Raw genomic sequence first — 60,948 nt, forward strand, 5'->3', positions numbered from 1 at the left:
GGCTTCTTGTCCTTCTTCAATTTTGGACAGTCACTTTTGTAGTGCCCAGATTCTTTGCACTCAAAGCATGTGACTTCCTTAAGTGAGGACTTCTTCTGGCCTGAGGATTCAGACTTTCCTTTTGCCTTTCCAGAGCCTTTGTACTTGCTCTGCCTTTGCTTCCAGATGCGGTTGAGTCTCTTGGAGATCAGAGTCAGCTCATCTTCATCAGAATCTTCTGATGCTTCTTTAGATTCTTCTGCTTCAGCTTGGAGAGCCTTTGACTTTTCAGCCTTAGCCTTCTCAGATTTGGATTTCAAGGCTATGGACTTTTTCCTCAGATCTTGCATCTCAGAGCGCTTCAGCTCATGGCATTTCAAAATGCTGATGAGTTCTTCTAAACTCATATTCTCGACATCTCTCGTGAGCTCTATTGAATCACTAAAGGCATCCAGCTTTCAGGAAGACTCCTGAGAACCCTTATGACATGATCTTTTGTTGTGTAGCTCTTGTTGAGAGGTCTTATGCCAGCTACAAGCAACTGAAATCTGGAGAACATTTCTTCAATGGACTCATTTGGCTCCATGATGAAGGATTCATATTTTTGGATCAAAGACAATGCCTTTGATTCTTTGACTTTCTTGTTTCCTTCATGAGACATCTTCAGAGATTCAAAAATGCCTTTTGCAAACTCACGATCTGTAACCTTCTGGTACTCCTCATAAGAAATAGCACTTAGAAGAATTGCTCTTGCTTTGTGATGTTGCGAGTACAGCTTCTTTTGATCTGCATTCATCTCTGACCTTGGAATCTTCTTGCCATCTGCATCAACTGGACGCTCATAGCCATCCACAATAATATCCCAGAGATCTGCATCGAAACCCAGAAAGAAACTTTCCAGTCTATCTTTCCAATATTCGAACCTTTGACCGTCGAACATGGGAGGCTTTGCGTTGTAACCATCTCTTTGAGTTTCACTGGTGGTGGCAGCCATTGTTTTTCACACCGGCCCAGATCACTGAACACTGTTAGGTGTGGTAATCAGAACTTGCGCTCTGATACCAATTGAAGGTATGAAAAACGGTAGAAAGGGGGGGGGGGTTTGAATAACGTTTTCAAAATAAAGCTTCCACCTTAAAGATTTTGACAAATCTTTCGAGACCTTAAGTGCTAAAGATAAGAGATAGAAAAGCGCACAAGGATTTTATCCTGGTTCACTTGATAAATCACTCAAGCTAATCCAGTCCACCCGTTAAGGTGATTTCTTCCTTTTTAGAATGAAGGCAATCCACTAATCAGGTAAGAGTTACAACTGCACTTGAAACCTACAAGTGACTAACAATTACACTGACTTAGCTCACACTAAGATTCACTCTCTTAGTCTTCTCTAGGATCCGATCAACCTTGATCTCCTAAAGGAACTAAACAAACTGTTTAATCAAAGAATGTTTACAAGAGATTTGCTTCTAAAAAGCTAATAGTAAACACAATGAATTTCAGATGAAAGAATGCTTGAAGGTTTTTGAATATAGCTTGTGCTTATGTAAATTCTTCCAACCGCATCTTTCAGACTTCAGCCTCTATTTATACTCCAAGGATTAGGGTTTGAACGCTGCATGGAAATGCTACCGTTGGAGGACAGTTCTGGAAATTCCAGCTTCGGCTGTGGCTGAGAACGTTAGGTAGGTCGTCAGGATGGTACAGTTGCTTTTGTACTTTGAAAGTGACTTGACCTTTAAACCTAGGAGACTTCTGATCAAGGGAAAGCTTCATGTTGGAACTTGTGAAGCCGGTTGATCAGAGTCAGAGGGAAAGCACAGATCCTCTGACCGTTGTATCTTCTGATTCTGAACTCAGAGGGAAGTACAGGGTCTTTAGAGTTTCTTGCTTCTGGACATCAGAGTTTCCACTATTCAGCTTCTGGATCTTCAGAGTCTTCTACACCATCAGAACATCTGAGCCTTTAGTGTTTCTTGGTTGTCAGAACTTCTGGATCTTCAGAGCTTCTAGTGACTGAGTCAACATCAGAGTTTGTGTAGCTTCAGAACTTCTGAAGCTTTTCCACTGTTCATATTGAACATGGTCAATGCGAAAGCGTTGATTGGGTCACTCTTTATGCACAGTGCTTCTGATTTGTGTGGGATTGAATTGAGGTCAGAGCCTGTAAATAGCACACTCAGAAAAACACGTTAGAGTACCACAATTGTTCATATCAAAAGGTTAACTTGTAATCATCAAAACATAGAGTTGTACTACAAGATCAAAACTTGATCTTACATCTATAGGTGGCAAGAGATATGGGATGGTCATTGTTGACGACTATAGCCGCTGGACATGGGTAAAGTTTCTAACCCGCAAGGATGAGTCTCATGCTGGGTTCTCTACCTTCATAGCCCAAGTGCAAAACGAGAAGGCTTGTAGGATTGTGCGTGTCAGAAGTGACCATGGTGGAGAGTTTGAGAATGACAAGTTTGAGAGTCTGTTTGATTCCTATGGAATTGCACATGATTTCTCTTGTCCCAGAACTCCTCAACAAAATGGTGTTGTTGAAAGGAAGAACAGAACTCTTCAGGAGATGGCTAGAACCATGCTCCAAGAAACCGACATGGCTAAGCACTTTTGGGCAGAGGCAGTAAACACAACGTGTTACATTCAGAACAGAATCTCTGTGAGACCAATTATGAATAAGACTCCCTATGAATTGTGGAAGAACATAAAACCCAACATTTCTTATTTTCATCCTTTTGGTTGTGTTTTTTATGTTCTTAATACTAAGGATAGATTGCATAAATTTGATGCTAAGTCTTCTAAATGTCCTTATGTTCTTAATACTAAGGATAGATTGCATAAATTTGATGCTAAGTCTTCTAAATGTCTATTACTTGGTTACTCTGAGAGATCTAAAGGTTTTAGATTCTATAATACTGATGCTAAAACAATTGAAGAATCTATTCATGTTAGATTTGACGATAAGCTTGACTCTGACCAGTCAAAGCTAGTTGAGAAATTTGCAGATTTAAGTATAAGTGTTTCTGACAAAGGCAAAGCTCCAGAGGAAGCTGAGCCAGAGGAAGATGAACCAGAAGAAGCTAGTCCCTCTGATTCACAAACTCTGAAGAAGAGCAGAATCACTGCAGCTCATCCTAAGGAATTGATTCTGGGCAACGAAGACGAACCAGTCAGAACCAGATCAGCCTTCAGACCCTCTGAAGAGACCCTGCTTAGTCTGAAAGGATTAATGTCCTTAATTGAACCCAAGTCAATTGATGAAGCTCTTCAGGACAAGGACTGGATTCTGGCCATGGAAGAAGAATTGAATCAATTTTCAAAAAATGATGTTTGGAGCCTAGTGAAGAAGCCTCAAAGTGTCCATGTAATTGGAACAAAATGGGTGTTCAGAAACAAGTTGAATGAGAAAGGAGATGTAGTCAGAAACAAGGCAAGGCTAGTTGCTCAAGGCTACAGCCAGTAGGAAGGAATAGACTACACAGAGACTTTTGCTCCAGTAACTAGACTAGAAGCAATCAGACTGTTGATCTCCTTCTCAGTAAATCACAACATAATTCTACATCAGATGGATGTTAAGAGTGCCTTCCTAAATGGATACATATCAGAGGAAGTCTACGTTCATCAACCCCCAGGTTTTGAGGATGAAAAGAACCCAGACCATGTCTTCAAGTTGAAGAAATCACTCTATGGTCAGAAGCAAGCTCTCAGAGCATGGCATGAGAGACTCAGCTCATTCCTTCTGGAGAATAAGTTTGTAAGGGGTAAAGTAGATACAACTCTCTTTTGCAAAACTTACAAAGATGATATCTTAATTGTGCAAATTTATGTTGATGATATTATATTTGGTTCTGCTAATCAATCTCTATGCAAAGAATTTTCTGAGATGATGCAGGCTGAATTTGAGATGAGTATGATGGGAGAACTCAAGTACTTTCTGGGAATACAAGTTGATCAAACACCAGAAGGAACATATATCCATCAGAGCAAGTACACTAAAGAACTTCTGAAGAAGTTCAATATGCTGGATTCTACAGTGGCCAAGACTCCAATGCATCCTACATGCATTCTGGAAAAAGAAGATGCAAGTGGTAAAGTCTGTCAGAAGCTCTATCGTGGTATGATAGGATCACTTCTATACTTAACTGCATCTAGGACAGATATATTGTTTAGTGTTCATTTATGTGCTCGTTTCCAATCAGATCCAAGGGAAACCCACTTAACTGTTGTTAAGAGGATCCTAAGGTATCTGAAAGGTACCACTAACCTTGGCTTGATGTATAAGAAAACATCAGAGTATAAGCTTTCAAGTTATTGTGATGCTGATTATGCTGGAGATAGAACAGAGAGAAAAAGCACTTCTGGAAATTGTCAATTTCTAGGAAGCAACTTAGTCTCATGGGCAAGCAAGAGGCAATCAACCATTGCACTATCTACTGCAGAGGCAGAATATATCTCAGCAGCAATATGCAGCACTCAGATGCTCTGGATGAAACATCAGCTGGAGGACTATCAAATCCTTGAGAGCAATATCCCAATTTATTGTGATAACACTGCTGCAATTTCATTGAGTAAGAATCCTATCTTACATTCAAGGGCAAAACACATTGAGGTAAAGTATCATTTTATTAGAGATTATGTGCAGAAGGGCGTACTTCTTCTGAAGTTTGTTGATACTGACCATCAATGGGCAGATATCTTTACAAAGCCCTTAGCAGAGGATAGATTTAATTTTATTCTGAAAAATCTGAATATGGACTTTTGTCCAGCATGAAGATGGATCAGAACCTCTGACTATGATGCTTCTTCATCAGAAGATGTCTAGTCCAGAAGGTAACTCTATCAGAGTTTATGTATCCATTGGTACTGACTCTGAAGCTGAGACAGTAAACGTGTGTCAGTATCTCTGATACATAGTTCCTTGTGCCCGTGCTGACAGTCTGTTGTAATGAGTGTTGATGTGCTTCTCTCCTGCGTGTGATTGGTGTATTTACTGTTACTATCATGTCTTTAATTTTTAACCATTGATTTTAAATTTCTTTTTGAATCAACAACGGTTATTTGTCAAAACCCACTATACACACACGTTCCCCTACACTTACGGTTTTACACTCTCTCTCTTCAGTTTTTCAAAACCTCTTACCCACGATCTCTCTCTCTCTCGATTCATACCTTCAACTTTCATACTCCCTATTCATCCTTCACCTTCAACGCAAAACCTTCAACCGACTCCAAGATGGTGAGACAAACCAGAACTGAAGCTGCGGATGCAACCAGGTTCCCTCATATGGTAGTAGGTCAAGCTACAGGCCAATTGGGCCTTGAAAATCCAAATCAAGGTCAAGCGTCAAAGAAGATGATCCCAATCGCAGAACGGGGCTGTGCCGTTCACTGCGTTTATGCTCCGGAAGAACTCCAAGTGCTTGCTGAATGGAGATTCGACCTGGACAATATAGCTGCAAATGGGTATGACCTACGTCTGAAGTTCAAGCTCAGGGATGGGAAGAGTACTTCAACCGGCTTAGAGGACCAATTTATGACAAATTGGTCAAGGAATTCTGGAAACACGCGGACTGTGATGATACTCAAGTGGTCTCCTACATAGCTGGAAGGAGGATAATCATCACTGAGAAGTCCTTTGTGAATCTGCTGGGTGCAAACACTGGAACTGGGTATAGATTCCAACTGACAGAATCGAAGTTGAAACCCAGAACCAAGGATGAAACCAACAAGGCTCTTTACACCACTTACAAACCTGGCAAGAGCGACTACAAGGTGATTGATCTTCATCCCAAGCTCAGAATCTGGCACAAGATTCTGCTTCACTGCATCAATCAGAGGCCAAAGGGTAGCTCTCCTGATTACATCAACTTCTGCCAGAAGGCAATGCTATTCTTCATTCAGGATAAGAAGAAGATCTGCCTCCCTTTCTTCTTGTTCTCTTACCTGAAAGAATACATCAGGAAGTCCAGAACCACTGCCTCCATCAAGTCTGCTATCAAGTATATCCCCTTTGGGAGACTGCTCTCAGATCTCTTCATTGAGAGTAAATTTGTTGAAGATCTGATCAAGGCAGGATGCACAGAGGATCTGTCCACAATCGTTAGTGATGTCTTCACAGCCAATTCTTTGAAGAAGATGGGATTGGTTAAGAAGAAGATAACCCCTGCTCATGAAGATACTTCTGATGAAGTAAGACGAAGAAGGGTGCCTTTGAATGATTTCCCTCTGTGGACTCAAGCAGACAACCCAGAAGCAATATTGTGCTACATTGATGATCTGAAGCAACAAAGGTATGAGATTGATGTAGATGAGTTCTTCAGAAGATTGCCACCCGCTCCAGAGTTTGACTCTCCTCCCAAGAGGAAAGTTCAGAGGAAGATGGTCTTGGAGAAATCTTCTGAGGAGTCTTTCCTCTGAAGAAGAAGAAGAAGAAGAAGGTTGACCAGCCTAAGAGGAAGCATGCTGAAACCACCAAGCCAGATGATGGTGATGATGGTGATAATGAAGATGGTCCTTCTCCTCCCAAGAAGAAGAAGAAACAAGTCAGAATTGTGGAGAAGCCTACACGTGTGGAACCTGCTGCTGCAGTTATCAGAATGGAGACTTCTGCCAGAGTGACTCGGTCTGTCGTGCGTACAAGTAAGTCTGCTGTCATTGAATCTGATGATGATTGAAATTCATGTGATGCACTCCCCATTTCTACCCTCCTTAAACGCACATCCACCCAACTCACTACTATCCCAAAGTCCCAACCAATTGTCCAAACCACATCTCCACCAAATTCCCCAAGGTCTTCTTTTTTCCAACCTTCACAACAAGAAGCCCCTCTGTGGAATATGCTTCAGACCCCACATCCAGATGAACCAACCTCACCCATTACCATCCAACAAGAACCCATCATTCTTGAACCCTCTGAACCTGAAGCCAGAACGTCTGATCACTCTGTCCCTAGAGCATCAGAGCGTCCGGTTGGTAGAACCACTGATACAGATTCCTCAACTGCTTATACTCCTGTATCATTTCCTATCAATGTTGCTGATTCCTCACCTTCCAACAAATCTGAGTCACAACGTAAATTTATGGAAGTTAGGAAAGAAAAAGTGTCTGCCATTCCAGAGTACTACCTTACAGTACCTAGCCCTAGGAGATACCCTAGACCTAGACCAGAACGTCTAGTTGACCCAGATTATCCTATCCAGGCTGACCCTTTGCATGAGGCAGACCCTCTAGCTCAACAAGTTCAACCTGATCCAGTTCATCAAGAGCCCGTTCAACCAGAAACAGAACACTCTGTGTCTAACCACTCTTCGGTTAGATCACCACACCCTCTAGTTGAAACTTCTGAACCACACCTAGGAGCCTCTGAACCAAATGTCCAAACCTTTGATATTGGCTCTCCTCAAGGTGCATCTGAGGCCAACAGCAGCAACCACCCAACCTCTCCTGAAACCAACCTCTCCATTGTTCCCTACACATACCTCAGACCAACCTCTCTCTCTGAGTGCATCAGTGTTTTTAGTCATGAAGCTTCATTGATGCTACACAATGTGCAAGGTCACACTGACCTGAGTGAGAATGCTGACTCTGTTACTGAAGAATGGAATAGTCTGAGTACTTGGTTAGTAGCTCAGGTTCCTATTATGATGAGGCATCTAACTACAGAAAAGGATAAGAGGATTGAGGCTGCTAGGCAGCGGTTTACAAGAAGAGTGGCTCTGCATGAACAACAGCAAAGAAATAAGCTACTTGAAGCTGTTGAAGAGGCCAGAAGAAAGAAAGAGCAAGCAGAGGAAGCTGCACATCAAGCAGCTGCACAAGCTGAACAAGCAAGATTAGAAGCTGAGAGACTTGAAGCTGAAGCTGAAGCCTTTAGATGCCAAGCTCTTGCACCCGTGGTCTTTACTCCTGCTGCTTCTGATTCCACTCCAGCTCATCAACATGCTCAGAATGTTCCTTCTAGCTCCACACAGCCAAATTCTTCCAGACTTGACATCATGGAACAACGTCTAAATTCTCATGAGTCTCTGCTGATGGACATGAAGCAACTTCTTACAGAACTTCTGCGTCGCTCTGACAAGCCTTAGACTTAGGATTTCTTCATTATCCTTCTTAACTTAATTTAAGTCTATTTCTACTTTACTTGTTTAATTTGCATTATTTGCTATGACTTGTTAGTTGTCGTTTATCATTGCACATATATATATCTCTATAACTCTGTGATTGCAAATTTTTTTTATTCATCATAATGTTTATTACATCATACATTCCTTTTGTCCCTAAATCTAGAATGGAGGATTCTTCCTCATTCTTCTGCACTCCCGGCGTTGATCTGCTCTCTCCTTCACCAGTCGTTCAAGCGCATACTCAACGTTGCCTAGCTTGATGCTAAGCTCGGTTTTCTCCAGACTATCTTCTATAGTCTCGATTCTTCTTTCCACTGACTCCTTCTCTTCCAGCAGCCTCAGCTCAAGCTGGCTGAGTTCTTGAATTTCCTCCACGAAGGCAAGGAATTCTTTCAAGTCCTTCTCCAGCTCTGGACGAAGATTCTCTTCAAGCAATGTCTGCGTCAGCTCATGTATTGTTCGTGTACCATCAGGGTGCCGGATATTAAGGAACATGTCCTCCTCGAAGGCCTTCCTTCTGAGCTCTTCCAGTGCTACCATGTATGATGCCATTTCTCTTTATGGAATTGATCGAGTTGTGGAGCTTACCCTCTTCTCAATCTCTTTATATAAGCTTCATTCTCTCCTTGGAAGTTATTGCTCCTACGGTTTTTCGAGGTTAAGTCCTTGGTAACTAAAGTTCTCTTTACTCCCGTGGCCGGTGGTAAACGATTCTTCTCGTGCATTAACTCCTTACCTTAATTCGCGTAACTCTCATTCTTACAGCGTTTATTTCTCCATCTTTTCACTCAGACCTTCTCTGAGGGGGAGTACTCTGTACTTCAAGCTGAGTTTTTCACACCCCATTATTTTTGCTTATGACAAAACGGGGGAGTACACCTAGATATGTGATTTATTTTTATTTTGGAGAATTTAAGAGTTCCACTTTTATGACCATAGATATGTCACTGGGCAAATACAAGGAATACATTTCACTTCTTCTGAAGTGATTCTATTTGACTCTGATACCACTTATCATTGACTCTGAATACTTATGCGCTCTGATTATTCTATTTCATCTATGTCATGTGCCTTCACTCTGAACTCTTACATTATTTAGCTCAGAATCTAGACATTTCTAACGTTTTCATTAAGTCTTAGATTCAGGGGGAGCTATGCTCAGAATCAAGTTGTGACTTGGATTCAGAATGAGCAAAATAAACTATTCACATCAGGATAAGTCTTATTCTATATCTCTAAACTCTGAGTGAATTCAGTTTATTGTTTAAGAATTGTTCATCAAAATACTTAGTTTTGTCATCATCAAAAAGGGGGAGATTGTAAGATCAAGTTTTGATCATGTAGTACAACTCTATGTTTTGATGATTACAAGTTAACATTTTAGTATGAACAATTATGGTACTCTAACGTGTTTTTCTGAGTGTGCTGTTTACAGGCTCTGACCTCAATTCCATCTCACACAAATCAGAAGCATTGTGCATAAAGAGTGACCCAAGCAACGCTTTCGCAACATCTATGTTCACTCTGAATAGTAGAAACGCTTCAGAAGATCTGAAGTATACAAGCTCTGATATGGACTCAGTCACTTGAAGTTCTGAAGATCCAGAAGCTCTGACAACCAGGAAACTCTGAAGGTTCAGATGTTCTGATGGTGTAGAAGACTCTGAAGATCCAGAAGCTGAAAAGTGGAAACTCTGATGTCCAGAAGCAAGATGCTTTGAAGACCATGTACTTTCCTCTGAATTCAGAATCAGAAGATACAATGGTCAGAGGATCTGTGCTTTCCCTCTGACTCTGATCAACCGGCTTCACAAGTTCCAACATGAAGCATTCCCCTGATCAGAAGTCTCCTAGGTTTAAAGGTCAAGTCACTATCCAAGTACAAAAGCAAATGTACTATCCTAACGACCTACCTAACGTTCTCAGCCACAGCAGAAGCTGGAATTTCCAGAACTACCCTCCAACGGTAGCATTTTCATGCAGCGTTCAAACCCTAATCCTTGGAGTATAAATAGAGGCTGAAGTTTGAAAGATGCTGTTGGAAGAATTACACACGCGCAAGCTATATTCAAAAACTTCTAAGCGGTCTTTCATCTGAATTCATTGTGTTTACTATTAGCTTTTCAGAAGCAAATCCTTTGTAAACATTCTTTCTTAAACAATTGTTTAGTTACCTTTAGGAGATCAAGGTTGATCGGATCCTAGAGAAGACTAAGAGAATGAATCTTAGTGTGAGCTAAGTCAGTGTAATTGTTAGTCACTTGTAGGTTTCAAGTGCAGTTGTAACACTTACCTGATTAGTGGATTGCCTTCATTCTAAGAAGGAAGAAATCACCTTAACGGGTGAACTGGATTAGCTTGAGGAATTTATCAAGTGAACCAGGATAAAAATTCTTGTTTGCTTTTCTATCTCCTATCTTTAGCACTTAGTTCTCGAAAGATTTGTTAAAATCTTTAAGGTGGAAGTTTTATTTTGAAAACGTTATTCAAACCCCCCATTTCTACCGTTTTTCATACCTTCAATCCAATCTTACACAGCCAATTGTCCATCGTAATTCTCACTCTATTGCCATTGCCAATGCGCCACAATCTACCTCTTTCAAAGATCCACCCTGTTTTGATGATGCTAGACCATGCGTAGCTCGGACGATAACCCTTTCTTTGCATCCCACATGCTCCCTCCATGGAAATAAACTACTTTAAGAATTCTTGCAACTAGAGTATTTGGTCTAGAATAAATTTTCCACCGGTTTTTCCCCACCAAGACCAAGTTAAAAGCCTTGAAATCTTGGAATCCAAAGCCTCCTTCCATTTTATTTTTGCAAAGTCGATGCCACTTTGTCAGCGCACTCCCTTACAGGAAGCGTCTTCACCCCAGAAAAAATTTACAATCATGCTATTAATGTCTGCACAAAGACCATCAGGTAAAACAAAACATGACATAGACTATGTTTGACATGTCATTTCAGCTAGCTTATATCTTATTTGACTAACTTAAAAGCTCTATAAAAATGTTTGGTGAACGAGCTTATTTCAGTAACTTAAAGCTTTAGGCTATAAGCTATCTTTGGTAGCTTAAAGCTTATAGCTTATTAAATATATTCTCATTTTTATCCTTATTATTTTATTAGAATTCCACCTTTAGCCTTATATGTTTTTTACTAAACCTATTTACTTATTAGTTATGACACTTATTTCTTATGTACACTGCTCCCGCACATAAATAATTACTACTTTAGAATAAAACAAATAATTTTATATTACAAATTACTAATTATTTATTTTATTCTATTTAATTTAATAAAAATATAGAAAATTAAATAAGTAAAAATTAATATTAAATTCTTAAGATGATAAATAACTTGAGTAAAATTAAAATATTTATAATAATTTTAATATTAATATCATACAAGTATTAATGTGAAAATAAAGTAATGTTAAACATAAAAGTAACTAGAAATTAAACCCGTGCATTGCACGGGTTCGTTTTTAATTTGTATTTTTTAATTGTAATATTTAAATTTGCAGAAATGTAAGAAAGCTATTATTTAGAAGAATATTTAAAATATATGTATAATTAAATATAATTGAGTTATGATATTCTCACACTTTCTTTCTCTAATAAGGGAAAAAAGGATCAAACAAGTAGATTTTTTTTTTTTGCTTCATCGGAAGAAAAAATAGGTAGATTTCTATTGAGATTGAAATGAGAGTAGTTTTTTTTTTTTATATAAAAGAAATTTAGTTACTTAATTAGATTAGTATTGAAATGAACGTGGTAGTCTACTATTTTTTTTTCTAATATTGATTTAGTCGTTGCAATAATGTTATTAGTTGTGCTAATTTTTTTTTATCAAGATTTATGTGGTTGTTTACCATTGTTGGTGGCATAAAAGTTCTTTTAAAATCACTTTCACGAACATAGAAATAGATTCTATCTAACTGCAGGATGGACGTCATTTGTTCCCTTTGAATGATTAAGTTGCTATTTTTTTTTCATAATATGACAATATTGAGGAGTGAAAGATTCCTATTTTTTATCAAGAATATAGTGAGTACTACATTTTACACTTATCTTTCTAGTGCAGTATATAAATTTATGTGGCTTACACTTTGTTACTGATTTGTGTCATATAAATATAGAAATGATGATATATTTGTATGATTTCAATTGAATGAGAAGAATTGTTTAGTAAATTACCATATATGTGAAACTCACAGTTTTATTTTCCAATCATCTGCAACGGGGATATATCACTAAGTAATGTGTGTTTCTTGTTGTTGTTTATGATCTTTCTCCTGCAATAAAGAAATAAGAATGAGTAATTTAAAAAAGCAATTTTGAAATTAACTAAAATAATTAAAAATGACATACTTGTTGAAGTAGTTAGAGACAATTGTCATTTTTTTCTCACCAGCAGCTGAAGTCTAAGAAATATGAATAATTTGAGTTTGTGAGTGATTTCACTGGTTTGTTTATATAGAGATATAATAGATGCATGGTTCAATATAATACATTTCATTTTTTATTTATTTAACGTAGATAGTTGAATAGCCTCCTAACATTAACAATTTTATTCAGTTTTTGACACTGGTATTGCCATCATGCTACTATTTTTAATTTAATGTTAGTTTTTCTTCGGAGTTACTATGTTAACGAATTCTAAGAGTTTGTGAGTTTAAGAAAAATAGACATATATTCGTGTAGAAAATTGGACAGCAAACTAAGACCATTGCATATCAAGATTAATTTTGGCGGAAGTATGCTTTATTGTTAATAGTTTTTTTTTTCTTGGACTAAATTGATATTAGTTTAAAATTAACATTAAATTTGATTTTAATTTAAGGTACTGTGCTAAAATCATTTGCAGATATAACTTTGTGGTCTGATACACTTTTGGCATGGATGTTACTCTTTTGCTTATACATTTGATATTTATTAAGTTTAAAACTGAAATCATTAGTGCACAAGTTTTCACTACCCGTTCATTCACTCACTAAGTTATCTCATTAAAACACCAACTTTTTTACTAATGTATGTAGGTTCTCACGTGTATTTGTATTTAATACTTAGCTCAAGTGAGCTTTACTAATATATATAGATAGATAGATTTTTTTTTTTGGAAAAACCAAATATATATATATATATATATATATATAAATAATTACTTTGGGAAATAAGAGCCCCAAGTACAATATTGATAGATATATATTGATAGAAATTTTTTTATTTTAAAAGTATTTTATCTAAATTATTTATTAATAAATATTATTTTGTTTTTTATTTTTATTTTTTAAATTTGTCAAATGCAAAGCTCAAGTCAATTTTAAGTCTATGAATGTTGTTATTTAATATAAGTAGTTGAATAGGTTTTTATAATACAATTTTTTCATTTTTTAGTTTATTAAATTTTTATTTTTTAATGTATTTAATATAAAGGTATGTGAGCTTTTATGGTTTAATACATTAATTGCATGCAAAAACACAAGTGTGCTTTACACATATATATATATATATATATATTATACAAGTGTGTTCTTTTATGTCATTTTACAATTTCAGCTTGTTCAACAACTAGTTTTACCAAACACTTTTGTTTCAATTACGTAGATTTTCAGCTATCAACTAGTTTTTCAACTTTCAACTAATTTATCAGTTAAACTCGTCAAAGATAGCCATAATATAGGAGGGAATAGCCTGAGCTACAATTTTAATTAAAATATTTTGCGATCATGCTATTAATGTTTGCCCAAAGACCATGAGGTAAAACAAAACATGACATTCCATGTATGTTTTCTCGCCGTACGCATTGACCACCAACCCTACTCCGCCGCCGCCAACGTTATCACCGCCGATCTCTGTTGCTGCCAACAGTATCATTCCGATCTCCGCCCTATTACGCCATGGTTCGCCACTCAAACCATTGGAATCGCACTCTCTGGTTCTGATGTAAGCCTAAACGTTTCCTCTTTGCTTCGATTTAGAATTCAATTTTAGCTAAATCTTCGTTTTCTACCTCATTCATTTCTGTTTCTCACATTTCTTTCATTCAACCCACTGGTTTCTTAAATTCTTCTTCGATTTCTTCTTCGTTTTCACGGCAATTTCATTTTTGATTTCTCACTCGCACTATATTTTCGCGATCTGCAATCAGAATCGGTTATCTTGAAGTTGATCACTCTCGTGCTTATTGCTTCCGTGAGGCTGAAAGTATTTGATCCACTAATTTGATATTTGATCATTGCGGTGCTTATTGTTTGTTACAGCTCAACCTGCATTTTCTCTTTCACCTTGGCATCTTAGATTGAAATCAAGGTCAGTGCATCAAATTCAATTGTATGTTATACTAAGTCTTTAGCTTGTGTTTTTGTGACTGGATATGCTTGGGAAACTACATTGACATGATTATAGCTGTGTGCTGCTGATGGCCCGCCACCGTCACAACCTCAGAATCTCTGGCAGTGATTGATTTCTGATTTGCTATTTTCATCTTCAATTTCCCACTCAACATGGCAAAGGGCACAAGCTCAGAGATGAACATTGCCATTATCCACCCTGATCTTGGCATAGGCAATAATTAACTGCCCTTTATTCTATTCGAATCAAAATCAAAAAAAATTCTGTGCCCATTAATTTTTTTCTTCCCTATACTTACAGTTGATTCTTATTACCTTGTGATTGTTTTGCAGGTGGAGCTGAAAGATTGATCGTTGATGCAGCTGTTGAGCTTGCATCCCATGGTCATAATGTTCATGTTTTTACTGCTCATCATGATCGAAATCGATGTTTTGAGGAAACTGTTGCTGGTGAATCTCTGTCTTTGTATATATATGTGTCTGTGATTGCCACATTTTGTGTTCTTTATAAGGAAATGCATTGTGTTAAGATATAGTTTGACTTGTAATTGTTTCAGGTACATTTCCTGTTACTGTCTATGGTTCCTTTCTTCCGCGGCATATATTCTACCGTCTTCATGCATTGTGTGCTTACCTTCGATGCCTATTTGTTGCTTTCTGTGTGCTTTTCATGTGGCCATCATTTGATGTTATACTGGCTGATCAGGTCTCTGTAGTCATTCCCATTTTGAAGCTTAAAAGGTCAACAAAGGTAGCTAGCAATAAGAATCATGTGTTGTAAATTCAAGTTTTGGCATTCACGGTTCGTCTTAGTTGCTTATTTTTCTTGCTAGGTTGTGTTCTACTGTCATTTTCCTGACTTGTTGCTGGCTCAGCATACAACTTTTGTTCGGAGGATGTATAGGAAACCCATAGACTATGTAGAAGAAATAACAACTGGTTGGACTTTGTATTCTTGCTTTATGTTTATTTATTTATTTCTGAACAAGGTTTTAAATTGTGGTCACATCACGGTTGCGTTGCGGTCCTTCATATTGTGATTAAACATGGCTGTTGCGTCCAAATCGCGGTCGGGCTCCAAAACCTTGATGTTGCGGACCTTGATTTAAAACCATGTTTCTGAACTTCTTTTCTCACTTGTAATCAAGCATCTTATTAAGCATTGCTAAATTGCAGGAATGGCTGATTTGGTACTTGTCAACAGCAACTTCACTAAATCTACTTTTGCAAATACGTTTAAGCAACTAGATGCTAAAGGAATTCGACCAGCTGTTCTATACCCAGCAGTCAATGTGGATCAGTTCAATGAACCCACTTCCTTTAGGTAAATGACATGTTTGTAGATGTATGGTCAATACAAGATTATGCATGTAGCTTATTCTTATAACCAATTTTATTATAATTATGCTTCTGCTGTATTTTTTTTCCTGTTGTAGGCTGAATTTTCTTTCCATTAACCGCTTTGAGAGGAAGAAGAACATAGAGTTAGCAATTTCAGCTTTTTCTATGCTTTGCTCACCTAATGGACTTCTTAAAAATCAAGATACTACCGATGCTTCTTTGATTGTTGCAGGTCAGTATGTTTTTCTTATGACTTCACATTTCTTAAGACAGATTGATAGATATTAGATGGTATGCTCATTATTAACTGTTCTGGGGATGTCTGTCATGACTCATGATGTATGTGCCTTAGACTGGAGTTTGGTAAAGCAGTGTCTTAGTTATGTTTGGTTCTTAGTAATGTTTTAAATTCTTGTATTATTTTTCAATCATTTCAAAAGACTTGTTTGTTCTGCGGAATCTTCTCAATAACACAGCTTGTTGGTAAATTATCTTTGTGAAGCTTTCTTGGTTCAATCATTTCAATCAGATGCATTAGCTTGGATTTGTTGTTGTGTTTTACTTCGAACCTTTATATAACTGACGTGGAAACTGCATGAAGTTTATTTTCTTATGTATTAAAAATGAGTTGTTAATTTTTATAAACCGTTATTTGGTGACAGAAAGTTCATTTATTGATCTTGTAAGTATAATGCTATATAGCCCATAGTATGAGGTGTTTAGTACATAGTTATATCTATATTGCCAATGTTATCATGAAGAAACTGATTGAGATGATGATGTTTTGTATCATGATAAGTTTTTGGTGCCAGTCAATTCATTAATCTAAAAATTAAAATATGAATGAGAAATTTATCTATCTCTACCATTTTGGTGTGTTAGTTTAGTTATATTTAAAGGCCTTCTTGTTGCACTCAGCTTTGATTTATATATACATTTTCTTGGCAGTATAACTGGGTCCTAAGTTTGAAGTTTAACCAGCCATACTTATTATTTCAATTGAAGCATTAGGCGCAATTTGAGAGTATAAAATCTATTTTCATAAATTGTTCCAGGTGGTTTTGATAAGCGGTTGAAGGAGAGTGTGGAGTACTTGGAAGAGCTTAAAAATTTAGCTGAAAGGGAAGGGGTCTCTAACCAAATAAGATTCATCACATCTTGCACTACAGCTGAAAGGAACACTCTTCTTTCAGAATGCCTATGTGTACTTTACACGCCAAAGGTATGTGAAACCTTATTATGATTCCTGAAAATTGGTAGAAGTTGACTTAAGAGTTTTACATTAAGATCTTCGATACAGGATGAACACTTTGGCATTGTTCCTATAGAGGCAATGGCAGCTTATAAACCTGTTATTGCGTGCAATAGTGGTGGCCCGGTGGAGTCAATCAAGAATGGTGAAACAGGATTCCTTTGCGATCCTACACCACAGAAGTTTGCTTCAGCAATGGCTAGCCTCATAAATGATCCTCAGGGAGCAGAAAGAATGGGCAGAGAAGCTAGGAGGCATGTTGTTGAGTCATTCTCTACAAAGACATTTGGCGAACGTTTAAATAGATATTTAGTTGACATTCACCGGGAGAAGGAGGATTGAGTTTAAGATATTTTTCCCTCAAATTGTTAACTGCAATTGCTGACCATTGAAGGCACTGTAGTTAACATTTTTGCCAAAATTTCTATTTAAGATGATTTTTATTTTATACCATGTAAATTTTTACCTGAGAGGATCACATGTTCAATGTTGAGGCTTGCACTTTTGGATATTTGCAGACATTATAAATGCATTGCAAAGTTTATAGAGAAATTTTCTGTGCTATATTAGAACCCTAGTGCTGATCCAATTTTGATTTCAAAGTGAAAAAAGGACCGAGCCAGGATCATGATAGTTGTGGTTTGCTTAGGGGACCAGTATCAGTTCAATTTTGCAAAAGAAACTGAACACCCAGTGAAGGCATAGTGGCCTCCTATGTTGTTAACAAACTCTTAGCAAAAAGCAGAACTAAGTTGGTACATTGAAGCTCAAAATCTTTCACCAATACTTGTCCCTCTCTTTTCTTGCATGTTGTGAATGTTAACCAAAAACTGTGTTTTGCGTCTAAGCTTTATTTCAGTAAAAGCTAAACTTGGGACAATTTGTTAATGGTCCAACTCTCCTATATGAGAACTGGGAAGGAAAACGTGGCTGAGGGACCACTCAATGCTGTAGGCAGAGCAGGATTCCCTATACTTAATTCCAACGCGAAGCCTATACCTCCTGCATATCTTCCAATACAAGTTACAAGTTAGTTGTCTCAAGATAAGGTGTTGGATCCCTTGAGGGCTCATTTCGTGATCATAATATTGATAAGACAATGACTCATTTAATGATCAGAATAAGATAAGTAGAGGTTAAATTGTAGTAATCAATATGTTAGCTCCCATAATTGTTAGTAGCAACCAAGTCAACAGCTTGTGTCTCATAAGTGAAAAGTTTTGCCTAGATCTTCCTCAGAGAAACCAACAAAATCAAGGCTGAGATGGTAAGTGTAAATTTTTTGAAAAGCCGAATTATAGCTGTGCTTAATGCAATTAGACTCTGGCGAGTTGCCCAACACCTAGAGTGACCATTTTTTGTTTGAAGGGCTTTGCTAACTTACTCCAATTAGAGTTTATGAATGAGTAAATTAGCATTCAACACTTTTTTACTATGACAAAAATCTGCTACTCTCTTCTTCAAAGGTAGTTTAAAATTTAAATCATGGGTATTTATGTAATTTTATTTTATTTTAATTTAAAACTTCCTCATTTCTCTCACCTCATTTACGGCTTCTTTTTACGGCTTGTGGAAGAAAATCAAATGAACCAGTTATGGTGAAACACTTAAAGATTGAGTTAAATGGTGAAACACATAAAAATTGAGGTTGGAAATCAAATGGACAATGGCAATAGGAAACCCCTTTTTTTATTTATAAAAATAACTATTTAATTGGATTTGTGTCCTAAGTTTCATTAATATTTTATTTTATGTGCAAACCATATTTAAATAATTCTTAATGACAATTCAACCATGATACGTGTGTAACACCCCATTTTCTGTTATTAGGTTATTTATTATTTTATTTTAATTAGTATTATGGTATATGGTAATTAAGTGATTTTGTTAGATAATTAAGTGATTATGTGATATAGATAAATACGGTTTTAGGGTTTAGTATGAGTAATTGAGTGTGGGGCCCATTGTATGGCTATTTAAGGGTTAGGAGTGAAATAGAAAGAAAGAAAAGAAAAAAAATAAGGATTAGAAGAGAAGCAGAACAAGAAACACGTGAAAGCAGAGAAGGAGAGGAGAAAAGAGGAGAAAACTTAGAACTGATCTACAAGAGGTAAGGGTTTGAATTCATGTTTTATGGATTGGTATGATAGTGGATAATGATAGAAAGCATGATTTAGGAACCCTAGGTTGCAAAAATTCCCAAATTGAAATAGTTAGGGTTTGGTTTTTAGATGATTTTGGGGGTAGATGATAGGCTTGCATGATGCGTAGAAATTTACGTTCTCTTGTACCCTTTTTCGTGCTATGTTAATGGCCGAATTTGAAGAAGTAGTCTTCATAAAAGTTGTAGGTTTTTCTGTTACGAAACTTTTGCCACTGGTTTCACGTCATTCCAACGTCTGTAGCTCGAGTTATGTGTATTTTAGTGAGTATAGGTTAAGCTGTCCAGTTTCTTACGAACTGCGGTTAGTGTACGATTTTTCCTGATTTTTGTACTTCGAATTGTGACTTGAAAATTTATAGAGGTTTACAAAACGTGTGTACGGAACCATGATAAAAATATTAGATTTTTATGAGTATATTTGATAATTTACATCTGTTTAATAGTTCATTAGATGTGTGGTGCGCGCACATGGCGAGTTGCGCAGGAAGATGTCGCAAGATGTCGCGACATGGCGAGTTGCGTAGGGAGATGTCGTGAGATGTCGCGACATGGGGAGTTATTCAGCGACATGGCGAGTTGCGTAGGGAGATGTCGTGAGATGTCGCGACATGGCGAGTTGTGCAGTGAGATGTCGCGAGATGGCGAGCACGAGCATGTCGCGAGTTTTTGGGAAAATTTAGAGAGAAATCCAGTCTTTAGGAAATAGTTGCAGAACCTGTTATATATGAATTATATTTAATTTACATCTATTTTTAATAATCATTATATGATGTTGTTTCTGAATTGATGTTATGTTTGAGATGCTAAGTTGTTGTGATTGCAAGTTGTATAATTGATAACATGTAATATGTGTGTTTGTGCAACTGGTGATGAATATGCTAAAATAATTAGGACTTGGAGATGGTTTGAATATGCATATGTTAGTGGAGTTTTGCACAATACACTGCATAGTTGTCAAGAGGCAATGTTTGCTAGTTCTCGTGGAGGCTAGTGACTTGTCCCAAAACTGGAGTGATTTTGAAGCCTAGAGCGAGGGCTTTATTGGTGGTTATCTGTCTGGAGTGGACGCGGTGATACCGCTAAGGATAACAACTTTGGTACCAAAGGCATTTGCACGGGTCTCACTTGAGTCATATGTGTTATGGTGATATTTTTGGAGAGATTTGATGTGGTGGTAATTAGAGACTATTATATATGTTCTAATTGAGCTATAATTTATGGAGTATTTGCCATAACTGTGAACTTGATTAATTATGTTAAAATTACATAATTTATTATTTGTTAGTGAATGTGAGTAATTTATGTGGAGCATAGATAAGCTTTTACATTATTTATTATTATGCTTATCCATATGATATGAGTTCTCACCCTTCTGTTGGAATGATGTTCTATGCGACATCGCTCAGGTACCGAAGATAGTGGAGCTTCTCGCGAGGGTTAGTTGGAGGACCTAGTCTTTCATTTACGGTTTAGTTAGGGGAGTCATACTCTGTTATGTAACACCGAGAAACGTTTAGTTTTGTACCTTGATGTTAAGAGTTACCTATGAACTCTCTTTATGTTAAATTTTGGAGTTGAAATAAATCCGCTGTGCTATGCATATGATGTTGCGACATTAAAGTTGGAAAATTTATATATTTATTATGAGCATGACAGGTGTTTTGATTTATGTTTCTGGAGAATAAATGTGACACCCTCTGTGTTATGCATTTTACTCTGATTTATGATATATTATTATGCGGGGTTTAGAGGGTGTCATAAACACATATCGAATACAAAAAGAATTAGACATGCTAATAACCCTAGACTACTGACCAATCATGCTCTGATACCACTAATGTAACACCCTCTAAACCCCGCATAATAATATATCATAAATCAGAGTAAAATGCATAACACAGAGGGTGTCACATTTATTCTCCAGAAACATAAATCAAAACACCTGTCATGCTCATAATAAATATATAAATTTTCCAACTTTAATGTCGCAACATCATATGCATAGCACAGCGGATTTATTTCAACTCCAAAATTTAACATAAAGAGAGTTCATAGGTAACTCTTAACATCAAGGTACAAAACTAAACGTTTCCCGGTGTTACATAACAGAGCATGACTCCCCTAACTAAACCGTAAATGAAAGACTAGCTCCTCCAACTAACCCTCGCGAGAAGCTCCACTATCTTCAGTACCTGAGCGATGTCGCATAGAACATCATTCCAACAGAAGGGTGAGAACTCATATCATATGGATAAGCATAATAATAAATAATGTAAAAGCTTATCTATGCTCCACATAAATTACTCACATTCACTAACAAATAATAAATTATGTAATTTTAACATAATTAATCAAGTTCACAGTTATGGCAAATACTCCATAAATTATAGCTCAATTAGAACATATATAATAGTCTCTAATTACCACCACATCAAATCTCTCCAAAAATATCACCATAACACATATGACTCAAGTGAGACCCGTGCAAATGCCTTTGGTACCAAAGTTGTTATCCTTAGCGGTATCACCGCGTCCACTCCAGACAGATAACCACCAATAAAGCCCTCGCTCTAGGCTTCAAAACCACTCCAGTTTTGGGACAAGTCACTAGCCTCCACGAGAACTAGCAAACATTGCCTCTTGACAACTATGCAGTGTATTGTGCAAAACTCCACTAACATATGCATATTCAGACCATCTCCAAGTCCTAATTATTTTAGCATATTCATCACCAGTTGCACAAACACACATATTACATGTTATCAATTATACAACTTGCAACCACAACAACTTAGCATCTCAAACATAACATCAATTCATAAACAACATCATATAATGATTATTAAAAATAGATGTAAATTAAATATAATTCATATATAACAGGTTCTGCAACTATTTCCTAAAGACTGGATTTCTCTCTAAATTTTCCCAAAAACTCGCGACATGCTCATACTCGCCATCTCGCGACATCTCACTGCACAACTCACCATGTCGCGACATCTCACGACATCTCCCTACGCAACTCGCCATGTCGCGACATCTTGCGACATCTTCCTGCGCAACTCGCCATGTGCGCGCACCACACATCTAATGAACTATTAAACAGATGTAAATTATCAAATATACTCAGAAAAATCTAATATTTTTATCATGGTTCCGTATACACGTTTTGTAAACCTCTATAAATTTTCAAGTCACAATTCAAAGTACAAAAATCAGAGAACAAACGTACACTAACCGCAGTTCGTAAGAAACTGGACAGCTTAACCTATACTCACTAAAATACACATAACTCGAGCTCCAGACGTCGGAATGACGTGAAACCAGCGGCAAAAGTTTCGTAACAGAAAAACCTACAACTTTTATGAAGACTACTTCTTCAAATTCGGCCATTAACATAGCACGAAAAAGGGTACAAGAGAACGTAAATTTCTGCGCATCATGCAAGCCTATCATCTACCCCCAAAATCATCTAAAAACCAAACCCTAACTATTTCAATTTGGGAATTTTTGCAACCTAGGGTTCCTAAATCATGCTTTCTATCATTATCCACTCTCATACCAATCCATAAAACATGAATTCAAACCCTTACCTCTTGTAGATCAGTTCTAAGTTTTCTCCTCTTTTCTCCTCTCCTTCTCTGCTTTCACGTGTTTCTTGTTCTGCTTCTCTTCTAATCCTTATTTTTTTTCTTTTCTTTCTTTCTATTTCACTCCTAACCCTTAAATAGCCATACAATGGGCCCCACACTCAATTACTCATACTAAACCCTAAAACCGTATTTATCTATATCACATAATCACTTAATTATCTAACAAAATCACTTAATTATCATATACCATAATACTAATTAAAATAAAATAATAAATAACCTAATAACAGAAAATGGGGTGTTACAACGTGTCTTTTATTTTTATTGTTACTGTTACATTCTTGCTCTACCAAATTGTTCATTATCGCTAACAATTCATAAGCTTCTTTGGTTTAGTCTTGTTATTTATTTTACTTGTTGCCTTTTTGTTTTTGTAATTTGTTTGTTGTATTGGGATTGGAGTACCCTTTGTACTTCTTGATCAATATAAATTTGGCTTATAAAAAAAATCACTAACAATTCATTTTTTTCCAATTGGTATTATGTTTACCGCATTTAAAATTGGAGTTAAATGGGAGGGGTGAGGGATTGAATTAATTTTGGAAGGGAAAGAAAACCACTATTTTTTTTCCTAAAAGAGAAAGATATTATTAATGATAGATAATAAACCATGAGAACAACCCTCTCATGTTGGGGAAAACCACAAGAAAAAACACCCTCTTAACAACCTAAAACTAGAAAACCACTATTTTCTTGGCAACTAAGGACTCATAAAATAGAAACGTAGTAGGTACCAAAACAAAAAAAAACCCCTATTTTATAGAGAACTCATACCTAACTAAGCCTTGAAAATAATAATAATAATAGGAAACTAAGATAAAATTGTCAAAAGTAGTGCAATTATTCATAAACCTAACATTGGCAAATCACATGATGGAACAACCATTTGCGTTTTCATCGTGTGAAGAGCTTCCATAGTTTGAAGAAGTTCCTTGGTAAGGATAGTTTGAAGAAGTTCCTTGGTAAGGATAGTATGAAGAGATTCCATCTTGAGGATAGCTTCCATCTTGAGGATAGTTTCCTTCTTGAGGATAGTTTCCATACGAAGAGCTTCCTTCTTGAGGATAGTACGAAGATCTTCCTTCTTGAGGATAGTACGAAGAGCTTCCACCTTGAGGATAGTATGGTTGATGATTGTATGATGACGTTCCTTCATGAGGATAGTATGAAGAGCTTCCTCCTTGAGGATAGTTTGGTTGAGCATAGTATGAAGAAGATCTTTCTTGAGCATAGTATGGATCAAGATAGGGATTGTACGAAGAGTCCATTCCTTGAGGGTCTCCTTCTTGAGGAGGGGAATATGCATATACTATCCATGTTTCTTCTCTATGAATATGTGTAGAACTTTGAATAGGAGGTGTTGGATAAGCGCATATTATCCGTTGATCCCTGGTTTCATAGTCGTCGTCCTCCGATGAAACTTGTGAAACTTGTGTATCATCCCTAGAAGAACTAGCACCTTTCTTTCCAAACCCGAACAACTTTTTAATCTTTGATTTTGCTCCCATCGGGTCTTTTAAGATTGAATTCCGCATGCGGTAGCCAAATTTAATCATGAACATCAAATAATATAGCATATACGGTAAGAAATGTCTCATGTGATGCATTAAGTTAATTGATTTAATAATTAAATAAATGTATGTATTGTTTGATATTTGAATAAAGGACATAACTCTTGAATAAAGAGATATGATTTTATATGAAAGAAAGTGACTCTTGGAAGAGAGTCTATATATAGTGCTTGATGGGAGCACCATCATGATTGAAAAAGGACTTGAACATTGTCCCTATCTCCACCCATAAAGTTTGTCTCTATATAACTGCCAACACGAATGAGAGACCATATAAGGAACGAGAAGGAGATAGAAGAGTTTCTCCATTGTTGAAGAACATAGACTAAAGACATTCTAGAAGAAGATCAAATGGGATCAATCACACTTATGAATAGAGGTTAGTACCCCATAATCATTCTTATGTAAGTGAAGACTATAAATTCTTAAGATCCATCTTCTACATGTTTTAGTATGATTAAGTTTACATGTGGTATCAGAGCATGTGTTAGAGAATTTGTAGTTTTCCTTTAATGGTGATTTTGATCCATGAATAATGTCTTAAAATTGTTCTTGAAAGTTGGAGAATTAAGTAGAATTGATTTTTGTTTCATGGATATGATGATATAAATCAATGAATGTGGTTTTCAAATTGTTCTCATTCTTCAAAAACGTTAAGTACTCTTATTGATTTTCCGCTGCTTGAATATGATGATTTAAACAAATGATTGAAATTACGTGATTGCTTCAATCTAGAATTATCATTGTTGATATTTGAATCTCTTTTGAGTTTCGTTGAACGATGCATGCTTAACAACTTTTGAATATTGTTGATCGTAACAAATTGTTGAATGAGATCTGTCTCCTTATTATGGTTATTTTTCTATAAATGGAAAAATTGTGCATAATGGGTAGCACTCGAATGTTTCTAGATTCAAGTATATCTCTGCTTGTTTCAGATAATTTTTTAACCGGTTTGCGGATCTGTTTAAGATTTCTAATTAATTGAAGTATTAGCAGAGAAACAGTAGAGAAACGATGACTGTTTTCCGTGTAAATGGAAATAAAATAGCTTTGCTTAAATAACTTTAACTGTTGACAATATCATTAAAGTGGGCGTTGACTTGGTGGTTCGACTGTAAGTTTAAATGGTGCGTGGGTTCTAATCCAAATGGTACCTTTTTTGTTTTTTATTTTTTTAAAATTTAAATTTAAAAATTTAAAAAATGAAACGTCAAATATGGGAGTCGAACCAACATCTCTGTAATCGAAATTAATGGCTGTAACCACTAAAGTGGAACGTGAATATAGCCTAACGTTGATATTGACGTTATATATCAATTGTATACTGCGTTACATGTCAAAGATTCATCATATTTATGAATATTATGGTGAAATCAAAATAAATGTTTTCACATTGTATTATGTGAAATTAATGAAATTATTATAAAATGTAATTTTATATCCTCTAATTGTTTATGAAATATTTATATTTTGGAATTATGTTATGCTAGATTTATTAATCACTAAAGTGATTAAATCTTTATGTTTGTTTAATTCCAAATTGTATGATTATATTTCATTTAAGGTGTTTTCTTTTGGAATTATAATAGTAGGGTAGATTTGTTAACCACCAAAGTGGTCAAATTTTTTATGTTTGTTTAATTCCAAATTGTATGATTACATTTTATTTAAAGTTTTCATATTTTGGAGTAGTAGTATGGTTCATTTGTTAATCATCAAAGTGGTTAACTCTTTATGTTTAATTAAACTCCAAAATGTATAATTGTGTCATCTACTCATAATTTTGATGCTACAAATGATATGAAAATTGTTGATTTATGAGTAAATTGAAGTTCATTTTTATAGGACAGTTAAGGATCGCCCAAAGGTTGATTATTTGTTCTTATAATCAATGAGCATGAATGTTGGTAGTTTGAATGTACTATTAGTTATACTTATATATCCAAAGATAGTAAATATTTATAGTAGATGCATGCGTCATTGCCAAATTGTGTAAATTTCTATCAGCATCATTATGTCATATATGGTGTATTTATGGATCCCCAAAGGTGAACATTAATATGAATTTGTGAAATAGTCTGAATTTATTTAGCATGTATGTAACTCAAAGCCTTGATATTTTTTCAAATTTGTACCATTTATAGTACTACTTTGTTGCTTTACATTCGCAATTCTCATTTGTTCCAATTTTTGAATGGACTTGACTTCTCTGGATGGAGTGAACGAATCCAATTTGATCTTAATGAGATGAATTTGGATTTATCTCTTAGAGAAGAGAAACCAAGTGCCATTATTGATATGAGCACTAAAGACCAGAAAGACCAAGTTACACATATTGAGTATAATGTATATGTGAATGAGTATTGTTAGCAACATTAAATTGGCTCTTCCTAGAACTGAAAGTCCTATAGAAATGTTGAAGTTCGTGGAAGAGTACTTCCAAACTACTAATAAGTCTTTTGCTGGGACACTAATGAGTACTTTGACCACCATGAAATTTGGTGGCTCGTGTACTATGTATGAATATGTGATTGACATGACAAATATTGCAGCAAGACTTAAGACATTGGGAATGGATGTGGATGAACATGTCCTTGACAGTGGTCTGAGTATGATTCTTTCCAAATTAACTATACACCATGAGAGATGAATGAGATGTGCATGAAATGCATAGTATTCTAGTTCAAGAAGAAATCAGAATTAAGAGTCAAGGAAATCATTCCATCAATTATGTTAACCAGAATTGATTGGTGAATGTTATGCTTCTAGTGGCATAAACGTTTGGAATATGTTTCCAAAGAAAGAATCAAAAGATTAGTAAATAATGAAGTCCTTCCAGAATTAGATTTTACTAATCTGAGTGAATGTGTGAATTGTATTAAAGGTAAATTATTAGAACACACATAGAGAAATAAGCCACAAGAAGCATTCTACCTTTTGATGTTGAATCTTTCACTAAGGAAAGATACTTCATCACCTACATAGATGATTATTCACATTATGACTATATCTATTTAATGCATGATAAATCTCAAGATGTAAATGCATTAGAGATTTACATCAATGAAGTTGAAAGACAAATAAATAGAAAAGTGAAAAAATTGTAATGTCTAAACAAGGTGGTGAGTATCATGAAAGATATGATAAAAGTGGATAATATCCATATCAATTTGCTAAATTCCTCAAAATGTGTGACATATGTGTGCAATACACAATGTCTGGTACATCAAAACAAAAGTTATATCGGAAAGGCGTAATAGAACCTTATTGGATATGGTTTGAAGTATGTTAAGTAAATCATCTTTACCCATTTCATTGTGGACTTATGCTTTAAAGACTGTCATGTATTTATTAAATAGGGTTCCTTGTAAGTCAGTTCCAAAGACTCTTTTGAACTGTGGACAGGAAGGAAACCTAATTTAAGGCAACTGCACGTTTGAGAAAGCCTTAGTCCACAAGAAAATAAATTGAAAGCAAGAACAATCATTGGTTGTTTTGATTAGTCAAAGGGTATAGATTTTATTGTCCAAACCATACTTCAATAATTGTTGGAACTGAGAATGTTAGGTTCATTAAGAATGGTGAAGTCAGTGGGAGTGAAACACCACGTGAAGTGGAAATTCAATAAATGAGTGTGCAAGTTTCATTAACTTGTATTTCTAATAAATTTGTTGTTCCTCAAATTATTGAAATAATGAAGAACAACAAATAAATGACCCCACTGCTCACAATGAAGTTGAAGCTAATGAACCTATAGTAGAAAAACCACAACAATTAGCATTAAAGAAGATTTGCTATTATGATGATTATGTGATTTATCTACAAGAGTCGGAAATTGACTTAGGAATTGAAAATGATCCAGTTACGCTTTCACAAGGAAAGAATGATAATTCTGATAAATGATTAGATGTCATGAAATATGAGTTATAACCTATGAAACAGAATGAAGGTTCATACCTTGTTGTGTTACCAGAAAGATGCAAAAGAGTTAATTGTAAGTAGGTCCTGAAGACCAAACATGATAGACTGGGCAAGACCCCAGGGTCCCTCGCCCAGGAGACCTGACCTTGGGCGTAGGACACGCCATGACCTTGGGCCTCCCTTCCCGAAGCCCAACTGGCCCATTTTGACAGACTAAAGGCGCCAAAGCCCAACTTCACCTCTATAAATAGGAGGGGAATACCAATTGTAAGGGACTCTTAGCTCATTTGAGAAATAATAGCATTGAAATTCAGTTATATTTTCTCTCTCTAAGCGGTTAGAGTTTCTCTCTCTAAGCATTCACATCACTTTCCTCACACTTTGGGTACTTCCTTCCCTCTCTATGTTCTAGCACGGAACATCTGGCGCCGTATGTGGGGATCGGTAGATTTCTATTCCCAGACTATGTGGATTGTGATTCAGTGGAGTGAAGCTTGCTTTTCTGTACGATTTTCCTCATTCGGACTTGGTTCTCGGGTCATTGCAATTTGATTTCGAAAAGTTCGATCCTCTAAGAGATTCTCCGTAATTCGAAGGTTTTTGGCGGAATTTTCGTTTTCATTAGTGAAGTTTGATGAAGACACCTCGCCAACAACGTGGCAACGACGTCTCTTCCCCGCGCACTGCAAGGAGCGATAGAAATCGCTGTGCAGAAGCACGTCGAGCGCTAAGTGGCGACTTGAACATGCAAAATGAGTGTTTATAGGAGCAGTTGAGGTACTATCACCTCCAGCAGTGGAATCAAGAGGAGGAGGAAGCTGCGGCTACGGCCGGAACCAAGCCTTTCTCGACGACAGTACGAGAGGTGATTTCTTCCTTCTTAGAATGAAGGTAATCCACTATTCAAAGATTGTTACAACTGCACTAGCACACCTTGCTCAGTGACTAACAAATCTAAGAACTAGCAACACTAAGACAAACAAGTCTTAGTCTTCTCAAGAATCCTGACCTAACTGGTCTCTCAAGGAACTAAAAATAAATTTGTAGGTGGTTTGAGTTTACCAAGATTTGCTTCTAAACAAGCAGGAATAAACACAATAAGAAAAATGAAAAAATATTGCTAAGGTATTTTGCTTGAAGGTTATCACTTGTATTGCACAATAGTTTCTTAGTCAATTTCTTCTCTCTTCAGCCTATTTATACTCCAAGGTGTAGTGTTGTATTCGTTGAAAGGATTCTATCCGTTGGAGGGCAATTCTGGAAATTCCAGAACCTGCTGTGGCTGAACATCGTAGGTAAGGCGATCAGAATAGTACACTTGCTTTTGTACTATTGGCAATGACATTGCCTTAGCTAGTTGACTTCTAATCTTGGCGACGCTTCATGTTGGAACTTGTGAAGCAATTGATCAGAGTCAGAAGGAAGCTTGGATCTTCTGACCTTCATAACTTCTGCTTTTGGACCGTTCACTCTGAACATATGGTCTTCAGAATCAGAATCACTCTGGTCTTGAGAGCCAGCTTACCCTTGGACTTCAGAATCTTCAAGTCTCAGCTTTTGGACCGTTCGCTCAGAACTTCTGGTCTTGAGAACTTCAGCACTTGAATCATCAGAGTCCACATCAGAGCTTTAATCTTCAGAACATCTGAAGCGTTTACTACCGTTCAGAAGAACGTAGTGATTGCAGAAGCGTTTCATTGGTTACTATTTGGTTTTTAACTTCTGATGAATATGTCTTTGGGTCAGAGTCAGAACCTGTTTGTCACACACTTACAAGACAAAGGTTATTATCAAAAATATAAACTTGTTATTATCAAAACCTAGAATTGTACAACCTGACCAAACCTTGGTCTTACACCTATCACAAATATTACTTTTCTCTCTTCTCTTCTATATTATATTTATAAGATACATGTTTACCCTATAAAAAAGGTGGTACATGAATTTTTTTGTTTATAGCGCGAATTGCAGCCCTATTAATATGGCCATGCTTCCCATCACAATCACGTTTATCAAAAGAAAGTGTGATAGGCGAACAAAGGTAGATGAAGGTGGCTCCTGGATGGTGAGAAGTGCAGCAGCTCGCAAACAGGTCCGACAATTGGTTCATTCTCACAGTAATTCGTTGTCAGAGTCTGGGTTGGTGAGCTGTCCTGTGTCTTTTTGGCTCAAGGATGTGGATGCTGAAGCAAGAAGTATCTGGAGGGAAGGTAAAGAATTAGGGGGTTTTTTTTTCAGGGAAATGAGGAAGATGTAATTTCAAGAATGGTATAGTTGGAGCAGAGGGATGCGCGTGGTGCAGATACAGGCACGTCAGCGGTTCCTAGAAGGGGTCTAGATGGTGTTCAATGAAGATCCTCTCTTTTAATGTAAGAGGTCTGGGTAATCCGGGCAAGAGAAGGGTGATTCGTGAATTAGTAGTCAAGGAACAGGTTGATTATCTTTGTATTCAAGAGACGAAAAGTCAAAGCATTGGTGTCCGCCTGTGTGCTCAGTTATGGGGGAACGATGAGTTTGAATGGAAGGATCAGCCAGCAATCAACAAGGCAGGTGGTTTGCTGTGTATTTGGAAGAGGGGGATTTTTACGCTACACGAGTTTGTTTCTGAGCATGGTTTTCTGGGGCTAGTTGGTATGGTAGGCAGTGATGGTGTTAACCGCGTTGTGGTCAATGTTTATTCTCCGTGCAGTCTTGATCAGAAAAGAGCTTTGTGGTCAAATCTATTGGCTTGGAAGGGAGACAGTCATATTGCTGTGTGATGCGTGTTGGGAGACTTTAATGGAGTGAGAAGTGAAGAAGAAAGAAGGGGAATTTCAGAAGGTCAGATGTTCCAGGGTCAGGAAATTATAGTTTAATAATTTCATTGATGAGATGCAATTGGTAGAGCCACCTCTGGCTGGTAGGAAATTCACTTGGCATAGGCCGAATGGTCTAGCGCAGAGTAGGATTGAAAAATTTTTGCTCTCTCATGAGTGGCTTAATATGTGGCCGAACTGTTCTCAATTAGCTCTTAACAGATATTTCGGATCATTGTCTCTTGCTCCTGAGATGTGTGGTTCAGGATTGGGGTCCTAAACCGTTTAAGGTTTTGAACTGTTGGTTCCAAGACCATAGATTTGAGGCATTTGTGAAACAATCTTGGGAGGAGGCTGAGATAAATGGTTGGGGTGCGTTCTCATTGAAAGAAAAGCTGAAGATGCTCAAATCAAAGCTAAAAGGCTGGAACACTGACGTATTTGGAAATCCGAAAACCAGGAGAAACTTGGCTGTTAGGAGAATTAGTGAGCTTGATTTGATGGAGGAAGAGACAGCCTTGTCAGAAGCTCATAACCAGGAGCGGAAAAATTTGCTGCATGAATTCTGGTCAGTTCTGAAGCTTCAGGAATCACTTTTATGTCAAAAAGCAAGGTCTAGGTGGCTAAGAGAGGGGGATCAAAATTCTAAGTATTTTCATTCTGTGATTAATTGGAAAAGAAGGTCGAATGCGATGGTGGGTCTTGTAATTGATGGCTCTTGGGAGGAGGATCCAAGAAAGGTGAAGGAAGAAGTCAACAATTTTTTTAACAATAAATTTAAAGCTGAAAGTTGGCCAGGGCTGAAATTGAATGGGGTTCCTTTTAAAACTGTTTCGGCTAAGGATAATGCCTTCTTAGTTAGGCATTTTGAGGCGTCTGAGATAAAAGATGCGGTGTGGGAGTGTGGTGGTGATAAGAGTCCGGGACCGGATGGTGGATGAGTTCTGGTTGCGAGGTATGTGGCCTAGAGGGAGTAATGCATCTTTTATCACGTTGATTCCAAAGGTTGATTCACCTCATTCTCTTAATGATTTCCGGCCTATTTCACTGATTGGTTGTATGTATAAAGTTGTGTCAAAATTGTTGGCTAATAGACTTAAGAAGGTGCTTGTGAAAGTAATCAGCGATAACCAGTTTGCTTTTCTGGGGGGGAGGAATATGCTAGACAGTGTGGTGATTGTGAATGAGGCGGTAGGGGTGGCAAAGAGGTCTAAGAGGTCAATTGTTATTTTCATGGTTGATTATGAGAAAGCATATGATTCTGTTCGATGGGATTTCTTTATGTATATGCTGGGTCGTATGAACTTCTGTTGATTGACGGTTTCTTTGGGGTGGTTCAGATGTGGAAAGGAAAATTGCTTGGGTAAAATGGGCTGATGTATGTAAACCCAAAGCTTTTGGTGGCTTGGGGATAAAAGATTTGGTTACTTTCAATAAGGCGCTTATTGAAAAATGGAGGTGGCGATTTGTGACAGAGCCTAATAGCTTCTTGTGCAGGGTAATTAAGTCTCAACTGGCCGATGGCAGGTGCTCTTCACCTTGGTGGAGGGATGTTCTCTCACTGTGTTTAGATGATAATTGGTTTGATTTAGAGATTATGAAATTTTTGGGGGAAGGGGATGCAACTAGATTTTGGCTGGAGGATTGGCTAGGTTTGGGACATTTGGAGGGAAGATTTCACAGACTGTATAATTTATCTCAAAACAAGTATGCTACTGTTAAGGAGGTGGGGGAGTGGAGTCAGGGTATTTGGGAGTGGAAATTTACATGGAGGAGGGGGTTGCGAGGTAGGGAGTTAGGGTGGCTTGATATACTGTTCAATACTATTAATATTGGTTGTCTGCGGGAAGGGAGGTCGGATAGGTGGTTGTGGGAACCAGGGGAGGAGGGAGTTTATTCGGTTAACTCAGCTTATTCTTTTTTGCATGTTTGCGATTCAGTGGATTCTTATATTGATTTCCAGTCAATTTGGAATGGATTTGCTCCATCAAACGTGAAAGCCTTTGTTTGGCGCGTGTTGCTCAACCGTATCCAGACAAAGGTTCATTTGAGGAGGCGCAGTGCGATTCCTGCAGCTGCAGATTTGCTTTGCCCTCTTTGTAATCTTGAAGAGGAGAGCTGTGATCACTTGTTCTGTACTTGTGCGCGATCTTTGGGTGTTTGGCTTGCCGTACATCGCTGGTTTGGATTTGTTACAGCTGTGCCTTCTTCGTCAAAGTCTCTCTTTAGCCAGTTTTCATTTTTGGCCAGAAACAAGAAACAGAGGCTTGCGGAGATGACGGTATGGATGGCTTCTTGCTGGTCCTTATGGCTTATTCGCAACAGTGTTATTTTTTCATATGGGGTTTGGGATGATGATTTTGTTTTGGACCTAATACAAGTCAGGTCCTGGCACTGGATAAAGGAGAAAGTGAGGGGGTTCCATTATTCATTTGTTTGAATGGAAGTCCAGCCCTTTAATTTGTCTTTCATCTGTGTGAAATTCGCTGGAGGCATGGGTGGGTTGTTTATCAGCTTGGAATCATCTTTGTTACATGCTCTTGTTGCTGTCTACGAATTGGGTGTCTGTTGGCTCATGGGGTTCTTGTTTGTGCTGATATGACAATGTGGGGTTGGGTAGTTGGTATCATGTAAGTTTGTACCTCAAAGTTGGGTGGCTTTAGCTTGTTGCAGTTTGATTGTACTGTTCTTTTTTCTTTTCTCTTCATCTCTTTTCTTGTATTTGGGTTTAGCACCCTTGTGCTATTTTTTAAATACAATTCTTTGGCTTATAAAAAAAAGTGTGATTAATCTTTTAATTGTGGTATTATTAGGTAAGTAGAATTATTGCAGACAAGTAGGGACACATATGCGCCAAAATATTTTGTTGTCTCTACTTTCTGAAAATTCTCCACATGTTTTGTTTTTGGCTTAAATAAGTTTTTGGTCCCCAACCTTTACCAAATGCTTGGTTTTCGTCCTTCGCCGGAGCAAAGGTGGGTTTTAGTCCCTAACCTTTACCACAAGATTTGGTTTTGGTCCCTCCGGTGCTCTGGGTCAACGCCGGAGCTCCGGTGGCCCATGTGGCATGGCCACGTGGGATTAATAAGCTGACATGGAATATTTTTTTCTTTTAAATTAAAAAACCTTATTTATTTAAAAAAAGAAATTATTAAAAATTCTAAAAAGAAATTATACTAAAAAAAAAAACATAAGTTATTTACTAAATTTTTTACCTCAAATCCTTCTTCATCATCTTCAACCATCATCTTCACCATGTGTTTAAAAAAAAAAAAATCTTTTTTATGTTGGAAAAGCTTGCAAATTTAGTAGAACTATTCAACCCAGAAATCAGCAAATCAACAAACCCAGAAATCCCTTCACCAAAAAAACCCAGTACACACCGTTGCTCAAGTACCAGTAGAAGCATCCTCACAATTAGCATGAAAGGCTCCGTTACTGCAGAGGGAGGGAGGGATTCGGTTCCTGGGTTTGTTGCTGGCTTGGGTTTTCCAGATCTGGTTCCGAAGCAGTGCATGACAGAGGTTTCTAGATCTGGGTTTGAGCTCCTCAGATTTGGAATAATGTTTTGGTTGATTGTAAATTGTAATTTTGGTTGATTCTGGAATGATGAAGATGATTATGAATAATTTCTTTGCTTTCTCTCTCTCCACTGTTCTTTTCCTTCCAACAAAATTAGGGTTTCCTTTTCAATTCAATGTGAGAGAAGAAGAAGAAGAAAAAATCATTCATCACATTAACATTCATAGAAAAATTGGGAAAAAACTGTGTGAGAAACCATGGTTCTCCTATGCGTATCCCTAAAGGTAATAATCCTTGAAGATCTATCTATCTATCTCTTAATGGATTTGATGGTTTTGATTCAGTGCTTTCCCCCTGATTTTGGAGGGTTTGTTGGAATAATAGTAGGGTTTAATTTAATTCAATTTGATTCGGCGCTTCCCCCTGATGTTGTGTGGATTAACATAGATGAAGAATGATTTTTTTTTAATTTTAATTAAATGAAGGATTTAATTATGGTTTTTTTATAGAATTAAAAAAAAAACTCCACCGAGGTGATGATTAGGAGTAGTTTTTTTCTTTTTTTACAGATTAAGAATAGTTTCATTATTAATTATTTTATTAATTTCATTTTTTTATAATTTAAATGAAAAATATAAATAAATTCCACGTCAGCTCATTAAACTGTCGTGACCATGCCACATGGGGTCACCGGAGCTCCGGCGTTGACCTAGAGCTTCGGAGGGACCAAAACCAAATCTTGTGGCAAAGGTTAGGGACTAAAACCCACCTTTACTCCGACGAGGGATGAAAACCAAGAATTTAGTAAAGGTTAGGGACCAAAAACTTATTTAAGCCGTTTTTTTATACAATCTTCATTACCAAGTAAATGATTTCTTTGGTTTGAAATGTTCAAACAGATAAATTGCACTGTAACCAACATATGTGGAGTGAATGCCATAAAATTAGTGTTTATTTTTTAAAATCCTGCTAATTAAATGCTTTAATTTATTTTTTTACTATTTGCGTTTAGCAGCGGTATTTTGACGATGCCCGCTAAATGCATATGTTTTTCATGGTCGCACGCCTCTTCCATGTGAATTTAAAGCTTATCACATGATACAAATTAGTGTTTATTACAATTTTTTCACTAACCTGTCACCAGAATTACCAAGGATGTCTTTGGAGTACCAAGGAGGTCATATATTTGGTTATGGGAATAAATCCCAAATAACTGATCAGGAGTCTAACTTATCAAGATTTGTAAATGACATAAAGTAGGGAGAGGAAATATTAGGGAGAAACATACCAGGAGCAGAAGCATGAGTTTCAGACACTGCAATTCAACAAAGTCATAGTAAGTGACATCCTTCAAGACAGGGAAAAGGCTGAAAAGCAAATTTGCTGAATTTTCATTCTCATTCTAACCAGAAAACTGATAAAATCATATATAGAGCACCCATCACTACTAGAAAAAGTACTTTTTACATCGATTATTTCTGACTTTCCACATCGGTTTGCATCCGATGTAAAAAAAGATGATGTGGTATGTCCTCAACTTTTCACATCGGTTGTATAACCGATGTGAAAAAATACTTTTTGACATTGGTTATCTGGTATAAGCGATGTGGTAAGTACACCTTTTGTAACACCCCACTTTTCGTTATTAGGTTATTCATTATTTTATCTTAATTATTATTATGTTATATGGTAATTTGATGAATTATGTGATTATAATTTAAATCTCATGTGATATAGAATAAGATTTAGATAAATAAGTTTGTTAGGTTTTTGTGTGAGTAATTGAGAGTGGGGCCCATTAGTATGACTATTTAAGGGATATGAGTGAATTAGAAAGAGAGAAATCAGAATTTGAGAATTGGAGAAGTTAGCAGAGGAGAAGAAAAGAAGCGTGAAAGAGAGAAGGGGAGAAAAGAGAAGAAAAAAACCTAGAATTTGATCTTCAAGAGGTAAGGGTTTGAATTTATCTTGTATAATTGTAGAATAACAGAGGTTGAGTTTAACATGAAGGAACCCTCATCTTTTTTGAAAATTCAGAACTGAGAGACTGTGTTGAGTGTTAACATGTGGTGAGAAAAATTGATTTTGAGCGAAATTGAGGTTCCGGGGAAAATTGGGTTCTGTTATGTTTTGCCCGCAGATACCCTAACAGTCTGTGTTGTAGAGAGCATAACTCTCTCTACAGAATTCCAAATTGAGTGAAACCAATTTTGTATGAAAGCTAACTCATAGGGCTATGTTGGGTAATATTTTCATAATTTTTCGATTGCTGGTTCAATACCAGAATTATTTGCAAGTTTATTCTGTTTCTGCCCGCAGACACCCTAGCAGCCTGTGTTATAGAGAGCATAACTCTCTCTACAGAATTCCGAATTGAGTGAAACCAATTTTGTATGAAAGCTAACTCATAGGGCTATATTGGGTAATATTATCATAATTTTTAGATTGCTGGTTCAATACCAGAATTATCTGCAAGTTCACTCTGTTTCTGCTCGCAGAAACCCTAACAGCCTGTGCTGTAGAGACCATAACTCTCTCTACAGAATTCCAAATTAGGTGAAACCGATTTTATATGAAAGCTAACGTATAAGGCTATGTTTGGTAAAATTTTCATAATTTTTGGACTGCTCATTTAGTACCAGGATTATATGCAAGTTTGCTATGTTTCTGCTTATTTCTGAGATTGATTCTGAAACTGATTCTAGTAATTGATATGAGACATTTGATGATTTTGTGTTGCTATTTTGTCAGTGGAATAGTGAATGATTTGATAATTGTATTGAAGTGTTATTTTGTGCAATTTTGGTGTGATTTCCGTTATGGAATTTGGTGAGAAAATATGTTATATATTTGGGGCTGGAGTGGTCTCAAAATTGCATGTTTTAATTTATGAGTTTTTGCACGAAATACACTTCATTTAGTCAAGAGGCAACGTGTCGGTTTTCATCGGAAAACTGAGGTTTGTCCCAGAACTGGCGTGGTTCTGGAAGTCTGGAGTGGACTTCATTGGTGGTTAACTGTCTGGAGTGGACGCGGTGATACCGCTAAGGTTAACAATTGGTACCACATGCATACATTAGAGTCTCACACACTAAGTTTCACGTTTTCAGTGGTTTTATGTGTTTGGTGATTTGTTGGTGAATTGTTTTGCTGTTGTGGTAAAGTCGAATTATTATTCTTCTTTAAGCTTATAATTTTTCGAAACATTAATAAGAATTGTGAAACTGTCTTGAGAGAAAATATTATAATCACTCAGATTTTAAAGTAAAGGTGAAGAGTTTATAAAGCAGGATCTGAATTGTTTACTTGCTCTTTGTTATGTTATATTTTATACAATGTAAGTTCTTACCCTTCTGTTGGAATGATGTTCTATGCGACATCGCTCAGGTACAGGAGGTAGAGATGTGGCTCATGAGGAGTAGCTTCGGAGAGTCTTAGCTTATGTTATTATTATTATTATTATTATTATAAAATAAGTGTCTTGCTCTGTAATGTAACACTGGTTAGATATTTTACGTTACTTTTACATTTATGTTGAGAGGATTTTATAATCTCTTCTTATGGAAGTTGTTGAATAATTTTCTAAATGATGGCGATGTCGTACTGTTGACGGCCGAAGTGCTTATGAAATTCAGTTCTGAGTATGATGAATTTTATTGGAATATCATGGAAGATAAACCTATTTAAATAAGTGATTTTATGCATCTTAGGATTATCTGACTGGTTTAGAAATTTCATTGGCAGGAATAATTCATTCTTTGAAAAGCATATGAACTTATAAATTTTCAAACACAATCAGTGTTAATTTTAATGAGTTTTCGTGAAGAAGTGTAATACTCCCTTGATATGTTTTTAAACTCTGATAAACGTTTTTAAATAAAACAATGGGAAAAAGGGGGTGTTACATTAGTGGTATCAGAGCATGGTCGGTTAGTAGACTAGGTTTATCAGCATGTTTATTAACATGTTTAATTCCTTTTGTATTCAATATGTGTCTATGACACAATCGATATTGTTTTGGTCAGTAGGATAGAAGAAGTCCTACCCCGAGTTGTTAATTTAAGGTAATTTTCGAGGGCGAAAATTCTTAAGTGGGGGAGAGTTGTAACACCCCACTTTTCGTTATTAGGTTATTCATTATTTTATCTTAATTATTATTATGTTATATGGTAATTTGATGAATTATGTGATTATAATTTAAATCTCATGTGATATAGAATAAGATTTAGATAAATAAGTTTGTTAGGTTTTTGTGTGAGTAATTGAGAGTGGGGCCCATTAGTATGACTATTTAAGGGATATGAGTGAATTAGAAAGAGAGAAATCAGAATTTGAGAATTGGAGAAGTTAGCAGAGGAGAAGAAAAGAAGCGTGAAAGAGAGAAGGGGAGAAAAGAGAAGAAAAAAACCTAGAATTTGATCTTCAAGAGGTAAGGGTTTGAATTTATCTTGTATAATTGTAGAATAACAGAGGTTGAGTTTAACATGAAGGAACCCTCATCTTTTTTGAAAATTCAGAACTGAGAGACTGTGTTGAGTGTTAACATGTGGTGAGAAAAATTGATTTTGAGCGAAATTGAGGTTCCGGGGAAAATTGGGTTCTGTTATGTTTTGCCCGCAGATACCCTAACAGTCTGTGTTGTAGAGAGCATAACTCTCTCTACAGAATTCCAAATTGAGTGAAACCAATTTTGTATGAAAGCTAACTCATAGGGCTATGTTGGGTAATATTTTCATAATTTTTCGATTGCTGGTTCAATACCAGAATTATTTGCAAGTTTATTCTGTTTCTGCCCGCAGACACCCTAGCAGCCTGTGTTATAGAGAGCATAACTCTCTCTACAGAATTCCGAATTGAGTGAAACCAATTTTGTATGAAATCTAACTCATAGGGCTATATTGGGTAATATTATCATAATTTTTAGATTGCTGGTTCAATACCAGAATTATCTGCAAGTTCACTCTGTTTCTGCTCGCAGAAACCCTAACAGCCTGTGCTGTAGAGACCATAACTCTCTCTACAGAATTCCAAATTAGGTGAAACCAATTTTATATGAAAGCTAACGTATAAGGCTATGTTTGGTAAAATTTTCATAATTTTTGGACTGCTCATTTAGTACCAGGATTATATGCAAGTTTGCTATGTTTCTGCTTATTTCTGAGATTGATTCTGAAACTGATTCTAGTAATTGATATGAGACATTTGATGATTTTGTGTTGCTATTTTGTCAGTGGAATAGTGAATGATTTGATAATTGTATTGAAGTGTTATTTTGTGCAATTTTGGTGTGATTTCCGTTATGGAATTTGGTGAGAAAATATGTTATATATTTGGGGCTGGAGTGGTCTCAAAATTGCATGTTTTAATTTATGAGTTTTTGCACGAAATACACTTCATTTAGTCAAGAGGCAACGTGTCGGTTTTCATCGGAAAACTGAGGTTTGTCCCAGAACTGGCGTGGTTCTGGAAGTCTGGAGTGGACTTCATTGGTGGTTAACTGTCTGGAGTGGACGCGGTGATACCGCTAAGGTTAACAATTGGTACCACATGCATACATTAGAGTCTCACACACTAAGTTTCACGTTTTCAGTGGTTTTATGTGTTTGGTGATTTGTTGGTGAATTGTTTTGCTGTTGTGGTAAAGTCGAATTATTATTCTTCTTTAAGCTTATAATTTTTCGAAACATTAATAAGAATTGTGAAACTGTCTTGAGAGAAAATATTATAATCACTCAGATTTTAAAGTAAAGGTGAAGAGTTTATAAAGCAGGATCTGAATTGTTTACTTGCTCTTTGTTATGTTATATTTTATACAATGTAAGTTCTTACCCTTCTGTTGGAATGATGTTCTATGCGACATCGCTCAGGTACAGGAGGTAGAGATGTGGCTCATGAGGAGTAGCTTCGGAGAGTCTTAGCTTATGTTATTATTATTATTATTATTATTATTATAAAATAAGTGTCTTGCTCTGTAATGTAACACTGGTTAGATATTTTACGTTACTTTTACATTTATGTTGAGAGGATTTTATAATCTCTTCTTATGGAAGTTGTTGAATAATTTTCTAAATGATGGCGATGTTGTACTGTTGACGGCCGAAGTGCTTATGAAATTCAGTTCTGAGTATGATGAATTTTATTGGAATATCATGGAAGATAAACCTATTTAAATAAGTGATTTTATGCATCTTAGGATTATCTGACTGGTTTAGAAATTTCATTGGCAGGAATAATTCATTCTTTGAAAAGCATATGAACTTATAAATTTTCAAACACAATCAGTGTTAATTTTAATGAGTTTTCGTGAAGAAGTGTAATACTCCCTTGATATGTTTTTAAACTCTGATAAACGTTTTTAAATAAAACAATGGGAAAAAGGGGGTGTTACACCTTTCACATCGGGTGAGACAAAAAACCGTTGTGAAATGTATAAACGTGCCAAAAAAAAAAGCATTTTACATCGGTTTATATTCAAAACCGATGTGAAATACAACATTTCACATCGGTTATACCAGATAACCGATGTGAAATGTGTACTTACCACATCAGTCATGTTTGAAACTAATGTAAAATGTTTTTTTTTTCGCTTTTTTTAAACTAATTTGACCTGTACATATTTTTTTAAAAATGAACATTTACTAGAATAAAAGAGATCTTGAAAACACACTCTCTCAAGTGAGTTTTAGCATCAAAGGGAAATACATAGCAAAGCAGCAATAAAACAGAATAGACATGGAAGAACTATAGCAAATCTAACTAGTACTAAAACTAACTAGTAAAGACAAGTGCAAAAAATAGTCAACATATCAGTAGAGGCGTGCAAGCCAGCATGAGGTTAACAATAGAGAAATAGACCAGCAAAGATGGAAGAAAGCAATATGCTACAAGTTAACTATTCTAATGGCTTGATAAAGAATGTGTTAATCAACACAATACACACACAACAGGTGCGAGCGAACGGAAGTAGGAACCTGCAGGTGCGAGCGACCGGGTCCCGATTTAGAAACTTGAAGTGAGTGATGGGTACAGAGAGGAGTTGAGTGTCGAAGCGGTTTAATATTAGGGTTTTGATGGGTATAGAGAGGAAGAGGAAGGTGAGTTTGTTTGATGTGGAGGATGACTCCGCCGTCAAGATGGCCAAAACCAACGGCGCCACCACCAAACGCACAGTGAAAAGAGGGACTGATCGAGGAAGAAAGACTGAGGAAGAAAGCTTTCAGCGTTTGTGTAAAAATTAAAGAAAAGAGGGACTTTTCCCAACAGTTGTTATGTAACCGATGTGAAAACTAAAGAAAAGATGGACTTTTCCCGACAGTTGTTATATAACCGATGCGAAAACTAAAGAAAATAGGGACTTTTCCCAACGGTTGTAATATAACCGATGTGAAAAATAAAGAAAGAATGACTTTTCCTAACGTTTGTAATGTAACTGATGTGAAAAGTACTTCATTAAAATTTCAAAAATGTCACCGCATTTAGCTTTCACATCGCTTATTTTATGAACCGTTGTAAAAAATGTTTACTAATTACTTTTCACATCAGACATATTCCCAACTGATATGAAAACTCTCATAAAAGTTTACTATAATTTCAATATTGCCAACACATTATCTTTCACATCAGGTATTTCATCCACCGTTGTGAAAACCCTAATGTAGAAAATACTTTTTCTAGTAGTGCATTATTCTAAGGAACAACGGTCAAAGGAAAGAATTTGTCATTCAAATGCAAAGGCAGAGAGAAGCTTTTAACATGAAATCAAAATACTTCATAATGTCGATCAATCATGAGTCAGGCAAAGAGAAAGCAAACAAATCATAGCAAAATTAGACCAATCATAGCAAAATTAGGGGAAAGGGGGAGAAATCGAGAATTCAAAGAATCAACTATAACATCTTAGAAAATTTTATTTTCAATGTTTGGTCTTTTACTCATTTATGAACATTGGTTGAATAGTATCGTGATGTTTTCTAGAATTTTCATCTAGTAATCAATGGATATTGGAAATCACATGGTAGGTATACTTGATACTTCAATAGTGTAGCCTATGGTAAAACGAAATCTTGATGGGTAGGAACCATTTAGACTATGTCATGAAAGGGTATGGTTTGAGACATTATGACTTCTCATGTAAGATTCTATGTGAACCATTATAACCCTACGTGAGAGAGTAATCCCTCTCTACTTTCTCCATAAATTTGTGACTTGAGACACATAAAATTTGTTATACTATTATCTAAATCTCATCAAAGTTGAAAAAGAAGTGGAGAACGATTCTATCCTAGAAAAGGAAGACAACTAAGTAGAACAAGAAGACTTCTAATATGAAGTTAAGTTGTTATGCATACTAGAGCTATGTCGTCATCTCTTCTCTTAATTTATTCGTGTCCTAAATTCATGCAAGTATGATCCTATATGTGATTCATGTTCCTTTTATATTGTGGGTTTTTTTTTTTGATAAGCAAGGAATGTATTGAATAAGCACAAGGGGTGCTAACCCATATACAAATAGATAAGAAAGAGGACGAAAAGAAAAACAGAAAAACAGAACCAATCTAATAGTAATGAATCCCAAAACAATTCACAGCAACAATGCGTCCCCAAAGCACCACCAACAAATTGAGACAATGATAAGCAATACCAATCCAATGAATCCTAGCATTATAACCCACGTGACAGGGCCTTCCAAACCAGTACCTCCAACTGAATAAACTTGAAGTGTGAGACCCAAAATTTCAGTTATAGAATTAATTAATTAAATTCCTAACCACGATTAGGTTTCGACGTATCGTGAAGGAAATCTGAACAAGTGTTTACTGAATGGAATAAAGTTATGAAGGAGAAAGTTCAGGAAAAGACTAAGAATAGTATTAAAGTCGATATAAGTTATAGCGCGAGTCTTATTCGCTTACGCATAGGGCAAGAACGTTAGTAAACGACTAATTTACTCTTAAAACACTATAGGAACTAATTCCAAAAATCTTCAGAGAAATATAAGAATTTCTCTTATTCATTTCCATGACAAGTGTTTCGACATGAAACCCTGGAATGTACGAACGTCCGATTCCAATTCTCGGAAGTTTGCCGAAACTGAATCTCTGATAGCTCCATAACCTTAAAATAAACTGCCAATGAAGGCTTTTTCCATTCGGAGCTTCAAACGAAGATTCCACACGCGCGAACCGATTTCTTTCGATGTTTCTAACCTTTCTTCAGAAGGAAGTTTTCTCATCCGACATTAATTGTAAAAAGTAGTTTTGCGGCATATTTTGAAGCAGTTTGCGTTCAAGTCGTTTTCTCACTTAAATGAACCCGATGCAAGTATCGTCCTTTCTTGGATCGACACTTAGCTTAGATGCACAATATGACAACGTCATATTTATTCTAAAATGTCTCAAAATTATTCTTTAGCTCAATTTTTACTCATTTCTTTGTCCATAGATCATTTTAATTTGCTCAAAGTGATCCAAATTTATATTTTATTATTTCATAAAGTTCATCATAATTTTTAGGATAATGATATATCATCCTTATATTTTTCTCTTAACTCTATGAGCTAAATTCTACGGTATCTAAACCAATTTGTACCGTTAAATATTGTTTTATAATGTGTATATATATATATATATATATATATATATATATATATATATATATATATATATATATATAACTCACGCACACCCTCCCTCACAATTCTAATCCTCACCACATATTCATTACCAGCACCAATTCCTTCTTCTTGGCAACGTACAGCACCTCACCGACCTCACCATTTCATTCATTTCCTCCTTATTTCTTAAGAGAGGCCGTGAGCAAGGAGGAAGGGGAGATTCCAGCACCGTTTCGTCGTTTCTTGACCGATCGTCGCACTAACAGTTGCTACGCGTAGACCTCGGATGCTATTTCTTACCCCTGATCATAAATTATGTCGCTTTTCTCTATGTCTTTCTGTGCTCAAAGTTTTGAGCTTTTTGTTAAACAGTCCAAATAACTTGATTTCTCTGTCTAAACTTATTCCCTGCATGCCCAAGAGCATATTTAGCGGATTACATTTCGCCGAGTTTCAATTCTGCTTGAAAAACCCATTTTTTACCAAAACTTCGTCCTCTAGACTTAAAACTCTCGACTGAGCTTAGCGCCAGTAGGATTAGTTGTAATAAACGTCATTGGTGACGTGCCCATAATTTGTTTTTCGAAATTCCAATTTTGAAATTCCGAGCTAAAAACACTAACCAAAATACCCCTGCGTTAGTTTTCGATCCGATAACTTTTCCGAACTTTAATTCGCCTTAGTTACGACTAATGATAATCTAGGAACCAAGTTTGATCGAAGAAAAAGCGGCGAACACAATTGCATGTGTGTGGCCGAGAGCACCCTTTAGGGGGGAGGAAATTTCTCTTTTTCGAAAACTTGTCTTATCGCGTTAGATTATCGTACTTCGGAGTTTATGATGCTTCATGTAACCTTAGTAATTATTGTTTGCTGAGTTTCTGACTGATTGTGATTGAATTCTGTGGTTTTCGCTCTAAGGTTCGGTTGTGGAAACCTTGGGCTTGACTGAGCAAGCTTGTGAGCGTGACTTACACCGTGATTCTGGAGGAACTAGAGGTTAGGGCAACTTACTTACTAGCTAATTGTATTGTAGGCGTCGATAACTTCGACATGAATACTGCTTGATATTGAAGATTGCATTGAATATTGTTTATCGCTTTGAATTGGAAAATGTTTTCTGGAGGCTTCGACCGAGTAAAACTTATATGAGACGTGTGTCTCCGTTTTCTAAGAGGCTTCGGCCGTTTACTGGTTTCCGTCATATGATTTCCGCACTGAATTATTGTTATATTGATATTGTTATTGAACTGAGCTATATGCCATTACTTCTGTTGAGTTTACGATGTCCTGCATATGCTCTATTGAATTGTACTGACTTGAGATCGTACATGATTATATGATTTCGGAATGTGGGAAAACGTGAGGTTTTGCCATGCTAATGACGAGGTTTGGGAAATGTTATGAAGGCTTTGACCGGAGGTCTAAGCCATAGTCATTTTAGGATCGAGACCTTCCCGGGGAATTACTTGGGTTTATTGGGATCTTTTTACTTATAGAGTTTTGGAACAAAAGAGAAATGAAACTTGACTTCATAAATGAAATTCATAATGCATTAACCAAAGATAGAACATCTTCAAATAGTAATAACAATTTCTTGGAAAAGACTTAGGATCTGAAATAAGTTTGAAAACGGGAAGTGTCGGCGATCCTAGCGTTGTGACTGGGACAGTCACTGAGTGCGGATGACACTCCTTGCTCCTTGAGCATTTGGTTCAGTCTTCAAGAGGATGAGCTGTTGTGACGAGAAGTCACAGAATGCGAGCAGCATTCTCTTTAATCGTTGATGAGTTGTTTGGCCATCGAGATGGTGAGCCAGGGTAACTTGAAAGGTCACTGAGTGCGAGATGCATTCTTTTGCTCGTGGAGCAGTTTGGTTGGCCATCGAGGCGGTGAGCCAAAGTGACTAGGGAAGTTACCAAGTGCGACTAGCACTTCCTTGTGTACCTTAGGGTATTGTAGAGACAATGTACTCTAGCTAGACACGCGTATCTTGGTGAGAACGTTTCGTTGTTTGGCTAACCATATTGCATTCATGCATACATTTCTTGGAAAGTGTGCTGCTTTCCGAAGGACGATCTCAGATCGGACTTCATTGAAGCGAGATGCTTCACAGGAGCGTGCTGCTTCACAGGAGCGAGATGCTTCATAAAAGCGAGATGCTTTAGCGGAGTGAGATGCTTGGCTCGTCCCATCCGTCGAGATGGTGACATTTTATCCGGATCATCTTTTGAGCATGACATTGCATTGGCACGCCATGCACCTAACTATATTTGTTGATGTGTTGAAGATCCAATTGTCATTTGTGATTTGATGTCGATAAACAATCGTTATATATCTTGATGATTTGATGTTGATTGTAAGGCCCTATTTCATTTTTGTATTGATTTGAGAAAAATTGAATAAAAATGAGGTTTTTGTTCAAGTTTGGAAATCGGCAGAATTCAACTGTCAACTTGTGTGAATTTTTAGAGGGTCTTAACGACCTTATTTGGGAAAACTTCCTTCATGAGAGTTGTAGCCCTTTAAGTGTATAAAATTCTCGAAGTGGAATCAGGTCATTCCGACATCTGTAGCTCGAGATATTCGAATTCTACTGAGCAAGGGCCGGGCTGTAATGTGCCAGCGGATTAAGTGTTGTATTTTCTTTTTAATTCCGAGTTTAATTGGGTTTTAATTATAAAGAGCGGGGCCTATCTGTAATTTGGACCTGGTTAAGTGGTGATTACTAATGGGTCAAGGGTGGTTGCAGGCTTAAGTGAAAAGAAGAAGAAAAAAATGAAACCCTAGCCCACATGTGTGTGAGGCCGCGGGTTGCATGGGAAATAAGGGGGGGGGGGGAAACCCTTATTTTCCCCTCATTCTGAACAACAGAAACCATACAGCTCCACGTGAAAACCTGAGAGAGAGCAAGAGAGAGACGCCGCCGATCAAGCCGCCACCACCGCCAGTGACGCACGCGCGAGAGGGAGAACCTTGCGAGAGAGAGAGAGAGCTGCGAGGGAGAGTGAGGGGACGTGGACAGCAGCGTTCTTGGACCTTTTCTTCACCGAAACCTTTTCCTTTTCACCAAGTTAGCCAAGGTAAGGGTTGGTCCTAGGATTGGGTAGGTTGTTAGGGAATTGTTGCCATGATTTGTTGTGAAAAGTTTTGTTGTTGGAGGGTTTTGCATGAGGGTTTGGTTCTGGGATAACTTGCTGGATTTTTATGATCATGATGCTTGCTGGATTTTTCCATGAGATACCATGTGTTATTGTTTCACTATTTGCTATTCTTGCCTTAGACCTTGATGCTTTGTGAAGATCCCATGCAATACTTGATAAGTTTGACATGAAATTTATTTGTCCAACGTGATGATTGAGATGTGTTAGGTTCTGAAATCTTTTCATAGGGTGATTCCACATGAATATATGATGTTTTGTTGCTGGAAAATGGCTTTGAAACTTTGCACTTGCATCTTCAAAATTTTAATTTAGAGCAGAAGTGACTCTTCCAGTTTTCTGTACTGGACAGCGGACTTCATGGCCCGATATCACCTATTTATGGTCTTCAGATGAAAACGTGGTAAACTAGGAAGTTATAGATCTTCGAATTAGCTTTCTAGGCATATAACGAACAAAATTTTTGGTTTAGTAATGAGGCCTAGAGATCGGTTTTAGTGACTGATACGCCTGCTGTTTTCCCTGTACCGGACAGCGAGCTTCAAAGCCTAATATCACCAGGTTCTGGGTTTCAAAAGAAAAAGTATTAAACTAGAAAGTGGTATATTTTCGAAATAGCTTTCCAGACATGTAAAGTATGTCACATTCGGTTGAGAATTGAGTTCGGGTGATCGTTGTTAGTGATCGCTGTTCCTGCTGTTTTTTTTTAGAAAATGAATATGACAGTTGTTCCATAAAACTTGAATCTACTAGTTTTTGGGTTGGATGTTTTCTGAATTTGGAATATCTAATTTACTTGTATGGTATTGATGTATTTTGTTACTGGCTGGATTATTCTGTAAAAAAGGTCGCTCATCCAGCTGTAAGTCCTTTTGGTGCTGTGATTATTACTGTCATTTAAGTTGCATTATCCGCTGTTGAAAACGTTAAGACTCTAGGTTGACTATTAGAGCCCTAACAAAGAGAAATGAGAACTTAATCGCTTGCAAGTAAAATGTGATGTAATTGGACATAGGTCTAGTGAAGACTATGGGTCATGAGAACGATGGTACCGTTAGAGACAAACGGTTACTTGCACGCGAGGGTGTTTTGTGGGTCCCCACGTGATTTGGTTGACTGCGGTCACCTTGTGATTCTGTGGACGGGCGGTGTGTCCGGCGGACGGTGTGTCCCCCCACATGAATGAGGGTTGTACGGTGTGTCCCGTCCGAGAATTGTTCATCTGCGGATGATCGTGAATATGGTCATTGGTGTTGAGGTGGTTGTGTGAATGGTGAGGTCGCTAGCCTAACTGAACTTAGGTGACTGACTGAGATGTAACCTAAACATTATGCTTACTATATCTTGTTATTTATGAGAATTACATGGATATGTGATTGTTTATATGAGAACATGAGATCTGACCCTTGCGCTACTTGTTTATGTGTTTATTTGGGGGGTAGATGGTCATGAAGATAAGGGCGACGACTCATTCTTGGGAGCTGATACTCTGTGACGAGCCACTACCGGATGAAGACTACACTTCAGATAAAGAGGAAGAAGATAAAGAGAAAGAGGCCGAGGATTTGGGTTGGGTTGAGAGACATCCATCTTCTCTTTGGGTTGAGAGTACCGAGTTCGGGAAGCATTGAACAATTATTTTGCTTTCATTTGGATAATTAAAGTTGATGTAATTTACTTTGGTTTTAGATGTATGTTTCATAGACGTATGTTTCATACTTATTTTATTTAATTCAAAAGTTTTGAGATGATGTTTACTTCCGCGAGATTTGTAAAGGTTAATCTTTCAAGAGTTTCGCGATTAATGAATCTTTTATCATTAATTAAAGGTTAATTAATTGATCGGCGAAAATTCTTTGTAAAAATACACGTGATTGGTTACTGTGTGACACCCGAGAAATCGGGGCGTTACATTGATAAATATACTATGTATATACCTTAGGGTAGGCAATACATAAGTTATACGTATCTATACAACATATATATATATATATATATATATATATATACCCCCTTATTCTTCAAATGTTGGTTGTATATCTATTGTATACTGTAAGTTGACCCTAGCGCCTTGGCTTTATTTGTATGTCTGTGTTTGGGCGGTCGGCCTGCTGCCAGACGTTCGACAGCTGGTTCGTGATGATTCGTCACTCGGGGAGGACTAGGAGCGTAATGACCATTACTGAAGTTTCGACGAGGACCCGGACTGAATGCAAGACCAGATGAGGGTCGATGATGGAAGTTTAGGGTATGGGTGTTTAGAGCCTACTAAGGTAGAGTGTTAGTGTCATAGCTCTGATTTTCATTTCTTATTTTGGGGCAGGGTAGGTCCCCGACTATTAGCTTTTTGTGTGGTTCTCTTCCATGAGGATCACAGGGAGTTTGTCGGACGTAGGAGGTCCTTTGGAGGCCGTTTTGGGCTGACTTACTTTCTTGGAGGACTGTATTTATAAAACTTATGACTCTGTCTATGAGTTGCACTTATTTTTCTACGGGCGCTATTTTCAATTACTTGATGTTACTTTCCGCCACTTGAGGACACTCGTGGCGATGTTTTTGGTTGCAGCGAGGGCTGTGCTTATATTGTATATTAGTCACTGTTAATCGCGAATGGGTTGAGTCTTTATTTCAACAAGTCTTTTCATTTAAAAAAAAAGAGAAAAACGAAAAGAAAAAAAATACCTGCTTTTCCACTTTGTTTTATTTTTGAGTTACTAAAGTGACACCCGGAAATCGGGGTGTTACATGAAGAACTCAAACCAGCCACCAACTTGACAAAACAGCAAAATAGCATACATGACATCAACCTGTACTACAAGGAATGTATGCAAGCTTCTGGGCAATTTTTCCATTCAAATAGTGAGAATCCAACCCCATTCAATTTAAGACGGATCTAATTCCATGAACGGAACTGAATTAAATCCAACAAGTGGTCTCTATCAAACTCTACAGCTTTAAAAATAATTTCATTACGAATTAGCCATACTGACCACACAACAGCAAACCAGACAGCAGGCTCACCCAACTTTTGAGTTTTATTCCAGCCATGACTAGGGAATTGCAAGAAGTGATCCCGAGGCGAGTCATGAAAAACAATCGGGCTATCCAACCAGCCACTGCAAATGCCCAAATCTCACGAATCTTCGGGCAAGACGACATTAAGTGAGCAGTGGTTTCCAACGCAGTATGTCAGAAAATACAGGAGACATCGTCTTGAATCTGAAGCACCCCTCTTCGGAGCAATTGTTGTCTACTTTGGAGGCGATCTAACATCAACCGCCAAGCAAACGCCTTAACGTTTGAAGGCACATGGGCTGCCCACAAGAGTTTGAACGTTTGGTCCGGCTCATCATCACCAAATCCCTGCAAAAAAGAATAAGCACTGTTAGTTGTATAAGTCTCTTCTCGACTCGGGGACCACTTCCACTCATCATTTTGACCCTCCCTTAAGTTTACAAAACTCACTTCCTCACTCATTTTTTGAACCCACCCCTTCTCTCTCTCACTCAATCGTCTTCTCCAAGAGAAATTCCACCTCCACGCTCCATGCACCCAAGCCCCCATCTCCTTAATGTTAGCATACTTCTGTCGAGACAGATTAAAGAGTCAATGAAAGTGAACACACAAAGTACCAGCACCCGTCCAATCCTCCGACCAGAAACTAGTCGCATCACCATTTCTAACAGTTTTAGTAAGGCCAGCTTCAACCCAATCCCCCCCCCCCATTATGATCCAAGCACGCCACCTTGACATCCCTCCACCAAGGAGATTCAGAGGCAGGCCCATTCATATCCAACTTTGCCTTAATTACACGACACCATAAACTATTTGGCTCAGTCAATAAACGCCACCTCCATTTCCCAAGCAGAGCTTTATTAAAAATTATCCAATACTTCAACCCAAGTCCCCCCAAATCCTTTGGTTGGCAGACCCGCTTCCAGCTTACCCAAGAAATTTTCCGCTCATCCAACAAGCCTCCCCACAAAAATTTGCGCATAATTCTCCTACATTCCCTCTCAACACCCACTGGAATTTTAAAATAGGAGAGAAAAAATAGCGGAAGAGACGACAAAACACTCTGAATCAAACAAATCCGCCCACCAAAAGATATGTGTCTGCGACGCCAAGGATTAAGTTTAGCACGCATCTTTTGAACAATCGATGCCCAAGTTGAGGACAACCGAGCCCTGCTTCCCACCGGAATGCCAAGATAAACAAAAGGAATAGCCATAACCTTACAATGGAGCACAGAAGCCAACCTACTAGTAGTACCCTCATCTACAGCAACTGTCACCAATTTACTCTTATGGAAATAAATTTTCAACCTTGACACCAATTCAAAGCACCTCAGAATGCCTTTCATTACCCTTACATTTTGAATAGAAGCTTCCCCAAAGAAGATCGTGTCATCTGCAAACTGAAGATTCGGCACCTCTAATTGTCCTCCACCCACAGTATATGTAAGGCCCGAGTTTTTAAGTTCATGCTAAGTGAATAAACTTCTTATTCACGATTAGGGTTGATGTAATGTGAAGGGAAACCTGAACGAAAGTTTATTAAATGAAATATATTTATGAAGGAGAAAGTTCAAGGATTTCATTATGATCGATAAAAGTTATAGCACGAACGTTTTACGCTTAAACCTAGGTCAGAAACCCTAGTATATAGCTAATTTTCACTTTTAGGCACGACGGAAGCTAATTCCAAAAATCTTCAGAGAAATGTTAGAACTTCTCTTTTTCCATATATCACAATCGTTTCGAGGCGAAACTCTAGGATCTACGAACGTCCGATTCCAATCATCGGAAGTTTGCCGAAACCGAATCCCTGGTATTTCAAAACCCTAGAATTTCTCGACAATGAAGACTTTATCTATTCAGAGCTTCAAATGAATATTCTACACGCGCACACCCATTTCTCTTGATGATTTCAATCTTTCTTCCGAAGGAAGTTTTCTATTCCGACATTCGATGCAAAAAGCAACTTATCGGGTAAAATAGTTTTGTACCGACTATGCATTAGTTGCCAAAAATACAAGGAGACCTCTTTATAGTTTTGGAATTCTTTTGCCAAAACATATCTATTAATTCACGGAGAATGACGCCGGAAAAATCAGATTCGCGAAACTTTCATTTTCCCGCGAATTTCCAACCTTTATATATAGCAAAGAAAGGAAGAAAAACTCAAATTCTCCTCCATTTTCTCTCTTCAAACCCGCGGCCAAGAACAAGGAAGAAGGAAGAAGAGTTTTTGTTCAAACCTTGCTTGATCGTCGATCAATCAGTTGCTGCTTCAAGGCTTCGAGGTATAGTCGCTAATCCTTACCTCTGATCGCTTTTTCCATAGCTTTTCTGTAGAGTTTTCTGAGCGGATAGTTTATGGGTTTTTGCAAAACTATCCTGAATCTTTCATTTCTGATTCTAAACCTCTTCCTTATGTGCCCAAGATCACTTCTGCCGGATTAGATTTTCCGTTATGTCGCCGGAATTCCGCCGGAATCAATTTGAACCTAAAATACCCATTTTTGGAGTTTTTGGTGTAAAGCTTCAACCTTTAGGCTGAAAACTATCGCCTTAGCTTAGTGCTAGTAGGATTAGTTGTCATAAACGTCGTTGGTGACGTCCCTGCAAAATTTTATTTTTGGGATTTCAGTTTTGAAAATCCTAAGTTAAAAATCATGACCAAAATACCCCTGCGACAGTTTTTGATCCGATAATTTTTCCGAGTTCAGAATACCCTTAGTTACGGCTTATGAAAGCATAGGAACCAAGTTTGATCGAAGAAAAACCGAACCTTACAATTACCAAAAGTGGCCGTGAGCTATTAGGGGGGAGGAGGAAATTCTCCTTTTCCGAAAACTTGTCTTTCGCGCTAGATTATCGTACCTTAGAGTATAGATTACTTCGAGTAACCTTAGTAAGTATCGATAGCTTAGTTTTCGATAGATTCTTATAGTATTCTGTGATTTTATTGTAAAGGTGCTTTTGAGGATTTCTCTGAGGAACAACACTTTGAGTGCGAGGAAGCGCTTGACGATCATACTGGAGAACCTTCAGGTGAGGGCTTCTCACTGAATCTCTAGTTAATGCTTAGGGTCGATGTTTCGACATTGTTTACTGTTTATGCACTGGAATTGTGTGTGATTGGAAAATGTTTTCTGAGGCTTCGGCTGACAATGTAGATGATTCATCTACTGAATGTTTTTGAGATTGACTTACATGCTATGTGCTATGTGGGTAATCTAGGATGTGTGGTGCATGCTTTATATGCTAAGTGCTAAGTGTTAATGTTGAGATTTCTTGATATATGACATGTTGTTGATTGTGATGATTTAAATATGCTTTACACTGGAAATCTGAGATTCTGAATGGTGAGAATAGCGGGCAGGTCATGCCGATTTTATTTTGAGAGTTTTGAGAAAGTTTGATAGGACGAATGAGATTCGGGCCTTGTATAGGGTTTATGGATCGAGACATTCTCTGGAGTCATTTGGGGATTCGAAGATCCCGAGAACTTATAGGATTCGCGATAAGACTAAAGGGATAATTATTTTGTAAAGAAAACTCATAAGACATTAAACAACCTCTAAATCTTTAAGTAATGGTATAAATCTCGAAAGGAGGCTTTGGATGCAAATCATAGTTTTGGAAAACGAGAAGTGTCGTCGGATCCAAGTGTTGAGTCTGTTGTTGATGTGCTGTTGGAGCAGCGTTTGTTGTTGTGCTGTTGGAGCAGCGTTGGTTGTTGTGCTGTTGGAGCAGCGATGTTGTTGGGCTATCCTGGGGATAAGTCCGGGAAACCGTTAGTTTCCGAGAGTATGATACTCTGTGCTCGCTGAGCAGTTGTGACCATCGGATTGAGATGAGTCGGATGATTTGGAGATCATCGTGGGTTATGTGTTGGCGTGAAGTGTGTCTTTTGTCGCAGAATCGACTTTACCTTAGGGTAAGCTTTTAGAAACTTTAATTTACCTAGAACACGTGGCGACGTGTCGAGTGAGATCGGAGACGTTGGTTGACTAATCATCCTGCATTCATGCAACATTAATGGGGTATTAACACAGGACGTACTCTGGACCTCGTCGGATTCCAAAATGGTCATAAGACCCGGATTTCCGTGATAGAGCGTCTGTAGACGTCTCTTGTAGCAGACCGAAATGGCAGACCTACGGGTTACGGCTGATCTGACTACCGTTGTTGTTGGAGTAAGAGGCACGCGGGCCGAAATGGCACCACCGTGGCTGGTGAAGGGCTGATCCGTTGATGTCCATCCGCTCCGGATTGCATATTGGTTGACTGGGTTAACCTGCATACATATCATGCAACATGCATACTAATTTAGTTGTTGAGTGTGATTGGTAATTGTTAAACCTATTTGGAACATGCTAATTGCTATTATTGCGTTTATGTTATTGTGGAACATGCAACCCTAGGAATGACATCTCTAGCTATAAGCCTAAGTGGCTATCTATTACTTGTACCTATTGGGTTTATTATCTACATAGTTCTTTAGAGTTGACCCTCGCGTCTTCTGTGTGTGTTTTGGCGGACAACGCCTTTTGTCAGATGAATATTGCGGATTGGTTCACCATGGTCCACCCTTCGGGGGGGGGATTAGGTATGAGATGATCGATTAGGACGACCCCGGGTCGTGGGTGGTTGACCCCGCGAGCCATCGAGCGACGTATTCGGGGCGCATCATGGAGGATCACGTGGATAGCGGAGGACTTCTGAGGTCAGGAGTGTTGAGGCGATGCTCTATCAGCTTCAACTTGCCACCGGGCGTTCACTGTGGACCAGGACTTGGAGGACCACCACCACCACCATTGTCTTCAGACGAGGAGGATCCCTCAGAGGAGATTCCAGTGGGAGTGCCCTCGGCAGGGTCTAGTGCACCCTCTGTTGCGATCATTGATGATCAGGGTTCGGGCCCTAAGCCCGTGAGTCCAGCATCGGAGCGCACTACGGTTGCGAGGGGAGGACGGATAGGGTTAGTAGACTTGGTCGTTCTGGATTCTGATTCAGACGATGATCATGCTAGCACATAGTTTTGAGTGTTGGTATGAGCTCCTCGAGTTAGGATAAGTGTAGGAGTAGAGTTTTAGCTCTGACAGTCTTGCTTCATTTGTTACTTAGGGGACAGGGTAGATCCGCCTATAGCTTTTTGTGTGGTTTCCTTACGGGAATCACAGAGAGTTGGTTGGACTTAGGAAGTCTTATTCTCAGGCCATTGGGTCAGCTGATTCTCAGTTTTGAGGGATAGTGTTGCGGGCACTTCACCTTTTCATTTGGTCTGTATATATTGCCTACGGGCGTTGCACTTTTCTTTCCGTCACTGGAGGTTACTCGTGACGAGGTTGCTACTACAGCAGGGGCTGTTTATATATTGTATATTAGTTCTGATTTTTGTTATTGTTGGGTTTTATTTAATTCCGTCTTGTCTTAGTTATTATTATAAAAAAAAAATATTCACGTTTTTCCGCATTAAGTTTATTTTGGTTACTAAAGTGACGCCACCGAAATCGGGGTGTTACAGTATACCCTTTAAATTTACCCAAACACATCGCCTGTTTTAATAAACCATTTAACCCCTCAGCCACTATTAAGAAGAGGAATGGCGCTAGTAAAATAGAAACCATGGCAAAATCAAGTAAAACAGAAACCATTCAACCTTGTCTCAGACCCTTCCCCATTTTGAACTCTGATGTAGGACTCCCATTAAGTAAAAAAGAAACCATGGCAGAATCAAGGCAACTCGTTACCCATTTCACCCATTTTGGACTAAAATTCATTTTTGCCATCATATAAGTTAGAAAGTCCCATTCCACCGAATCGTACGCCTTTTCATAATCAACTTTAAACACCATGGTGGCCTTCTTTAGGTTTTTTGCTTCATGGATGATCTCGCTTGCAATAACCACGCTGTCCAACATATTGCGTCCAACAAGGAAGGCGAATTGATGCTCATCAATTATTTTCCCCAAGACCAGCCTTATCCGATTTGCAAGAACGTTAGATATTACTTTATAAACACACCCAATCAGCGAGATAGGCCTGAAGTCATTCAACTGCTGCGGGCACTCAATTTTAGGCACTAGAGCAATGAAGGAAGTGTTACACCCCTTGGGCCACACTCCACTACGCCAAAAATCATGCAACACCTGTAAAAAGTCAGATTCAAGCAAGTGCCAAAACTTCTGGATAAGGAAGCGTTACAACCCTTGGGCCCAGGACTTTTATCTCGACCACAATCCCACTCAGCCGCTTTGACCTCATCCTTTTCAAACCTTGCTGTCAACAATGCATTATCAGCCGAATCCAATGCTCTGAACGACACACCATCCAGCGTTGGACGACTCATTTGTCTACTAGAGAATTTATCTTCAAAGAAGCGCTTTACTTCCACCTTGACCTTAGCCGAATCCTCCTCCCAACAACCATCAATCACAAGCCCCACGATGGAATTAGCCTTCCGCCTCCAATTAATAGTAGAATGGAAGAATCTTGAATTTTGATCCCCTTCCTTAATCCACTTAGAACGAGCTTTTTGACAAAGTTAGGACAGCCCAAAACTCTGAAAGCAACTGTTGTCGTACACCTAACTCCTCTGTGCTCAATCCTCCCTCCTCTTCCTTCCTATCTAACTCATTAATCTTTTGAACTGTTTCAGCCCTCTTCAAACGTAAGTCACCAAACACCTCAGAGTTCCACCGTTTCAGTTCAGATTTCAATCTCTTCAACTTCTCTTTCAACACATGTCCAGCCGACAAACCTTGTACCTAAAAATTCGACCACACAGTTTCAACAAAAGGAGAAAGTCTAGCATCCTCCAACCAACAGTTCAGAACTCGGAATGGTTTTGGTTTCCAATCTTGAAAGACCCTCCGCATAAGAATTGGACAGTGATCAGAAACATCACGATCAAGAACTAACTGTGAGCAGTTAGGCCACCTCTCCAGCCAGGATTCTGAAACCAAAAAGCGATCTAAACGACTCCTCGCTTGACCATTAGGCCTTGACCAAGTAAATCTCCTACCATGCAGCTGGATATCCAGAAGCTCCATATCCATGATGAACCCATTGAACTGTTCTTCAATTAAAAAATGACACCTGGAATTGCACTTAATTTCTTTTTGGAACCAATCCTGGAAACTTCAACACGTCTTCCTTCCCTCTTCCTCCAACCTCTCCAACCTTCCATCTCCCTACCACCACGCACATGAGTCTCTCCTTGTGCTCGCGAATGTCAATTGAAGTTGCTGGCCCAGATTACGACATGGACGACCATGAAAAGAGCAGGAGATCTTAAATTTTAGCAGCCTCGACAACAGCCATGGTGGATTGCAGAACCAATTATACAAAATCACCCTACTTCATTGCAATTTCTTCAAATGAAAGCCCTTTGTTTTTATCATTGTTCTTGAGATTCCAGATATTTACTTCTTCACACGAATGTTTATTCAATCCCTAATATTGTCACTCCAGAATCTGAGAAGATAAGTTTCAAACCCTCTTTCATAGATTTATGGCACTGGATTCCCAATGTTCAAAGAGAGGAGATATACTCCAATTTTCGGTGGAAACATGGTTACAGAGGAAAGGCGGAAGTAGAGTATGTGTGGGAGAAAAGAATTGATTTGAAAAGTTAATGGTGTGGGGCTTGATGAGGCCAGGTGTCATTTTATGATTGAAGAACAGCACCAACAGCACAAATGGAACTGCACTTAAGTTTTTCCCTTTATATAACTCCATCCCTTTTAATTACAATACTTCACCATTTCAAAAAAAAAAATTGCAATACTTCACAATCATGTTTAATTTTTTGAAAGTTAAATGATTTATTTCATAATGAAAACTTGAAGGCCCGAAAATAAAAAGTGCACCGAAACAATACCCAACACCGGACCCTACCCAAAATCAACCTATAAAACTTGCACAAAAAGAATGCTCCAAAGGCCCAGAAACAACCAAACAAACCAACCTCACTCAAACACAATCATATTTATTTAAAAAATATGTAATGATGTTAATTAATGTATAACTTTAAAAAAATTATGTAATCTTTCACATCCACTCTTAATACTATTGGTAGTGTTGAAGATAATTAATTACTAGTTATAATCACAATTTTAGATTGAAAAAAGTTTAATAAATGCAAGCGTATATAGGAAAAAGAGTAATAAATTTTTCTAAAATATTGCAAGGGTCTTATATGAAGGGGCACTAAATTTCTCGAAGAGATTTTATAATTAAGAAGGAGTTTCATACTAGGAAAGCGCAACTTTGTCAGTTATTAGTAATAGTATTTTGTAATAACAAATTTACATTTCCCAAAAACTAATAAATATAATAATTGTTATTTTTACATTTCTAAAATTGAAAAATTGAATTGTAAATTAATTTGTATTTATTCATAACTGTTAGTTTTTTTTTATGAATTGTATATCTATAGTATTGTATAATTAAGTTTTCTCTCACTCATTGTTTCTTCTCTAAATAACATGAAAATTCATTGTTTCTACTTTGACGTGAATTATCAAAGGAGATACATGATATCAAAGTATTGTATAATCTATCTTTGTTTCATTCCTTGCATTCGAGGTTCTATTGTTCATTATTTCTATTTATTTTGTAGTATTATTTTATTTATATTTCTTCATTATTTTTTATAATTTTATTTTTATTCTTTGCAAGAGAAAATATCAAATAGAAAGTATGAATTTAGTTTTGAAAAACTGAAGAAAAGAAAATTTGAAAATGATAAAGTATGAATCTAGTTTTGTAAATGATTTCACAGCTAGAAAGCTAGAAGGTTAATATAAAAAATTGATCATTTGTATAATATATTAAATGTTTTAAAAATTCTTATAAAAGAAATTACTTTAGTATTTTCGCCATAGATCTCAAAATATGTATACACGCACACGGCCTTGATAGCATTTGGCTTTTTATTTGGCTTGTTGCAGATTTAATTATGCAGAGTGGATTCTGCAAGGGCGGCTTTGATGGTAAAGGTTACTGGCCAAGCAAAGTGAGGCATTATCAATGTGCGTGCCTTGCTGTTACGTTGGTGGGTCTTGGAGGTACTAGTCTTTCTAGTAAAATCAAGGGCCTCTCATAGCATTTCTGTGAGTGGTAGGGACTGTTATCAGTTGGGTGCACTGGCCAATCTTGTAAGGGACATAGAAGGGATATGGCCCTCCCTTTTTTTCAAAAAAGAACTAGCAATACTGATGCAATAAAATTTTAGTCACACTCACATTAAGAAATATAGGTTAAAAAAGGGCAATGTGAAATATAATAAGTGAGATGTAATAGGAGTAGAAGTGAGAGAATGAATGAGAAAGATAGTGAAATTGAAATGGATGAGAAAATGAGATATAAAAAAATTAAAAAACTAATTGATTGTCAGCAAGCAACAAAGGTTCAATATATAGGAACTAGATATACCAAATATTCACTTGATCCATTTTACGAAGGAATTGATTGTCATATTACTAATTGATAATTGAAAAACCAAATTCATGCTACTTGGAAAAGGGCATGCTTTTTTTCTTTTTTTAAATATCTTCAGCAAACTTCTATTGATGTTATATCGTTTTTTAAGTAAAGTAGGAAAAGTATGAAAATGAAAAAGTATTAAAAAATATCCTCAGCAAACTTCAGTTAGATATCAGTCAATCATGATGGACTTGGTGCGTGTAGGAGTGAAGTATGTAAGTGTGTATTGTGATCATTCAAAACAGTTTTTCCTCCCATGATCACCATTTCTATATGCTACTTAATTTCTCAATTTCTAATTTTTACCGCATCTTAGGTAGTAGAAAGAAAATAAAAGAAACTAATTTGGTCTAATTGTTTTCCTCCTAAATACCTTGATATTGAACACTGCAGCAACTAAAGAAGCACACTAAAAACACTATTGATCTTTGTCTACAAAATTGAATGTATCAAAATGATCAAGTTTTTGGGCGGGTGAAGCCTCTGATGGCTTTTCCACGAAATCAGCTTATTGGCTTGTAGTGGAGTGCTCAAATACTAGCATTGGGAGAAGTCTTTGGAAAGAGGTTTGGCCCATCAAGGGTCATCAGAGCGTGCAGATGTTCTTGTTGCAGCTTCTGAACTAAGGAGTCTTAGACGATTTTCCAGCAACAACAACCACATATCGAGATTCCGCAAAGTGTCCTATTTGTGCTGCTTATCAGGAAGATTACCTTATCTCTTTAGGGATTGCAGTTTTGTCTCTCCGTCCTAACAGTCTCTGGGGAGGAACGAGGTCTCACTGACGTTCTTTAGGAAGGATTGGCAAGAATATAAAGGTTAGCTAGTATACATTAGAGCACGGGAGGTTGCTTTGGATGTGGACTAGCCCAGGTTCCTTGCTACACCTCTTTGGGCTATTTGGCGCCTCCAGAATGATTGGGTGTTCAACCGCGTTCAGCCGAGTCACGCATCGGTCTCGACGTTTAAGGGTTGAAGCTAATT

General features: G+C 37.3%; 4 protein-coding genes and 1 long non-coding RNA gene across 10 annotated transcripts; 3 read left to right on the forward strand and 2 right to left on the reverse strand.

The window, feature by feature from the left end:
* The first annotated feature begins 13,855 nt into the window (after positions 1–13,855).
* LOC130742589 (uncharacterized) lies at positions 13,856–17,613 on the forward strand. 6 transcript variants are annotated; one of them, XM_057594682.1, is made up of 10 exons: positions 13,856–14,061; positions 14,379–14,427; positions 14,524–14,682; positions 14,802–14,918; positions 15,026–15,219; positions 15,302–15,407; positions 15,645–15,792; positions 15,905–16,041; positions 16,865–17,031; positions 17,110–17,613. In XM_057594682.1, the coding sequence occupies exons 3-10, from the start codon at positions 14,622–14,624 to the stop codon at positions 17,401–17,403; spliced, it is 1,224 nt and encodes a 407-aa protein (XP_057450665.1). In that variant the 5' UTR covers positions 13,856–14,061; positions 14,379–14,427; positions 14,524–14,621; the 3' UTR covers positions 17,404–17,613. The 6 variants fall into 6 exon arrangements, with proteins under 6 accessions (XP_057450665.1, XP_057450664.1, XP_057450667.1 ...); XM_057594681.1 differs by having other exon boundaries at positions 14,563–14,682; XM_057594684.1 differs by having other exon boundaries at positions 14,267–14,682.
* Positions 17,614–23,744: 6,131 nt separating this feature from the next.
* Positions 23,745–24,386, reverse strand: LOC130744128 (uncharacterized). The gene has a single exon (XM_057596317.1). The coding sequence runs from the start codon at positions 24,384–24,386 to the stop codon at positions 23,745–23,747; it is 642 nt and encodes a 213-aa protein (XP_057452300.1).
* Positions 24,387–32,125: 7,739 nt separating this feature from the next.
* On the forward strand, positions 32,126–33,608 carry LOC130744129 (uncharacterized). The gene is made up of 2 exons (XM_057596318.1): positions 32,126–32,465; positions 32,509–33,608. The coding sequence occupies exons 1-2, from the start codon at positions 32,126–32,128 to the stop codon at positions 33,606–33,608; spliced, it is 1,440 nt and encodes a 479-aa protein (XP_057452301.1).
* Positions 33,609–36,384: 2,776 nt separating this feature from the next.
* On the forward strand, positions 36,385–38,334 carry LOC130748324 (uncharacterized). The gene is made up of 2 exons (XR_009022652.1): positions 36,385–36,639; positions 38,078–38,334. It is a non-coding gene; the product is annotated as an uncharacterized LOC130748324 (long non-coding RNA).
* A 17,795-nt stretch (positions 38,335–56,129) lies between these two features.
* LOC130744130 (uncharacterized) lies at positions 56,130–57,533 on the reverse strand. The gene is made up of 4 exons (XM_057596320.1): positions 57,345–57,533; positions 57,060–57,242; positions 56,735–56,995; positions 56,130–56,624 (listed from the first exon to the last, which is right to left on the reverse strand). The coding sequence occupies exons 1-4, from the start codon at positions 57,531–57,533 to the stop codon at positions 56,130–56,132; spliced, it is 1,128 nt and encodes a 375-aa protein (XP_057452303.1).
* Positions 57,534–60,948: the final 3,415 nt, after the last annotated feature.

This window comes from Lotus japonicus, chromosome 3 (genome assembly GCF_012489685.1).
Source record: "Lotus japonicus ecotype B-129 chromosome 3, LjGifu_v1.2".
NCBI classification, from domain to species: domain Eukaryota; kingdom Viridiplantae; phylum Streptophyta; class Magnoliopsida; order Fabales; family Fabaceae; genus Lotus; species Lotus japonicus.

Bases quoted from the DNA above. Each gene is read 5' to 3' on its own strand.
- LOC130742589 (XM_057594684.1), top strand. From the start codon at position 14,622: ATGGCAAAGGGCACAAGCTCAGAGATGAACATTGCCATTATCCACCCT. The intron at 15,408-15,644 runs GTTGGACTTTGT...GCTAAATTGCAG, and splicing joins TGTAGAAGAAATAACAACTG to GAATGGCTGATTTGGTACTT. The intron at 16,042-16,864 runs GTCAGTATGTTT...AAATTGTTCCAG, and splicing joins TGCTTCTTTGATTGTTGCAG to GTGGTTTTGATAAGCGGTTG.
- LOC130744128 (XM_057596317.1), bottom strand. From the start codon at position 24,386: ATGGGAGCAAAATCAAAGATTAAAAAGTTGTTCGGGTTTGGAAAGAAA.
- LOC130744129 (XM_057596318.1), top strand. From the start codon at position 32,126: ATGTGGCCTAGAGGGAGTAATGCATCTTTTATCACGTTGATTCCAAAG. The intron at 32,466-32,508 runs GTATGAACTTCT...GGGGTGGTTCAG, and splicing joins CTTTATGTATATGCTGGGTC to ATGTGGAAAGGAAAATTGCT.
- LOC130744130 (XM_057596320.1), bottom strand. From the start codon at position 57,533: ATGGATATGGAGCTTCTGGATATCCAGCTGCATGGTAGGAGATTTACT. The intron at 57,243-57,344 runs GTCTTTCAAGAT...TCGAATTTTTAG, and splicing joins GTCCAATTCTTATGCGGAGG to GTACAAGGTTTGTCGGCTGG. The intron at 56,625-56,734 runs GTCAAAGCGGCT...GACTTTTTACAG, and splicing joins CAAGGTTTGAAAAGGATGAG to GTGTTGCATGATTTTTGGCG.